The sequence below is a fragment of the Bidens hawaiensis genome, unplaced genomic scaffold (genome assembly GCF_021521415.1).
Source record: "Bidens hawaiensis isolate Kalapana, Puna unplaced genomic scaffold, B.hawaiensis_p1.1 tig00009343_1, whole genome shotgun sequence".
Taxonomy (NCBI): Eukaryota; Viridiplantae; Streptophyta; class Magnoliopsida; order Asterales; family Asteraceae; genus Bidens; species Bidens hawaiensis.
In genome coordinates, this window is record NW_027491689.1 from 80,088 (window position 1) to 143,365 (window position 63,278).

The 63,278-nt window shown below is 38.8% G+C and overlaps 4 protein-coding genes, 2 non-coding genes and 1 pseudogene across 12 annotated transcripts; 1 reads left to right on the plus strand and 6 right to left on the minus strand.

Annotated features, from left to right (window-relative positions):
• Positions 1-1,384: 1,384 nt before the first annotated feature.
• LOC143532077 (SNF1-related protein kinase catalytic subunit alpha KIN10-like) lies at positions 1,385-7,560 on the minus strand. Of its 4 annotated transcripts, none has more exons than XM_077027226.1 (11): positions 7,458-7,560; positions 4,786-4,974; positions 4,524-4,708; positions 4,264-4,446; positions 3,509-3,640; positions 3,220-3,405; positions 3,062-3,151; positions 2,894-2,977; positions 2,114-2,236; positions 1,814-2,032; positions 1,385-1,731 (listed from the first exon to the last, which is right to left on the minus strand). In XM_077027226.1, exons 2-11 carry the CDS (start codon positions 4,964-4,966, stop codon positions 1,618-1,620), a joined length of 1,497 nt encoding a protein of 498 aa, XP_076883341.1. In that variant the 5' UTR covers positions 4,967-4,974; positions 7,458-7,560; the 3' UTR covers positions 1,385-1,617. The 4 variants fall into 4 exon arrangements, with proteins under 4 accessions (XP_076883341.1, XP_076883343.1, XP_076883342.1 ...); XM_077027228.1 differs by lacking the exon at positions 7,458-7,560 and adding an exon at positions 7,317-7,335; XM_077027227.1 differs by lacking the exon at positions 7,458-7,560 and adding an exon at positions 5,126-5,345.
• Positions 7,561-21,700: 14,140 nt separating this feature from the next.
• LOC143532040 (uncharacterized) lies at positions 21,701-28,464 on the plus strand. Of its 2 annotated transcripts, XM_077027193.1 has the most exons (4): positions 21,701-21,737; positions 23,878-24,150; positions 25,089-25,375; positions 28,361-28,464. In XM_077027193.1, exons 2-3 carry the CDS (start codon positions 23,880-23,882, stop codon positions 25,163-25,165), a joined length of 348 nt encoding a protein of 115 aa, XP_076883308.1. In that variant the 5' UTR covers positions 21,701-21,737; positions 23,878-23,879; the 3' UTR covers positions 25,166-25,375; positions 28,361-28,464. The 2 variants fall into 2 exon arrangements, with proteins under 2 accessions (XP_076883308.1, XP_076883307.1); XM_077027192.1 differs by lacking the exon at positions 21,701-21,737 and having other exon boundaries at positions 23,840-24,150.
• Positions 28,465-32,696: 4,232 nt separating this feature from the next.
• On the minus strand, positions 32,697-32,768 carry TRNAQ-UUG (transfer RNA glutamine (anticodon UUG)). The gene has a single exon. It is a non-coding gene; the product is annotated as a tRNA-Gln (tRNA).
• Positions 32,769-34,286: 1,518 nt separating this feature from the next.
• On the minus strand, positions 34,287-34,358 carry TRNAQ-UUG (transfer RNA glutamine (anticodon UUG)). Its single transcript has one exon. It is a non-coding gene; the product is annotated as a tRNA-Gln (tRNA).
• Positions 34,359-34,651: 293 nt separating this feature from the next.
• Positions 34,652-46,157, minus strand: LOC143532041 (UDP-glycosyltransferase 13-like; annotated as a pseudogene). Its single transcript, XR_013135111.1, has 2 exons — positions 45,117-46,157; positions 34,652-35,073 (listed from the first exon to the last, which is right to left on the minus strand). The product of XR_013135111.1 is annotated as a UDP-glycosyltransferase 13-like (transcript).
• Positions 46,158-47,743: 1,586 nt separating this feature from the next.
• LOC143532042 (membrane-anchored ubiquitin-fold protein 1-like) lies at positions 47,744-52,268 on the minus strand. Its single transcript, XM_077027194.1, has 6 exons — positions 52,074-52,268; positions 50,464-50,527; positions 50,086-50,358; positions 49,672-49,830; positions 48,027-48,116; positions 47,744-47,954 (listed from the first exon to the last, which is right to left on the minus strand). The coding sequence occupies exons 3-5, from the start codon at positions 50,216-50,218 to the stop codon at positions 48,061-48,063; spliced, it is 348 nt and encodes a 115-aa protein (XP_076883309.1). The 5' UTR covers positions 50,219-50,358; positions 50,464-50,527; positions 52,074-52,268; the 3' UTR covers positions 47,744-47,954; positions 48,027-48,060.
• A 1,365-nt stretch (positions 52,269-53,633) lies between these two features.
• On the minus strand, positions 53,634-58,279 carry LOC143532070 (putative galacturonosyltransferase 13). 2 transcript variants are annotated; one of them, XM_077027216.1, is made up of 6 exons: positions 57,912-58,279; positions 55,645-55,691; positions 55,395-55,550; positions 54,726-55,316; positions 54,303-54,605; positions 53,634-54,206 (listed from the first exon to the last, which is right to left on the minus strand). In XM_077027216.1, exons 1-6 carry the CDS (start codon positions 58,117-58,119, stop codon positions 53,925-53,927), a joined length of 1,587 nt encoding a protein of 528 aa, XP_076883331.1. In that variant the 5' UTR covers positions 58,120-58,279; the 3' UTR covers positions 53,634-53,924. The 2 variants fall into 2 exon arrangements, with proteins under 2 accessions (XP_076883331.1, XP_076883330.1); XM_077027215.1 differs by having other exon boundaries at positions 55,645-55,700.
• Positions 58,280-63,278: the final 4,999 nt, after the last annotated feature.

Sequence of the window (63,278 nt, forward strand, 5' to 3'; positions counted from 1 at the left end):
TATTATATTTAAAAAAATACATGTAAATAAATAATACGATTCGGCCCGGTTTTATGCGGTTGGTTTTCGGTTCAAGCCGTAAACCAAACCATTCGCTATGGTTTGGGAATTTTCAAACCAAACCGATGACCGGTTTGGACGGTTTCACAGTTTTAAACCGAACCATAAACACCTAGACGTGCACAAAAAAACCGGTTCCGGAACCTAACCGGTGGAACCGAACCGGAACCGGTTCCAGTTCCAACCCGGTTGGAACAATACCCGGTTTGGGTATTTTTGTACCCGAAAATCATACCCGGTTCTCCTATTTGTATGTCAGTACCAGTTCCAACCCGGTTCCTACCCGGTTCTTAATTGGAACCGGTTCGGTTCGTACCCGGAAAAACCGGTTCCGACGGGTTTTTTTTGAAGGGTCAAACAAAAGTCAAACTAGCCGTTGGAACCGGTTCCAACGGTAATATAGCCGTTGGAACCGGTTTTTTAGACACCAATTAGCCGTTGGAACCGGTTCATGAGACACAAATCGTAATGAACCCAAACATCGGGGCATCTTGTTGTTTCGATCACCATAACAACGTCATCATTGGTTGCCATTTGTTGTCGGTTTAAGGTTAATTGTGGTTTGGAGTGTGTTTTATAGTTTTGGAAGTGGTTTAACAAGTAAACAAACAAACCTTGCTATTCATAGTAAGAAAATAACCTATTTATAGTTAAAAAACCGGTTCCAACGGTCAAAAACGGCTATATAGCCGTTGGAACCGGTTCCTAACGGCTCTAATTTTTAAATTTCAAAAAAAACCGGTGGAACCGGTTTTTACGTAAAAACCGGTTCCGGTTCATACCCTACCCAGTTCTTAAAAGTTCGCATATCTGGGCATCGGTTCGGGTCGGGAACCGAACCGGTTCTTGATTGGAACCGGTGCCATTTTACAACCCGGTGTAAAAAAACCGGTTTGGAACCGGTTCGGGTTTTCCATTTGAACCCGATTTGTGCACCTCTATAAACACCTGTAGGCTCTAGTTCATTGTGTTGCATGATGTTGGGTTGAAAACTTGAACTTTGACTTGGTTTTCATGTCCCGTAGTCGAACAATCAATGCAAGATTAGTTTACGCCGCCGATTGGGGTTTGCTCGTTAGCTCTTGGTGTCGTTTATAAAAACACATTATACGATTGACTCATGACACAACTGAATGTCGACAGTGAACATCCAACGATCTGCTACATCCTTGCATTTGGACATCCAACGATCTGTTACATCTCGCACAGTACATTAACTAAAGAACTCACATACAACTATCACATCATTAGACACAACCACCATCATCATCATCATCATAATCATAATCATAATGCATTAAAAAAAATTAAGAAAAAAGTCACGAAGCGAAGTAGCTATTAATAAACATGTGAGGCTGGAGAAAATAGTACAGTACCCTAATAACTTGAACAAGAAAACTTGGTATTTACATTAACCTAGCTTTTCATCACCACAACAAATTCGGGGTGAAAGCTGTTCATAATAATAATAATAATAATAAATAATAATAATAATAATAATAATAATAATAATAATAATCTTGACAATGATGACGCTATATTAACCGCTCACTCGCTCTAGAGAACACGAAGCTGTGCAAGAAACGCAGCGCAGAGATCCAAAAACAGAAACTGTGGTCCTTGAATCCTCTGCAAATCCAACAGATACTTGTCCTCACGGGTTTTGTAAAGCTGCAATCAAATGTTTCAGTCGAAAGATTAGTCAAACTGCATTCACATATTGTGACAGCCATCGTGTGGAAACAAAAGTTACCTGGACTTCAAATTTGACCACGTTCGGGGAAGTCAAAGCAGCGTCGGTCTCCACAATAGTCGACTCATCACCAAAGTAATTATTACTTTGCATAGAGTTGTTGTTGCCAGGGGCCCACCTGCATTTCATGTTGTAGTGGCCGATCTTTTTCCAAAACACGTTCAGTTCTTGCAAGGCTTTGAGAACTTCTGTCATTATCTCACGAGGATGCGCTCTCGACTGTAAAACCATGAAGAAAATAGTAACACATTTAATTTTAATTTCTCTATAAGTTTTACTTATTTTAGAGAAAAACTTCACCTGAAGCCCAAGAGCCCATTTTCTCTCTACTTGGTTCCGAAAATTTATCCCTTGGTAGTCAAAATATGTATTTGACCGTGGCGACATTATTGAAGTAGCAGCCTCGTTTCGGTTCAATCCATCCTGCAATCATAAAGTAGAAAACATAAACACAAATTTTGGATGGATACACATACGTGATACGCCTGTGAACGAACCAAACGCTCAGTGAACAGTTCGTGAACCGTTTGGCAGGAATTTCGTTTATGTTTGTTTATTTAATAAACAAACAAACATGAACACGTGTCTTGTTCGTTCATTTAAATTTGTCTATGTTTTAACGTTTATGTTCGTCAGTTAACCTTTTTTGAAGTTCATTCGTCCATGCTCGTTAATATATTCATTTATCATGAACACATGTCTGGTTCGTTCATTTAAATTTGTCTATTTTTAAACGTTTACGTCCATTTATGTTCGTCAGTTTACCTTTTTTGAAGTCCGTTCGTTCATGTTCGTTAATATACTCATTTATATAAATTTCCCATTACAACTTAGTTTATTTTTCAACTGGTTTTAGCTCAGTTATGTTTGTTCATTTAAACTGTTAACGAACGAACATAAATGAACACAAACATGTTCAGTTTCTTAAGAACGAACATAAACAAGAAGACCCTGTACGTTTAATTGTTTGTGTTAGACCATTTGTTTAGTTAAAGTTAAACGAACAAACACGAACATGCTCTGTTCGTGTTTGTTCAGTTCGTTTACAAGACTATTTAAGAGACAGAAAAACAATCTAACCATAGGTTTCTGGAATTCAGCTCCAAGATAGCTACTTTTGTGACGATATCGGTTATCCAATAACAAATAATATGCCACAGTACCCTAAATAATATGCAAGAATTAGCAATAATGTAATATAAACTATTAAAATCTATTAACATAAATTTAAATTAAAAAAAAGGCTACATCATTTTGCACACGGCTGCGAAGCGACTCCAAGAGGGTGTCTCTGTCAAATCCCATTTTACCCACCTCTAAAAGAATATCTTCATCAATCTGTACGCATAAAACGACTTTAATCACCCAAAGACCACTTCATATAAGGGTCAACAAAAAAGTCAAACCTTTTTTGCTTGCTGCATGGAATCTGGTGGAGGCACGGCTAAGTAGCGGGGAAGATGAGCCTGGAACCATGGGTGCAAACGGATGTCGGGAATAGTTATTCTTTTCATGGGGTCCACCACGAGCATCCTCGGGATTAGGTCTCTTGCACCGGGTGATAAGTGGCTAGGAAGTGTATATATTCCACCCTGAACAACAAACAAACAAACCAACATATTTTGATATAGTTGAACAATTAATTAATAATAATTAATAACCATTACGATTTTCACAGTTTGGATGAATATTTACCTTAATCTTCTTGAAGAGGTTAGGGATATTCTCATCATCAAAAGGAAGGGTCCCACATAAAAGAGCATACAAGATAACACCACAGCTCCACACGTCAACCTCAGGTCCAGCATACAGCTTTCCAGATATAACCTAAGACAAAACAAAATTTAAATTATAAAACCATTAATGATTTTCAAACTCGTAATCGAATCGCTAAAAGCAAGATTTGTAAAATCGGTAACCGCACCAAAAACCGAATTTACAGATCGGTTCGATCTTTTTCGGTTACAGATACGGTTCGTTTGTCGGGTTTCCTCAATTTTCGGTTTTTTTGCACATCCCTATTTTAAATGAGCTTGAGCCTAAAAATTAGCTTGTTCGATAAATGAGCCCGAGCCCTGAGCCTCACTTATTGAGCTCGAGTTGGCTTGTGAGTAGACAAGCCTATTATTTATATAATGTGTATTCAATATATTAAACATATTGTATAATAACTATTATTGTATATAAAATTATGATAAAAAATAAATAAATAACATATCATGCACATATAAAAATTATAATTAAAATTCGTATGAAAAATGAAAATAAATGTCAATAAAATAATTAGTCGATAATAAACGAGTCAAGCTTGAGCTAGAGAAATAGAGTTCTAAACGAGCCAAACTTGAGCTCGATATCTCGTAAGTCAAACAAGCCGAGCTCTAGCCTAGTCGAGCTTAGGTTCAGCTTGGCTCAGCTCGTTTACACCCTTAAATATCATAAAGCCATACCTCGGGGGCAGCATAATTTGGACTTCCGCAGCTTGTCTTGAGAAAATGACCATCTCGCATAATATTGCTTAGACCAAAGTCAGCAAGTTTGACATTGCACTTGGCATCCAGCAGCAGATTCTCCGGTTTTAAATCTCTATGAGCCACCATGTTCCTATGGCAATACTCCACACCAGATATTATCTGTAGGGCCCACTTGAAAAATATTAAAAACCAACAAAAGTAACATATGATAAGAAACTAAGAGTCCAATAAATCACCTGCTGAAAGAACTTACGGCCCTCATCTTCTTGTAACCGGCCCTTCTCAACAATGTAATCAAACAACTCACCAGATTTCACGTATTCCATCACAAGATAAATATCTGATGCCGTCTCTATAACCTCATAAAGCCGAATAATATGTGGATGCATAAACAATCTTAATATCTTGATCTCTCTTCTAACTGCAAAAGAGCGTTAAAGTTTTCATTTTTATGTCAAACAATGAAGAATGAAATTATTGCTATCAATATGTTGCTACCTTTTTCTTCCATGTCCATGTTTTTAATCTTGCGACGGTTAAGAATCTTTATAGCAACTTTGTGACCGGTTAGACCGTGCTCTGCAACTTTCACTTTTCCAAACGAACCGATACCGAGTGTTTTCCCGAGCTTGTAGTTTCTTAAAACCATGTCCAAACTATGGTTCCTTGATCCCTCCATATCTTATCCTGCAAAGTGGTGGTTAAAATATCAAATGGTTAAAAACGCATCGAGTTTCCATAAGTATTTGGCTATCAGTCAAACATCTATAATGCAATTAAGTAGTGATAAATGGGGACCCTGGCCTAGATAACTCGAGCTGACTTATTAAAAAGGTACAAAATAATTTGCAATTAATATGGACAGTACAGGAAAAGATACTGTTGATTTGAGTAAGATGTATGAATAATTAAGAAAATAATATGTTACATAAGATAGCAAAGATAACTAAAACACGCGTTCTAAAAGGCTATCAGGTGAAGAAAACATGTTTACGCAATCCATCGATGAGATTATATAAGAAATGACATGGCCTATATGCGTGTTATCACACTATATGAGCCACCGTGATATGATATGATATGATATGATACGATTTCGAATCGTGTGACATCAAGAAAGGCTATCAGCATCTAAAAAGCTAATCCACATGAGGCTAATAGCACGGATGCAAGTTGTGACTCGTAAAATAATTAATGATAATTAATTTATCGACATTTATTTCCAATTTCTATATAAATCAAGTTAATTTAAAACCAAATCACATCTCGCCGATTGACGTTTAACAAACAATTAACATTTAACAACTTTGCTCAATGAGCAGCATAATCAAACCTTAAAAACTAATACATGAACCATAGCGATATAATATTATACAATTTCTAATTGTGTGACATCAAGAAAGGCTATCAACATCTAAAAAGCTAATCAACATGATGTAAATACTTAATGGTACAGATGCAAGTTGTGACTCGTAAAATAATTAATTAAAAATTAATGATAATTAATTTATTGACAAGGGCACATGCACCAATCAGCCGGTGTCCCGATGATTGAGTGCTATGTGCCTTATGTCCAAGGCTTGATGCAAAACTACTATCGAGCCGGGGGTCTCATCGGAAGCAGCCTCTCTATCCCTATGGGGTAGAGGTAAGGTTGTCTACATCTTACCCTCCTCAGACCCTACCATAGCATTGCTATTGGTGGGATATACTGAGTACGATGATGATGATGATGATGATGATGATGAATTTATTGACATTTATTTCCAATTTCTATATAAATAAAGTTAATTTAGCATCAAATCACATCTTGCCAATTGACGTTTAACAAACAATTAACATCGTATCAAACAACTTTGCTCACTGAGCAACATAATCAAAGCTTAAAAACTAATACATGAACCATAGTGATATGATATTATACGTTTTGTAATTGTGTGACACCAAGAAAGGCTATCAAGTTATCAACATCTAAAAAGCTAATCAACATGATGTTAATAGCACAGATGCAAGTTGTGTTACGTAAAATAATTGATTAAAAATTAATACTTTAATTATAAAAAACAATAATCACAATTAGGTCAATCTAACATCAAATCACATCTCACCAATTGACACTTAACAAACCATTAACATCAAACAATAGTAACATAATCAAAGCTTAAATACCAAGCGGTCATGTAGGGGTCAATAAGTATAATCAGATTATATATCTATTAAACGGAAAGTTAAAAAGTTTTAAACTTTCAACTTTTCCACCAAAGTTTCACGCATTTACAGTTTTAGTACAAGACTCTTAGCATTTCAACTTCGACTACAAAACCTTTTTGACGGTATCGCTATGTAGTCAATATCACCGATATATTGGCGATATATCGGTTATCAGTCTCTTGGTAAAATATCGGTACCGAGAATAACGGTGATATCGACCGATATATCACCGATATTCCTGTTTTAAGTCTTAATCAGTTCAAACTTGCTACGATTGTTAGTGTTTTGCAAGTTATAAACGGTTAATTTTGGTAGGAGAGTATACTAAATTATTAGTGTTAAATTGCTATAAAATATATATATATATATAGATATATACGAAAATTTTACATGATACTAAATTACCGATATCCCACCGAAATCCCATCCCGATAACCGATATTTTTCCTCATTAACTGCTTAGCGGTACGGTAACGAACCGATATCAACCAAGTTACCACCGCGTCCCGGTTTAACGCAGCTACAGAGAGGACTCAGATCCTTTCGCGTAGGTTTTACGGTTCCTTCGTGAATCAAGTTCAACTTGTTTACGTAAAATTAACACTTAACGCAACAACAGCAAACACACACACACACACAATTAACACGTATCCAATAACAAACCCAGATTTAAAACCTAATCAATTTCAAAATGTGTGAAACCCATAACTAAAAACTGATAAAATTGATTAATTTTGCGGTACCAAAAAAAGCCCTAATTTTGAAGATCTAAATAATAATAATAATAATAAAACTATGAATTACAGAAGTTGTTGTACCTGCAAATTGGGTGGATGAATTGGAATGTGTGAAATCAATCAATTGCAATTGTAAGTGTAAATAAAAATATTCGATTAATAATAATGATAATAATAATAACAGGACATGTGTAAAGTGATATAGATAGATTAATAATATACCTTGTGTCTGTGAAACGAATTAGGGTTTGAGAGAATAATTGATTGAACAAGAGAAGAAGAAGAAGATTCAGTAATCGTTTTCACTCAATATGGATCTTCCTTCCAAATAATAATAATATTATTGTTATTATTATTCTATTGTTGATATATTTGCTTGAAATAGTTTACGACGTTAGAAGCTTATATTTTTATTTTTATTCTTGCAAAAATCCCGACTATGCACCGATTAATTGCTACTCCTCATTTTATTGATTAAGTTTGGATTAGTCGGTTTATTAATCGGTCGACGGTCAAATCTGGCTAAAATCGGCGGTGTCCGGCAAGATTCTGATCAAAATTTGCGGTTTCCGACGAGAATCTAGCAAAAACTAACGGTTGCCAGCGAGATTCCAGCCAGTTTCCGGCCAAAATATGTTTGTGTGTGTATAAAACTGAAAATTACGTTTAAAAATGTGTGTGTATATATAAAACTAAAAAAAATATACATTAAAGTCTGAGTCGATTAATCCCGATTAATCTCCATTAATCGTTAATCCCTACCCACTCGCTGAATACCGACTAGCAATTTTTACAACACTGCTTTTAGAACGACGTATTTTTTAAGGTAATCGCACTCTTGATTCATGTTATAACTTATAAGGGTACCATAACACTTTTGATTCATGTATTTTATGGTTGGATAGGGTTTATATGGTACGTAATTTGTATGAATGTTTGATATGTGCATGAAGAGGTAGGTCCCAGCAGAGCCCAGTTGGTCCCGCAAGACTCACCTTGAACAGGGACGTCTGCGCAAAGGCCATCTGCTCCCGCAGGACCCACCATGCTCAGAGAACCTTACGCGCAGTACGCAAGCTGTACACGCAGGGAAAGCCTCCCAATGGTGAAGTACCCCGCCTGTTCCCGCAGTTGCGGATACAAGCCATCAGGGAAGGCTACCCGCAGACAGCAGGGCTACACGCACAAGACACTAGCTACTTCAGTAGTCACATGAAGGAATGAGCAAGGCGGGAACAATCCCGCCTAAATGAGCCAGTCCGTATGATTCTGAAAGATCTTTTGTACTATACCTACCAAGGTATGGATAGGACAGACGATCTGACCAGAACAGCCCATGAGCCAATCACAGGGTGACAGCTCACCGACAACAGTGCGAGGAGGAGCACCCTCTAGTACTGTTCGTCACTATTAGCCGCTGCCTACTCACCAACCCTTACTGTGGGGCATGCGCAGCCTACAGTTGGTGGAATAGTGTTACTGTTGGCCGTAACCTATTCACCAACCAGCATGGCCTGCGTACAATCCACAGTAGGTGGGACGTGCATAATCTACAGTTGGTGGAATAGTGCAGCCGACTTTGTTACTGTTGGCCGTAACCTACCCACCAACCAGTATGGCCTGTGCATAGTCCACTGTTGGTAGAACAGGAATACTATTCAGCCGGCTGTACCTTCTAGGAAACCTACCTTCGGCTATAAATACTCCAACATCTTGGAATGGTAAGATCATCTGCTATCCTGTTATCTAGCAATCTCTTAATATACACTTATATACAGAGCAATCTAGTCTGATTCTCACGCCGGAGGGTGGTCACAAGGAGGAACCCCCCCTTCTCAGTGACGAGCTTACGGTGTTTGTTTTGCAGGTCCCCTGAAGAACAACCGTCTTTGTTGGACCTCATTCTCGTGGGAAACATTACTTAACCCCCAGATTATCTATAATCTGCACCGGGTCACTTAGTGTTTCTTCATTGGCGCCATCCGTGCATAAAAGCTAGAACTAATTTAGTTTTTTCAAATTTTCTGAAGAAATGGTTAACGTTACTCCGGTCAAAAGGCCAGTAACCGACCAAGAAACCCCGATAACAACCCCAGCAACTGGGGGGAACACCGGCGGTTATACAATCCTTACGAACACTACCCCGACTACCCAAGCCGGGGCAAGTGCAGTAAATATTCCACTGGGGTTCACCGATACCCAGCTGGAAAAACGAACGAGGGTCCCTCGCCAAACACTAGATCAAGTGAAGGCGTGGGCCGAAGCACGTCAGAAAGAGTTCCAAGCTGAATTGGACGAACGCTTGCGTTCAGTTCAACAGGCTGACGAATTCGGCAGTACTCGCCAACACCTCATTATGAACAGCGAGGGCGAGTACTCAGACGATGAGAGGGAGGAGTCCGATACCGACGCAAACCCTCGCCATAAGGCGAAAGGGAAGCGTAAGGAAACGGACTCCCAGCCAAAAAGGAATTTTGGGGAAGCCTTTAAACCAACAAATGCGGAGAGAAACCCGCGTGACTTCTCCAAAACCATTAGACCAACTGCTACGAATGCAGGAAAGTCAAAATTTGCAAGGGATATTGCGGAAGCAATCGCCCCGAGAAGTGCCAAACAAATGTCCAACATTGGCACTTATGATGGTCTATCCGACCCAGACGACCATTTGAACAGGTTCATTGCGGGGGCTACCGTCAGTAACTGGACGGAACCCACGTGGTGTTACATGTTCCAGATGACTCTGGTCGGAGCAGCCAGGGCATGGTTCGATCGTTTACCGGTCCACCACATATATGACTGGGCGGACTTTCAGAACAAGTTCAGCCAGCACTTCAGCCAGCAGAGGAAGTATACTGAAGAGCAGTGGACGATCCTCAATTGCGTTAGAGAGGAGGATGAATATTTACTAGACTTCATCACCCGCTTCAACTCCAAGAAGCTGAGTCTGGGCAACATAAGTGAAGATCTTGTTCGCGCCGCTTTCATCCAGGGCGCCGAGTACCCAGAGCTTATCCGCACATTGACGGGTAAGGACGGCATGCCATCCACATGGGATGCCATCATGACGGCAGCCAAGCGCTTTGCCGAGACGGAGAAGCAGCTGGGAAGAGATCTTCCCCAGAGTACACACCTCTACACGCAGAGGACAAGGGAGAACAACGTTAGGATCGCCCGGCAGAACAAAAAGAGGCGGCTAGGTATTTGGCAGTCAAGGGTAAACTTTGACACCTCATCCAGCTCTCGCCCTCTTGTTGGCGGAAGGGACAACACACACCCTTCAAACCGAAAACACCGGTGGACGCCACTCACCAAGAGCGTCACGGAGATATTTGCCACGAAAAAATTGCCATGGCCAAAAGCCCCATTGATCCGGCAGAAACCTAATGCGGATCAAAGCAAATCCTGTGATTTCCACGGGACAAAGGGTCATGGTACTGAAGAGTGCACATCCCTGAAGGATATTGTTGAGACATTTGTCAAGGATGGAAGACTTGCACATCTCGTGGCATCAATCAAGAAGGGAGGAAGGAATGACAACCGGTACAGAGGTAACGGACGAAAGCCCGTCGACATCAGCATCAACATGGTTCATGGCGAGGTCAGAGGAAGAAAAAGACGAGTGACAGAACCATGCGCGTGGAAGGAAGCTGAGGTGCGCTTCCCGCGAGTGCCAGGAGGCCCCAGCAAAGAAGGCCCCATCGTCATCAAAAGCCAGCTGGGGCATTACATCACTTCCCGCACTCTTGCTGACAACGGCGCTTCGTCGACAGTGATGTACAGGCAGTTCTTTGACAAGCTGGATGATGAAGACAAAGAACGCTTGGAAACGGTCTACGCTTCAATGGAAGGGTTTGACGGCAGTACAGAAACCCCCCTGGGTATCCTATCTTTCCCCGTTACTCTTACCGATGGGAATCATTCACGCACAGAAGACGTGGATTTTGTCGTGATGAGAAAGCCACACCACACGTACGACATCCTATTCGGAAGAGACGGGATGGCAAGATTCAACGCCGTGGTATCTTCAGTCCACGGCATGATGGGATGGCCAACAGCTGAGGGTGTAGCGATGATCACTGGCATTCCCCAGAATTTGGTGAGCGATAATGGCACCAACTTTGCTGACAAGAAGCTACAGCAGTGGCTGAAAGAACTTCAAATCACCCACACCTTTACCTCAGTGGCACACCCGCAAGGTAATGGTGAGGTGGAAAGAGCAAATAAAAGCATCGTCGAAGGCATAAAGAAAAGACTCTTGAAACACAGATCCGGCTGGGTGGACGAGCTTCCGCACGTCCTTTGGGCAAACAGAACGCTGAAGAAGGCCAGTACGGGAGAAACCCCGTTCAGTCTCACTTATGGCACTGAAGCCATGGTCCCGGTCGAAATTGGTTTACCCTTACCAAGGGTATTGATCCAGCCAGAAGACAATGATGCGGAAAGACGGTTAGACCTTATGCTAACCGAGGAACGCAGAGACTTAGCCGCAGTGCGTGAAGAGAATTACAAACGACAAATGCAAAAGTACTACAACACGCGGGTAAAACTCTGCAACTTCAATGAAGGAGACTACATACTGCGTAACAACGAGGCTTCGAACCAAGAACGCCCAGGAAAGCTGGCCCCGGTCTGGGAAGGGCCATACGTTATCAAACAAGTTCTGGGAAAGGGCGCATACCGGCTCGAAAGGCTCGATGGCACTCCCATCCAAAGAACATGGAATGGAGCTCAATTACGCAAATGTTATATGTAGATCAATTCCAAACTTGTAAAGAAAAGGCCTAAGAGCCACTTCTAATGGAAATGATTCTCCTTTCACAATGTGTTGATAGCCTTACCTTTAACTTATGAACTTCCCATGTGCCGGTATTCACCGCATCAATGTGTGAAGAAGTAAGTAGTTGCGTGTGGAAGGCGGCAAAACCCGCATAAACACAACGCTAAAAATGTTAAAAAGTTCTAAGGAAAACCTACACGCAGGTCAGATGTAAGTAAAGTTTAGCCATCCTTGTAAGTGCAAGTGACGGTCTTACCCGCACAATCACGAACAAGGAAGCAAAACTTCAACCTATCATCTACCACGTTCAAAGGTTAACTTATTCTGAACACTTAGAAAATTTCAAAGGAAAAGATGAGGTAAACTTCCACGCAGGTTAAATGTAAGTTTAGCCATCCTACTAAGTGCAAGTGACGGTCCTACCCGCACAATCATGAAAGAGGAAGCAAAATAAACTTATAATTTACCACGTCAAAAAGTTAACTTATCTAAGTACTAAAGAAATTGCTAAGTGTAAACATGCAACAAAGAAAAGGACAAACACATTCTTTATTTCATCGAAACTCGAATATTACAAACATTGCTGGGTATATACCCGCATACAAAAGAAATACAAAAACAAATATCTACGCTAGTGGTGGAAAGGGATCTTCTGGATCATGCTTCAGGACCACTTCCACTTGGACCCGCACCATCAGCAGAGTGTGACGGTTCAAGGAAAGCTCTAAGGACAGCAAGCCCATCATCAGCAGCAGCAATTTCATTCACCTTCTCCACCACCGGATGCGGGAAGGCAGCATACTGGTTCACTGCTTGGTCGTAAATAGTTTCAGTATCCGCATTATACAAAGGGAAGTTGGAAGGCGGGACGCCTTTCTCAGCAAACCCTAGACCAAGCAGGAAGCCGGTCCGTTCCCCATCCTCATGAGAAGCGTTGAGGGCTGCGCTCATAGCATCGTCGTAAGATGTCTCTGAAAAGACCCGATGCACAACCTACAAAGAAAATGTACAAGTATAAGAAACTTCTGTCGCAAAGGAAAGCGTGAAGACAAAGCTAAAATACCTGAGGCAACGCTTCTCGAAGAAGCCATTCCTTGGCAACCAGAGCTTCTTTAAGGGCGGCTTGAGCTTGGGTGCAGGCGCGTTCGGCTTCGCTCTTATTAAGATTGGCAAGAAGCACATCCTTTGCAGCGGCCTTTTCAACGCCCTTAAGCTTCCGCTCGGTGTGCGCAAGCACGCCCCTCTGGTCCAGGATCTCTTGAAGCTTCTTTGCATCCTCCATAGCCAAGGCATCATGAGCCTGTTGAAGAGCCTCTAATTTGGCTTTAAGTTCTTCATTCTCCAGGCGGAGAGGCTCAGCAACAGCTTCAGCCTTGGTGGCCCTCTCGGTCGCGTTCCTCGCAGTCTCCTTAGCTAGCCGAAGCTGTTCGTTAACAGCTTGGGCAGCCTTGGAGCGGGCCTCGAGTCGCGCTTGAACCTCAACCTCGAGGGCCTTGAAGGCCTTATCCTTCTCCGCAGCCACTGCGGTTAGTTTTTGGTTCTCCTCCCGGAGAGCACGCGCCTGAGATACTTCTTTAACGCGAGCTGCTTTCAACTTGTCGTTTTCACGACAAAGCAGCTCGACGCGTGGCTGCATCCGGGCCAGGAGAACCCGAAGCTCGTTGGTTAGCCTACCCTCCTGGTAGCTAACCATGGCTTCCCCCAACGCACCATGGGGAGCAGCGTGGCGAGCCCAGTCCACGCACTCCACAGGTGTGCGAATGGTTGTTCCTCGGCGAATGTTCCATCTTGGAACATACACTTCATTGGAATCCGACACTGCAAAAGAAACAAAGCAGTTAGGAAAAGATAAAAAAAAAAAAATGTATAAAGGCCAAAAGAACCCTACGCACCTGTAGGGTCGATCACAAGCCGATAGCCACCGAACCCATCACCTGAACCTAAGGGAAATCCATCCAAAAGGTCAGGCAGATGGGAAGGTAACAAAGATTGGCGAGAGGCCTCGCGCGTACCTGAAGGTTCGGCCGTCGAGGCCGATGGCGGAGGCGGCACGGTTTCCGCCGCAGTAGATGGCGGAGGCATGGTATCCGCCGCGGTCGCCGCCGTGGAGTCAGCAGCAACAGTAACCGCCGGCTCCGTGAAGGATGCTGTAAATATCGCACTCACGGCCGGCGGTGACGTCATCTCGGCTGGAACAGTCGGCTCAAAGGAGTGAGCAACTGGACCAGCGGATGCAGGCGCAGGCGCCTGGGTCGACGCCTCAGGTAGGCTGACCGAGCCTACCGTCATTGGCGGAGAGGTACTCCCCTGCGCTCCACCCTGGAATGCGTCAACATCCACGCCTGCACAAGAAGATAAGTTTCAATAAATTTATAGTGATAAATCTACAAAGATAAGGACGTTTGTACTTACGGGTTTTCTTGAGCCTGAACGTATGGACGGGCGGGGACGAGCCCGATGGAGCCGGTCTCTTGATGCCGGTCACCGTCGTCGTCGTTGGTTCTCCGGAGGCAACAGTCGTAGCCTCCGGAGCAGTGGTCTTCTCACCACCGGGGTTCCCCGCCACCTCTTCACTATCTGACTCAGTGTCAGATAGAAGCACTGGATCGGCTGTGGAGGCCACCTTCTCCTTCCCCTTTCCGCCGGCAGCTTTCCTCTTCAGCACCAGCGAAGGACCATCTGCGGATTCCTCAGAAGAAGGGATGTCAGGAATTCCGGCAGCGGGTACAGCATTGAGGGATTGAGGATAGAATATCGCCTTACCTGGCCGCCGGTGGCTCAGGATCTCGTGGCCCAGCGGATAGACCTCCACAAACCGATCCGCCGTTTGTTCCAGGATGGGCAACTCGCCCTCGTCTAGAGCACGAGTACCCATCCGCGCGGGGACCGTCAGCTTCCCGCGGGTACAGGAGCGACTCTAAATCGTTCCCCTCTGAAAGAAAAGATACAGTTAGAAGACAAACTCATATCAGCAAAAAAGATAAGACATACCATAAGGAATAGAGTTCAAACCGTATTCGAGAAGGATGGGAACCTGAGACGCCTCCTTCCACACCCGGCTCATCCCCAACATCACCATCCCGGACTCCGCAAACCGGTAATCCGGAGATTGGACCAGGGATATCTTCGAGAACCATTCCGCCTCCTGGTAGTTGGTGGCGTGAAGGCTCGGAATTGCTTGGCCATTTTTAAACTTCATGGCAAGGGGGACGGCGCGGGCGGATATGTAGAAGAACTCCCGCTTCCACGATCGGAGACTGCGCTCGGTCGCGCAAATCTTTAGACCCTTAATACGGGTTGTCAGGGTGTACCACCCCTGGATGCACCTCCAGGTATAGAAGGTCATCAGGCGGTCCACATAGGGCTCGATGCCCAAAATCCGGCACACCCACTCGAAGTGGCGAATCTTGGCGATCGCCATGGGGTGCAACTCGGTAAGATGAGCACCGTGCCTCTCAAGGACACGGTAAACAAACTTTGTCAACGGGAACCTAAGATTCCCGTAGACAAAGAATGCTGCATAAACCCCGATCTTGCCTCTGGGGGCATCGTACACGGTCTGATGGGGTTCAGGAAACTCAGGCTCGAGAGAATCGAGCATGAACTTCCTAACAACATACCGGTACTGATCGCCGGGCAGAGCACATTGGCACTCGCCAGCAGTACTCCTATCATCGGTTGTAGACTCGAAATCATGTGAAGACATCTTGCAGAAGGAAGAAGAAAACGATTTCAAGGGAATGCTCGACTGAATAGAGTATTCACCGGAAATCGCTGTAAAGATGAAGAGAAAATGTGAAAGTGTGAATTGGAAAGGATCCTCCACCCCCTTTATATACTAATCGCAATTAATGCGGTGAATTTAATGCGGAGGAGAGAGAAATCGAAGGTGCAATGAAACTATGACGCGTGGCAAAAAGCAAGCTGGCAACAGCTGTCAAAAGGACGCGTGCCAGTAATTTTGCGGCCACGCGCCCGAAAAATCGCGCCCACGCGCCTGAAAAAGCGTCTGGAATGACCATGTACTGTCACGTCACCATAACTTCCTGCACGTCCTGACACAGTCAGAAGAAACCGTCGCACGACGTTTCATAGGTTTGGACTGTTCTTATCTTTCCACCAACCCTTCGAATTTCAAAAAATTCAAAAAGATTCAAAAAAGTAAGCGGGAAAATACCCCTTACCTTGGCAAACAAGTAACCATGAGCCTGGTGCGGGTACAGCGTTAAGGCAAAACCCTTCGCATACCTAGCACCCGCAGGGAATTGAAGCCAAGAATAACTTGGCAAACAAGTAACCATAAGCCGGGTACGGGTACAGTGTTAAGGCAAAACCCTTCACATACCTAGCACCCGCAGGGAATTGAAGCCAAGAATACCTGGGCAACCAAGTAACTATAAGACAGGTGCGGGTACAGTGTTAAGGCAAAAGCCTTCACATACCTAGCACCCGCAGGGAATGAACCCCAGTACCTTGGAAGTAAAGTAACCGTAAGACGAGCGCGGGTAGTGTTAAGGCAAAACCCTTCACATACCTAGCGCCCCGCAGAGAATTGAAACCAAGAAGGATCTTCTGAGCAATGCTTGCGGATAGAGGAATAACATCCCCGCATAACGGGAACGTCGAGAATTATATTGTTTGAAACTCCGTGATGGAATTGGTGGTCTTAACATAATTGATCACTATGTTGAAAACCACCAGAACCCCATGGAGAATATATACAAGTGAGACTTAACGCTCCTGACTTGCGAGAAGGTTACATACCTACCCGCATCATACCCAAAGATCAAGCAAAAAAATCAGGAATTTTTGCAAGTGACATTAGGAAACCCGCGGGAAGAATCCCCACGGAGAACCTTAAAACTAAAAACCCCTTTTCAAAACCCCTTGCTTAAAGTCCAAATGTTCACCTCACTTTATTAAACATTCATGAGAAGAACATTGGACTGGGGGGACTTGAAGAGGTAGGTCCCAGCAGAGCCCAGTTGGTCCCGCAAGACTCACCTTGAACAGGGACGTCTGCGCAAAGGCCATCTGCTCCCGCAGGACCCACCATGCTCGGAGAACCTTACGCGCAGTACGCAAGCTGTACACGCAGGGAAAGCCTCCCAATGGTGAAGTACCCCGCCTGTTCCCGCAGTTGCGGATACAAGCCATCAGGGAAGGCTACCCGCAGACAGCAGGGCTACACGCACAAGACACTAGCTACTTCAGTAGTCACATGAAGGAATGAGCAAGGCGGGAACAATCCCGCCTAAATGAGCCAGTCCGTATGATTCTGAAAGATCTTTTGTACTATACCTACCAAGGTATGGATAGGACAGACGATCTGACCAGAACAGCCCATGAGCCAATCACAGGGTGACAGCTCACCGACAACAGTGCGAGGAGGAGCACCCTCTAGTACTGTTCGTCACTATTAGCCGCTGCCTACTCACCAACCCTTACTGTGGGGCATGCGCAGCCTACAGTTGGTGGAATAGTGTTACTGTTGGCCGTAACCTATTCACCAACCAGCATGGCCTGCGTACAATCCACAGTAGGTGGGACGTGCATAATCTACAGTTGGTGGAATAGTGCAGCCGACTTTGTTACTGTTGGCCGTAACCTACCCACCAACCAGTATGGCCTGTGCATAGTCCACTGTTGGTAGAACAGGAATACTATTCAGCCGGCTGTACCTTCTAGGAAACCTACCTTCGGCTATAAATACTCCAACATCTTGGAATGGTAAGATCATCTGCTATCCTGTTATCTAGCAATCTCTTAATATACACTTATATTCAGAGCAATCTAGTCTGATTCTCACGCCGGAGGGTGGTCACAAGGAGGAACCCCCCCTTCTCAGTGACGAGCTTACTGTGTTTGTTTTGCAGGTCCCCTGAAGAACAACCGTCTTTGTTGGACCTCATTCTCGTGGAAAACATTACTTAACCCCCAGATTATCTATAATCTGCACCGGGTCACTTAGTGTTTCTTCAGTGCAAAAGGTGTATACGAAATCTCGTGTAAAAACAAGATAACACATGGTCGGCCCAGACTCCATCTTAGGCTTGACCAACGTTTTAAGTTACGGTTTAAGTTGGGGCGAAGAATTATATATATATATATATATATATATATATATATATATATATATATATATATATGGGAAGGTTAACGTACGAATGAAATTAACTTACTAAACGTGAGAATCAAGTAGAGTAATTATAAATACAAGTAAAGCAGTTATGTAATTACATCATAGAGTAATTACATAATTACTCTACTTGTATATATAATTACTCTACTTGATTCTCACGTTTAACACGTTAATTTCATTTGTATTTGATCAAAACCCTATATATATATATATATATATATATATATATATATATATGCCTATGACGGTTTTTTAAAAACATTAACAAGTGAAATTGGACCAAAAAAACTGAAAAAATAGTCTGGTAATATAGAATTAGTTTGTTTACGTTTATCAGGCCAAGAAATATGGAAATAGAAAATGTTTAGTAATTTAACAGTTAGTCTATTTACGTTTAATTGAGCTAGAAATATGAAAACATAGTTTGTTTATGTTTAACTAAGCCATAAATATTGAAGGAAAAAAATTACACGAGACCCATTTTTAGTATTTGTCTTGGGCACTTGAAATTTCGAATGCGACCCTGAGATAAAATTGTATAGTTATATAGATTGTCTAACCTCACTAAAACTAACTGATGTGACAGTGGTGTGATCGTATATAACCAAGGTTTATACGAATCCATGTAGAAAATAAAATAAGATTTTATATATACGAATTATTTAAGATATTTTGAAAAAAGTTTTATAATTCATACGACTTTATTAGTAAGATTCGTTGATGTGATAAAGGTATGGTGTGTCATAAATTAGTTAACATGTATGCCAAATGAGTGGTGCATTTACAACTGTTCCCACGTTAAATATATTTTAAAAAAGTTACTTATTTTAGGAATTTGTAGAGAAAAAGGAATGTTTGATCTTTTGGTGTGATTTTTAGGTAATGTTATAAATATATAAATACTAATATTTTGTTACTATAAAAGAAACTTTTTTAAATTTTATAATCATTTTGATTATGTGTTTGATTGTTTGAAAGAGAGTATACAAAAGTAATAATATTCATTAAGCGGAATAAATTATGGGTGTGCAAGAAACCGAACCGATTCAAAACCGGAAAACCGGAAAATTCACACAAAAAAAAAGCATATTCGAAACAAAAATCGAAGGTTTGGTTTTATGCGTTTGTAAAAACCAAACTAACGGTTCGGTTTTGGTTTTGTGTGTAATAAAAACCAAAAAAACCAAACCGAACTGAACCAAATTAATAATTTTTTGTTTTTTATATATTTTATATTAAGTAATTTATAAGAATTTAATAAATATGTAACTTAAATATTCTTGATCAAATGTATAATAGTCTATTATTTAACAATTAACAAAATCATTTATACAGAAATTCATTATTTTTTGCCAAAAAAAATTTCGTCCTCAAATTTTCAAGCTCAAATGGCAATAACCGAAACCGAACAGAAACCAAAAAGAAAACCGAGAAACTGAAACAAAAAAAAACGAAACCAGACGGTTTCAGAAACTCCAAAAACCGAAGTTTTGATTTTAGCCAAAAACCGCGCCACGCATACCCTAGAATAAATTGTTGTGTAGATAAGATTATGTCGTTTAATATATAGGGTTTTTTATTGAATAAATAATGTGACAGTTTAGTATATAAGTGACATTCAAATTGATGGGTGTCATCGTTATTTATTCAACTGCATGCTCTCAAATGAAACAAGTTTCGATACATATTACATTTTACGACACACGTGGCATGATATACGTATTTGCTGACGATTGTGTGTTACTTATTTAAGCGACTACTCTAACCGTAATTCTCTTTTTGCATGAAAAGTGTTGACCACCGAATGAAGAATGACGTGTGCTACCCACATGTTAACGGTTATTCAACAGGTGTCATATCAATGCAAGTGTTCAACGCATATGTAATAACTCATTGATCATTTGAGAAAAAAATGTTAATGACGAGCATTGTTTCTTAATTGGCATGGTTTGATATAATTATGGAAATCATGTGTCTACATACATTTAAAGTTCGTAAAAAATTACTTTCTACACTAATATTGTTAAGCTCGAAGAACATTACCGAGTATATAAAACAACGTAATTTTATTTCTTGAATCTCAACTACTTCTTTTATACTAGTAGTCATTCATATTATTATTAGAGATTAGACTGCGTGTTATCGCTGAAGTTTAGCTCCGAATTTATCCATTATTATTGTGTTATGCAGTGTTTGCTAGACAATCACTTAAGTCACCTAAGACTATTGTGGTTCAGGCGAACGCTGGTTTTAGCGAATTTTATGATTTTTTTTTAATTTAAAACAAGAATATATATTAAAAGATAATTTTTATAGTAACATTAGTTTTAATATATTGGTGTCAGTATAATTAATATAAAACTTAATATAATACTAGATTTTTAATAATATAAATATAAACAAACACCTTTATTTTTATCAAACACCCCATCTTCTCCATTACCCCCCCTCCCTCTATCCTCTCTCTCTCTCTCTCTCTCTCCTTCTTCTCCCTTCACCAGCTAGGCCCGGCTCGCAGAAGCCTGTAGCGGCCACCCGTTGCGGTGTACGCCAATGACATGGCTCGAGGGGGCGATGAAGCAACCACAATGAAAAGTCTTAACATTAAAAATTGGCCCAACTTTCAATAATGCGTATTAAATTAATCAATAAATAAAAATAAATTATTTATAACCAGTTAGGGTAAACATTATGATTCATTTAAACCATTCCCCCTCATTATGAAACATTATGGTTCATTAGAAAAAAAATATTATGAAACATACTAAAAATTACAAAAAGTTAAAATTACACTACTTAGTCCAAACAATGGACTTAAATTTGGATCTATATTTAAACGTCAAAATACCAAAAGATTTAATATCAGTATATCACCTATAATGTCTTCGATCCACCTCTTTTCCTTAAAATATTCTTTCATTCCTAACTTTCAGATCCTCCACACATAATAATCATAATCCCTTGGAAAGCAATCTTCTCCCATTCTTCCAAGCCCGAACTGTTATAAATCTTGAACAAATCTTTCAACAAGAAGAAATATATGGTAGTGACTGTACACCAAGACCTCACAAAATTCCACACAACCGAAGCCACCGAGCACCCCAATATTACTTATGTTATATTTAAAGTTGTATTTTATAAATTAAAAGTTATTTTTAATACAATAAAAACTAATCATAATGTATATTTTATGCAATAAAAAATTAGTCTGGTAGAGTTTTGAATGAATGAAAATTTAAATTGGGTTAACCATGTCTTCTTATAATCATTTTGGATGTACAATTTAATTTCATTTTAGTTGGAAAATGCAGTTTTATGTTTAGGGTAGTAGTATAAGCAATCAAGGAGTAGTAACTCATATCACCGAAAGAAACTTTACGCAGAATTCTACTACTATTAGAATAGTCTAAAATACCGAACTAAAAAACAGAAAGTAAAAATATAAAACCACGCGCATCGTTAAAACCACGTGCCACCCCTTGTGGCAATATAATATTATAATATAACCCGACTATTTATCTATGTAACAATTGCAGACTCATATCTCTCAACCACTCTCGATTACTAAACCATCGTTCGGTAAGTTTTATATTAATTTGATTTAATAATTTACTGTTGTTTAACCTGAATTTTCGTGATAATGGTGTAGATTATTTAACTTCCTTCCTTAGTTATTATTAATAGGGTGCAAACGAGTCTAGCCGAGCCCGAGCTCGACCAGCTCGTTTAATTTATACGGAGCTCGAGCTCAAGCTTGGCTAGTTTCAATCTTTATTTATAAAACTTGAGCTCGGCTCGTTTCGTAGCTTTTCAAACTCGATCTTGGCTCAGGCTCGGTTTGTTTAATATTTATTAATTAACTTGTTATATGTTTATATTTATTTTTGTGGATTTATTTTTAATATAACTTTATATATAGAGAGAAAAGATTTTATACAATAATTGCTTAACGTACGTTAGATACTACTGTACTAGGTATAAGAATACTTATATTCATGAAATCGATCTACGAAATCACCCTACAAGATCTCTAAATCGTCAATACATATCCAATTAATCATTGGTTCACCGAAATAAACAGTTTTGGATCGTTAATCGATCAATTTTTTACTTTTCTTCACGAAAACTGTTTTTGAGCGTTTTAAGTTTTGGCTGAGCGTTTTAGTTTTTTGGCCGAGCGTTTTAGTATTTTTGCCCTTGAGCATGTCGCGTACCTATCTTACGTTAAGCAATTATTGTACTGTAACCTCACCCTCTATATATATAATATAATATGTTATTTAGTTATTTGTTTTCATAAAATTATATATATCAATTAAGAATTATTAAATATATATGTATATATTAGTATATATATTTATAAAAAGTATATAACTGACAAGCTTCGTTTAGGCTCGCGAGCTGGCTCGAGCTCGATAAATGAAACTCGGGCTCAGGCTTATTTATTAAACGAGCTTTCTTTTAGGCTTGAGCTCGGGCTCGAGCTCGTTTAAGCTCCGCTCGATCGAGATTTTTCACGAGCCAACCTTAGTATATCTTATGTGTTGCAGAACTCGCTAGTAGCTAGTTGGGCGGTAAGGTAGGCTGGAAATATATATATAAAATTTTATTATATACACAATAATACACATACACATTTTTATATGTAATTTTTATATACACACACATTGTTATGTGTATATATATATATGGAGAATCGCCAGAAAGTTTGTCGGAAACTGCCGGAATTAAGGTCCGACTACCAATTTTCTTGTCGATTACCCAAATATTAGTTAGTCACAGGCAGTGGCGAAGCGTGGACTAAGATACCGCGCCGGGGGGGGGGGGCTCAAAATGTATGCAAGGTTTCACAAACAGGGGGGGGGGACTCAAAGTTAGCAAAAGGTAGTTATGTAAACTTTAGGAGATAATTGGTGTTACTAAGAGACAACAGGTTAACTGCAAGTGAATATTGTTACTTTGATGGGGGGTGTTTATTGCGGAACACTGGCTCGGCTCGTTTGAATCCGAGCTTACTTTTGACATTAACTTTCGAATAGATGAAGGAAACAACATGAAACAGTTCAGAAAATAGAAGTAAGTTGAATGCAGTAGTAGACCTGTAGTGGCATATTAATTGCTGACCCGTAAAAACTACCAAACGCGTATGAAACAAAATATTTGAAGCCGTTTATATATGCATGATATATATAAACGATTTCTTAAATAAACGAAGTTCTCGCCGAACAATTCACAAACAGTTAGCCGAACGTTCGGTTCGTTTACAGGCCTATTGGTCGGTCTTTGGTTCCTTGAACAGAATCTCAAGCGATGCGCAGCCTTGGATGATTACTTCCTTAGAAGTTACTGTTGGTGTTTATATTTATCTAAGGTCATGTGTTTAATCTAAAATGTTTACAAAATGACTTCACTTAGTCTGTGACTGCGTAATTTATGTATGCTATGATGCTTTTAAACTTTAATTTGCTTTTGGTATTTGATATTTTTTGGTGTTGGAACTATGTTATTCAAATTTTGGAATATATAGTAAAATTTTAAGTTTTTTTCATAGTGCGTTTTCTTTTCTCAAGCCTTCGCTTTTTTTGCGCCTAGGCCCTAGGCAAGTCCTATGCGCCTTGAGCGCGCCTAGCACATTTGATAACTATGGTTTAAATGCTATATTGTTGTTTGTTGAAAACAGGTGAGTTTGGATGTTTAATACATCCAGAACTGAAAACCAGTAGATATGGCGTCTAGACGGAACATTAAATACACTCGCCTTGCTGTCGATGAAGACGACGACGTTGGTAGCGAAGGCACATTTGACCCGAGGTTTGGCATGTCAGCCGAAACAATTGATAAAATCCCATGGAAATCCATTGCACTCGCGCTTTTCCTTCTCGTGTTTGGATGTGTTCTTCTACTCCTTTCATTATTCATCTTCACGGGTCACATGGACGGTGACGGATCACAACTATACGGCCTCTTTGGACTCGGTACACTCACCTTCCTTCCAGGTATTTTAATAATACTAGGATTTAGGACCTCGCGCTTCGTGACGGGATCGTTAAATAGAACAAAAAAACATAACTAAAAACGTTAAACCATAAGGCTATGTGTAGTGCATGGGCTACAAAATGGGGCGTTTTGCGCCATGTGGCGCCCAGCCAGCAAATGGTAGGTTTTTGTTTTTGGGGTGTAATGTTGTTGTAGCCCAATATTTATATATACATATATTTATATATATTATATATATATCACACACAATCAATAATAATAATGATAAAATCAAAAGTGAAGCAGGCGAGAAATAGTTCCCCCCCCCCTATCGACCCACAAATCGGCGGGGGGGGGGGGGGGTGTTTGCGCCCCAAGTCGCTGGAAATCGCCCAAAAATTTCGCCCAGTACATATGGCCTAATACAACAAATTATCTATGTAGAACCAAAAAAGCTGGCACGTTGCAGCTGCGAACCCATACAAATTCGGTTAGTATCAGCAGGACCAACATAAATTCGTAAACATATATTACTAAGCCAATAAAAATATTTTAAAGGCGATGTATCAAATATTGAAACATGATGGGATATTTTAAATCGTGAAAAAGTTTCGGTCATTGTAAAGACGAACTATATAAAAGACGAAAGCAAAGTTTAATAAAATCGTTTAACCGGCAAATAAAACATGTAAAGCCCACACTTGCCCAAATTTTATGTTTAAAAATATAGTTTGTTAAATATTTTAGTTACTTGAAAAATAAAATAAAATAAAGAAAATAGAAACCATTATTTTTATTTATGGAATTATGATTAATGATTTAGTAGTTATAATAATGAGGAGGAGAAGATCCTCTATTTAATATATATACATATATATATGTATGTATATAATTCACTTCATGCATCTTAATCAATCAAGTATATAAAACATTTCTGATAATGATGATATTTGTTTAGGGTTCTACGAGACTCGGATTGCATATTATTCATGGAGGGGTGCAAAAGGGTACCGATTTGCAGCCATCCCTAGCTAGTAAGTGTCGTAACGCCTTTTAATGTTTGACCGTATACATGTAATATGTCACGTTTCCAAGTTATGTACAAGTTTCACATCGTGTTACATATTTGAACAGCGGGCCGTTTTTACTAAATAAATTTCGAGTTTTTTAATATTGTTTTAATGCTTTAGCATAAATAACCGACAATGCCAATAAAGTTTTGCAATGTAATTGCTCGGACTAGAGGTGTACATTCAAACCGGTTCCTGGAACCGAACCGGTGGACCCGAACCGGTTCCTACCCGATTTTTGTAGGAACCGGACCCTATCTGATTCAACCCGATGATCCGTGACCGGTTCTTGCATTTCTGAGTGGGGGCGGGTAGGAACCGGAACCGAACCGGAACCGGTTCTGGAACCGAACCATCCGGAACCGGTTAGGAACCGGTTCTAGCCGTTGGATCGATTATAGCCGTTGGAAATCGTTTTTTTTGCCGTTTTTTGACCGTTGGGGTCAAAAATAGCCGTTTTTTGGCTCCCGCTCCCCCAAGCACCCCACTACTAGTATAAATAGGTATTTGGTGTCATGGGTTCATCACAACACTCAAAACGCAAACCCGAACGCAAAAAAATACAAAAAAACGCTATTACAACGTTTTGAGTTCTCTAATCTCTTGTTTTCTCTTCTTCTATATTCATATTTGTTGTTATGGCTGCCTCACAATCATCGGTTGGTCAAGGTTCCAACGCCGAACCAAGTTTCGTTCGTATTGTACCTCATAATCGTAATCAAGAGATTTGGTGCAATTGGGATTTGGTTGAATTGAGTGACCATTCATTGAAGGCTCGGTGCAAGTTTTGTGGGGTTTATTTAAACCCACTTTCGAATTCAAATTTGAAGAAACACATCGAAAAACCGTATTGCAAGGCGTTGAAAAAGAACGTCGATTCGCAACAAACGCAAATGGATAGTGAAGGCGGAATATTTACATACAAAATTGATCGAGTTCAAGATCGTATGGCGAAGTTTGTGATTCAAGAAGCTTTGCCGTTTAGCCACTTCGACAACCCTCGCTTAACCGCCATGATTCGAGATACACTTCAACCACAATACACTCACGTAAGTCGTCATACTCTTAAACGTTATTGTTTAAAATTGTGGAAGAAGGCCAAGAGGTACTAATTGCATATTTTGAAAATATAAATACGGGAATAAACTTAACTAGTAATGTTTGGTCGGCTCCACATGGTCTACCCGAATCTTATCTTTGTGTCACCGCTCATTGGATAGACCCGTCATCGTGGGAAATGATGAAACGCACCATTGCTTTCGAACTCTTTGAGTATCCACATACGGGAGATAATTTGTTTGAAATTTTAGATTATGTTATAAAAACTTATAAACTAGAAAATAAAATATTTTCAATGGCATTTGATAACGCGTCGAATAATACATCGGCGGTTGATAAATTAAAATTAAAATATACGCCGATTTGCAATGGTGTATTTTTTCACTCAAGGTGTGTTGCACATATCATTAATTTAATCGTGCAAGACGGACTTGCTTCGGATGAGGTTACATCGGTTATAAACGATTTTAGACTAACGATACATGAAGTTTTTATGAAAAGTAAAAAAAGACAAGTGGAATATAGAAAATTTTGTAAAGATACGGGAAGAAAAGCTTTGGGAGCTAATTGGGATGTACCTCATCGATGGAATTCCACTTGCATAATGTTTCAAAGTGCTTTGGAACAAAGAGAAACTTTACAAATGTTTCATTCTAGTCTTGCCGATAATGATTTGGCAATCCCCTTTTCAAATGAGAAATGGGAAATTATCAATGACTTATCGACTTTTCTTGAAGTTTTTAAAACATCAACTACGAAACTATCGGGAACGTATTATCCGACAAGTCCCTTGGTTCTTTCGGAGTTATTTTTAATGGTTAACAATCTTAAAGAATTTGAAAATAAAAGTCCAATGTTTTCAAACATCATATTACCAATGAAGTTTAAATTAAAAAAATACTTTCTTGAATTGCCACCGGTTTTTACTTGCGCCGCCGCTTTAAACCCAATGTTAAATGTTACGGGGGTTGAATGTGTGATAGACGAAATTTTTTCAGCCTTAGATATGCATGAAGTTGACCCAAACTTTTCAACAGAGGCAAAAAATTATTTTAACTTGAATTTTAAATTTATGTATGACTTTTATTTAAATAAATATGGGTCAAACATACACATGCCTATGCCGGGGGGGTCTTCATCAAGTTCAAGTGCTACTAGAGTACGAGATCCCATGATTAGCCTTATGAACACTGTTCGCAACGTAACGGCTAAAAAACAAAGGGGTAACACCCCTTCAAGCGAACTAGGAAGGTATAGTGCAAATGATTACTCTACCGGTTTATCCGAAGAGGAATATGACACTTTTGATGTTTTGGCTTGGTGGAAGGTAAAGGAAACCGAGTTTCCGATTCTTGCCACCATGGCCCGTGATTTACTAACCGTCCAAGCTTCTACGGTAGCTTCGGAATCCGCTTTTTCTCTTAGTGGCAGGGTAATATCGGTGAGAAGAACAAGACTAAATTCGGAGTCGGTGGAGATGTGCATTTGCTTAAAGGATCACTTGGACTCAATCGATCGTATTCAACACGTAACCACTCTCGAAGATGAAACACCACTTGATGTTCGAGTGCACGACGAACAAGAAGGCATTTCTACAAGTAATTCCGAGGAAGAAGTCGCCGCTCAATAATTACGACGAACAAGAAGGCTTTTCTAGAAATAATATGTCACAACTTTATATTTATAAGTTTAATGTTTTGTTAGTTTGTTTTTGAAGATTTTAAAACATGTAACCTTTTTTTTTTTTGAACTTCTTAAAGTAAATAAAATGAATTTTATGTTAATTGTTTTTTTTATTTTTCATGTTATACAAATACGAATCGTAGTTTAGAATCCAAATCGCAAACGAAAAACGAAAAAAAAAAAATAAATTTTACACTGTAACCGGTTGGAACCGGTTACAGTACAGGAACCGGGTTAGGAACCGGTAAGAACCGGTTAGATAGGTTAGGGGTCCGAGGGTGGGAGAACCGGTTCGGTTCCCTAACCGGTTCGAGCCTGGAACCGGTTTAAAATGGGGTTTTGAATATAGGAACCGGTTAGGAACCGGTTCCGGTTCCTAGTCCCAAACCGTTTTGAACATCTCTAGCTCGGACCCAAGTAACCCGACCCGTTAGCTAACCGGGCTTGTTTTCGGCCCGTTCTGATGATTGCATGGTGATGACTGATGACCATCTGTGGAGGTCTTAATATTACCATTGTTGTTATTTGTCTCATTTAAATGGACCACATGCAACTAAATGGTTCACTTGCAAATCATTATAAAGAATGATTGTTGGTCCAACCATCAAAAGTCAAAATGTGGCTGCACTCAACAAGTGGTCATTCTATTTTTCTTCTTCCAAATTATTAGTTATGAGTTCTAAGTTTTATATGATATATTCAAGTGTTAAACTTATGTTTAATCTACAAGTGTTTATAAGAATTACTTTTGTAACAATGAGTTTTCATACAAATACAAAGAAGGGGGTGATTTACGGACAATAATGTGACAAAGTTGTTTTTTTACTTTTTTTTACTTGTGGTATCGTTGTGTAATAAGTTCAACCTTTCGTTTAATGTTTTCAGAGCCAAGACTAGACATCAAACTGGTCGTCTTATTGGTTCATTACGTCGGACTGGATTAAGGAATCGGATGTTATAAATAATATAAAAAGTAAAAGTGTGTGTATATATATATATATGCATGTGTATTTATAAAGTGTGTGATACAAAACAATATGTGAAAACACTATGCTTTGATATGAATTAGCACTTCTAATAAAATAATAAATAAGCAAAATATGAAGACTTGGTATAAATGTATAAAAAATGAGACTTTGAAGGAAAAAGACAAACAAAAAATATATATATAAAATAAAAATTTGGTCCGGCCTTCCGAACCGGCCGGTTCAAATGGCAACAATCAAATAGTGAGATCAAATGTAACACAACAGGATCAAACGGTACGAGTGTAAGGCTGTATAGCGGTTTTTTCTTTTAAAAACTTACCATTCTAGTTTTGATTCTAGTAATAAGGTGAGAATGTGAGACCATAGGATCTATGGTAAGACTGTCGCTTGATGATTCGACTTTTTAAAATTTTCGGCTCTCGACATTAGTTTAACTTCTACTTCTCGCTTATTTATTGTTTGAAGTCATGAAGCATTGAATTGTATGGTGCCATAGGTGTATCATTGTATGAAAATATGTATTTAACATTAATTATAAGAATTATAAAAAAAATAAAATATGTTTAATTAGCAATTCTAAATTAAATGTCACATCAACCCCACATAGTTGTTTATTATATTTTGGGAAAAAAAAGTTGAGCAGCGTTATGTGGGTGGCGCCTCACCCTTCACGCCACTTCAATGCTTGGTTTTTAAAGAAGCGACCCAGTGTCGGCGGCATTAAAGTCTCCAAACCGAAATTTACAAGCTGAAATGGCAAAAAAATGAAACCAAACCGAAAGCGAAAAAACCGAGACCAAACGGTTTCAAAAACTCGAAAAACCGAAGTTTTGGTTTTCGGTTTTGTTTTAGCCAAAAACCGCATCGAACTGCACCACACATACCTCTAATACTAGGTAGTACCCGCAGGTCGGGTTCGAGTATGAACCGATTTCGGGTTGGCCTAGCTAGTCTCGTTTAAATAATAAACAAACCGGGCTTTAGAGGTGCACAATCCGGGTATTTTTAGGAACCGGAACCGGGTATGAACCGATTCTGGGTATAGTCGGGTATTTGACCAGATTTTTTCATGTTTCCGGTCACCGGTTCTAGCGGGGTTGGTTCCGGGCAGAAACCCAATACTAGGTAGTACCCGTGCGTCGGATTCATGTAGGAACTGATTTCGGGTTGGCCCAACTCGTCTCGTTTAAACTTTAAACCATTCATAAGACTAGTTTGATCCTCACTTGGACCATGGGCCTTGGCAATGAGCCCATAATTAATTTTGAAGTTCTGCTTTGCCACTATTACCAATCCAAGTAGGGTTTGAGTATATAAATAAAGAGAGTGAGAATGAAATGAATAATAATACGCCATAGGCCGAGCGCTTATCCCGTGAACGAAGGGGTGGCGTGGTATTAACACGGAGAAAGAATAATACATCGTGATTGGCGCAAATCAAATCAAATCAAATCAAATCAAATCAAATCAAATCGAGGCACGCACGAGCAATATACTACTGCTACTGCTCGTGCGTGCTCGGGAATCCGCGGCCGCTTTGTTGCTTTTGATTTGCAACAAAGCAAGAGGATTCCCTACATTTGTTTTTCCTTTTAATTTGCAATTTAAAAACAGCAGCTGCGCAGTTTGTTGCCCGTTTGTTCTGTTTCGATAGTCGTTACTTTCTAGTCTTATGTTTTTAAGTTTTGATATCGATTTTATTTGTGTTAAGTTTATGAAATGAGCTGGTTGATGAAAAGCTTGTAACTAGTCGAGCTTTTTTTCAGCTCGAGGTGTTAGGATAAAACTTGTTTAGTTTTTGAATCTGAGCTCTAGCTAGGGGTGCAAGCGAGCCAAGCTGAGCCCGAGCTTGAGCTCGGCTTGTTTAATTTACACAGAGGCCAGAGCTCGAGCTTGGCTCGTGTATTGTTTATCAATTATTTTTTATTTACTTATAAATATTTTTATATTTTTTTTTTCTATTATAACTTTTTTGTATAAAATAATATATTATTTTGTTATTTATATTTTTTTAATAACATTATACATATTAATTAATAGTTATTAAATATATAATTTAAAAAAGTCTTATAAATGACAGGCTTGTTAAGTCCTGTGAGCCAGCTTGAGTTTGATAAGTGAAACTCGGGCTTGGGCTCGGTTATTAAATGAGCTTACTTTTAAGCCCAAGCTTGGGCTTTGGCTCGATTGAGCTTTTTAACGAGCTGATCTTGAGTAGCTCGCTAGCAGCTCGGCTCGTTTGCACCCCTAGCTCTAGCCTTGTATTGGAATCTTGTTTTAGGCTTGTTGAGTTTTGCTCAGTTCAAATTTATGTGTTTTGTTTGAAAATTTATATGTAGTGTAAATTTATTTGTTTTTGTTTGAAAATTTTAAGTTTGGTTACCTTGGTTTATAAAACTTTTTATATGTATTGGGTTCCACCATCTTGCTGTTTTCGTTCAAGCTTTGTCGTAGTTAGTAAACATTGTGAATTTTTAACCTTGACCTCTTTTGGCACATACATTTGAGTCATGCTCAAGCTTGTTTAAGATATTTCTTAAAAATGGTTAAAAATGTATATAATAAGTTAATTAATACACAATAAACTAGACGAAATCACACTTTAAAGACAAGGCTTGAACGAGCCGAGCTTGAGCTTGTGCTTGGCTTGTTTGCATCTATACTTTCCAGCTTCATCATAAACTCAACAATAGGACATATTTTTAAAACATTCAAGATTCAGACCTTTTAGTAACAGTTGTTCAAGAATGACTATGGAATCATAGTTGAAATTCACTAATCAAACTAATAACTGAAAAAAGGATTCAATTCAATTCTCATCATTAACCTTCAGGCTATCAAGATTAACCAACTCACCTACAAAAGCCCATTAATAACATGGTTTCTTGAATGTGTGAAACTTGGTATTGGAGACTCCAAAGAGAACGAACGTTGTCAATGTGATACCTTAAAATGCATCAATTGTTCGTATAGAGGAGTTTAGGTGTGAAGTGATTGTCGTACGAGAATGAAGAGGAGTTGGATTCCTAATGGGAACTATTTATCTTTGTAAACACTGTGCAAGTATATTTTAAACAACATGAGTCAAGATGACTTGCTAGTTGCTATAGGTTTCGTGGTTTCAATTATCCTGGATATATCACTTTCAGATTAAAGTATTTTGTTTATACACAAAATAATAACCGGATAATATAGAAAGTTGTTATCAAAGAACTAGAAGTTAAATTCCTCCTTTACCGACTGTCGGGTGCTCGAGTATCCCTTGATAGCAACCGGTTTTATGTTTGAATTAACCAATTGAAGCATTTTATTTTCAGTAAATAGTATTATGAGCATAGTATATATTAGATTTTCGGTTTTATTATGAGCTATAAAAAGAAGTTTGATGAAAAGAATACCATTCAAAACCAACTCATTTTTATTAGTAATAAATGTAACTCAATTTGGTAGTACCAACTACCAACTGATCCATCATGCACCAGATCAATTCAATCAAACTTTAGGACCACACCTTGATAATCGACTATCGAACAAACAAACATCAGCGCAAGCACAATATTTTTAAAGAACAGACATTAACATGTAAATCTGTTTGCTTAAGTGTTCGTGGTCACTCATATTTTCGATTAAAGTTAAACAAATGAACACAAACAAGCATGCATTTGTGTTTGTTCATTTAACTTTGAATCAAACTCTTGAAGATTCAACAATGCTAAAAGTTTATTTATTTTTCCAAAAGAGACTAAAATAACAATAATAATAATAAGGTCCTACCGGGAGTCGAACCCAGGTCGCTGGATTCAAAGTCCAGAGTGCTAACTACTACACCATAGAACTATTTGTTTAAAATAACCAAAAGTAATACTATTTAATATTATCATCAGTATTTTTAAGTCCAGAAATCCTAAGTTTTTTATGAGCAGATTAAACCATGTAATTTGGTAACAGTGCAGAGTCACATAATGTCTGACTCTTACATATCAATCAATATGAAGCTCACAATATCGTTATTAATTTGTGCGTTACGTTAGGTAAATGCCACTCGATAATCGATAGTGAATGATTCAAGGTCCGAGGTTGAGGTGTTTGCCAATACTAGACTTCCCAAGGAACCAATATGACATAAGAATATATATGACATATCCATGCCAATTATTATAAAACATTTTGGGTCATTAATAAGAATCTGTTGAAAAATATTTTGCAAAAAGATATTTCACCAAGACAATTATTTACGGGTTATGTTCTATCACGCTAGTTGCGAAAGAACCAAACCGTGTTCAAAACGAAGCTAAGATGAATAAGATATCAATACTCGAAGTTGAAAGGTCAGACAGACCAAAGCTGAGAAAATTGAAAGGAAGAATAGATTAAGTTTGTCAACTTGTCCAACATAGATGAGATGAAAAAACTTGGTGGCATATAACTTATAAGGATGTTGTCATAGAGAGACCTTTCTCTCTGTGACGAGGTTAACCGGTGCTGTTTTATAAGGATGTTTTGTAGTTACCGGTTATATGAATCGCAAGCAATAAGTTGGTCTTTTTGGTTTTGATGTTTTTTTCATTATGACTTGAAGGTTTGGTAAATAACTAAATACACGAATGCAATATTTACCAAAGACTCGGTTTTAATCGAATTCTTGTCGATTCAACAAAATTGGGGCCGGTAAACACGTTAGGCACGCTACACTAACCGATGCTAAAAATTAATTAGGAGTAGTTGTAACAACTATTTTAGTTGAGTCCTAAAGGACACTGGGACCAGGTTTTTATCAACAAGTATAACTATGCTCGCTTATTTAATAAATGAACGGATGTTCAATGAATCATTTTACGAAAAGTTCGTTTAATTATGCTCGTTTATTTTATAAATGAACGAAAATGAACAATTTAGTTTCCATTTAATAAAACAAACTAACATACACAAATGCCTGTGTTCCTTTGTTCATACAAGTTCTTTTGTGTTTGTTATTTACATATTCATTTAAATTCATTTAAATGGCTCACCATGCATCAACCGATCGAAGAAACAACACGTTCATTTTCATTGTGTATGTTCATTCATTTACATTGATTTATATAAATTAATGAACGGAGATGAAGAAACACTACCTGTCCATATTTAATCGTTTTTTCAGTTAAAGTTAAACAAACAAACATAAACAAGCTCTCATTCGTGTCTATTCTTTTAAATTAAATCCAATATTGAAATTCAACAATATTCAGGTGGTAGTTAAAAATTTAAAGATGCATTAAAGGCAAAAAATTAATGAATTATCAGAAAATTAGCTAGAACATGTGGTTTACGAAAACTGGTGGTGGGTCCCACCACAGTGTTATTATTTAAAAAAGTAGGTCCTACCGGGAGTCGAACCCAGGTCGCTGGATTCAAAGTCCAGAGTGCTAACCACTACACCATAGAACCATTTGATTTGTTAAACAATAATTAATATTATTATTGAATAATCACTGTTTCAAGTATTTTTGGGGTCTCAAAATCCAGTTTGCTTTGAGCAGATTAAACCATATAATTTAGAAACAATGTAGTTACATTGCATTCTCTAGATGTATAACAGTTAACAACTTAACATATCGATTGATATATGAAACTCACAGTATCGTTGTTATTAGTTTGAGCAGTGCGAATTTATAACCTTTAGAATTTATTAAACTAATACAATACATAACAAACTCGAAGTTCCCATAGTAACCTGCAACGGTTGAAACCACTAGAATGAAAATTCAAAAGTTTTAGTGTTTAAAAATTTGAAATGATCTCCCTCAACACCTTATCACAACTCCCTCCAACTTTAACGGCGTCCTTCGCTTCTTCCCCAAGTTTTCTCGCATTTTCCCTTAACTTTGAATTCGTCATCACCGTCGTCACTTTATCAACAATCTCTTCACCTTTCACCACCTTTTCCCCAACCACCCCCACCCTTTATCCCACACTCCTACTCCGGCCGTCTCCACAATTCCAGCATTCACCTTCTGATCACCACCTTGTGGCCATGCTAGCATCGGTACCCCTCTTGCCACCGCCTCCATCACAGAGTTCCACCCACAATGGCTGATGAAACACCCGATTGCCGGATGTGAGAGGATCTTCTCTTGATCCACCCATTCTTTTACCACCATCCCTTTTTAAAACAATAGAAACAATCAATATTAATAAATAATATTTTCTCTTTAAAAAAAAATAATGATAAACCTAACCAACTAATTATAATGATAATATTATAATATTATAATACGTTTGTGTAACATACCACTTGTGGGTCCCGATACAGATCCTAATAACAAACAAACACGAACAATCACGAACACACGATGTAATTATAAACTCGTTCTAGCTCAATTATTATTCCGGCCGAGTTTCGTTACAAATCAGAGTGCCAAAATTAGTGCATTTCACTCATCCCTTGATGCTAAATCAGCGTCACATCATCTTTCACTCCCGCCAGTCAACCATTTTTCACTCAAATCATTTTTTATATGTAAATTATATTATTAAATGTTTTATATTCATCACTCGCTGCTAAAGATGGGCAACCGGTTAACTGGACTGGTTTTGAACCTGATTTTACAAAAAATGGTTTTAAGCATATGCAACCCGTCAGGTTAGACCCGGTTTAGAATATTAAGTTCTAACCTGTTTAAACCCAACTGTTTGGAACCGGTTAAATAAAAACCGATACACATCCGTTGCAAAATTCATTTATATTCATATCATTAATAGCTCATTGACCCATTATATTTAATAACCCAATTGAAGAGGTAGGTCCCAGCAGAGCCCAGTTGGACCCGCAGGACTCACCTTGAAGAGACGTCTGCGCAGAAACCAACTGGATCCGCAGGACCCACCATGCTCAGAGACGTGACGTCCTTACGCGCAGTACGCAAGTTGTTCCCGCAGGAAATGCCTCCCAATGGTGAAGTACTCCGCCTGTTCCCGCAGCTGCGGATACAAGCCATCAGGGAAGGCCACCCGCGCAGCAAGGCTACACGCACAAGGCACTTAGCTCTCAATAATTCAGTTGTCACCTGAAGGAATGAGCAAAGCCGGGAACAATCCCGCACAAAGGCGGGAGGGGGAATACTCCCGCCCAAATAAGCCAGTCCGTACGATACGGGAAGATCTTTTGTACTGTACCTGTCGAGGTATGGGCAAAAGATCTGACCAAAGATACGACAGCTCATTATCAACAGTATGGCGAGCAGCATGCTCTTGTACTGTATGTCACTATTAGCCGCTGCCTACTCACCAACTCCTGTCATACCACGTGCATAGCCGGCAGTTGGTGGAAAAGGAATAGTACACAGCAGGCCTGGTCACTGTCAGCCACTGCCTACCCACCAACTACCAGCATGGCACGTGCGTAGGCCACAGTTGGTAGAACATGAATACTATTCAGCCGGCTATACCTTCTTGGAAACCTACATTCGGCTATAAATACCCCAAATGGTATGATCATCTCATCTTATCATATACTATCTTGTATCTTACATATTATACCTGATATCTGCTCTAGCAATCTCTTAATATACAGTTATATTCAAGAGCAATCTAGTCTGATTCTCACGCCGGAGGGTGGTCACAAGGAGGAACCCCCCCTTCTCAGTGACGAGCTCACGGTGTCTGTTTTGCAGGTTATCAGAAGAACCATCTTTGCCGGGTCTAACCCCTCGTGGGAAACATCTATTTAACCCCCAGATTATCCGTAATCTGCCCGGGGTCTGATTAGTGTTTCTTCATTGGCGCCATCCGTGCATAAAAGCTATAACTTCATTTCTTTTCAGTTTTTTCAAACTTCTGGAAAGATGGTTAAAGAAACTCCGGTAACCACAACCCCAGCTACTGGGAGGAATACCGGCGACTACACAGTTTTTACGAACACTACCCCGGTTACCCAAGCCGGGGCAAGTGCAGTAAATTTTACGAACACTACCCCAGTTACCTAAGCTGGGGCAAGTGCAGTACACAACCATCCCCTGGGATTCAATAATACCCAGGCGGAAAGACAACAGACGAGACTCCCCCGCCAAACACTTGAACAAGTTAAAGCGTGGGCGGAGGCACGTCAGAAGGAATTCCAAGCTGAGTTGGACGAACGCTTACGTTCCGTCCAACAGGCTGACGAATTTGGAAGCACTCAACAGCTCAACATGAGCAGTGAATGCGAGTCCTCGGACGATGATCGGGATGAATCCGACACCGACGCAAACCCCCGCCACAGGGCGAAAGGGAAGCGTAGGGAAACGGACTCCCAACTGAGAAGGCATTTTGGAGAAACCTTCAAACCAAAAAACGCGGGTGGGAACCCACGTGACTTCTCCAAAACATTCAGACCAACTGTGGCAAATGCGAGAACGTCCAAATTTGCAAGGGACATTGCGGAAGCAATCGCCCCGAAAAGTGCCAAACAGATGTCCAACATCGGCACTTACGATGGTATATCTGATCCAGACGATCATTTAAACAGATTCATAGCGGGGGCAACCGTCAGTAATTTGACGGAACCTACGTGGTGTTACATGTTCCAAATGACGCTTGTTGGGCCAGCTAGAGCGTGGTTCGATCGTCTACCGGTCAACCACATCTACGACTGGGCAGACTTCCAACAGAAGTTTAGCCAACACTTCAGCCAACAAAGAAAGTATACCGAAGAGCAATGGACAATCCTCAAATGCATTCGAGAGGAAGATGAATTTTTGCCAGACTTCATCACTCGCTTCAACTCAAAGAAGCTAAGTCTGGGTAATATCAGCGAAGATCTTGCTCGCGCTGCTTTCATCCAGGGCGCGAACGACCCAGAGCTCATCCGCACCTTAACGGGTAAAGATGGCATGCCATCCACATGGGATGCCATCATGACAGCAGCAAAACGCTTTGCGGAAACGGAGAAGCAACTGGGTAGAGATCTCCCCCAGAGCACAAACCTCTACACCCAGAAAACAAGGGAAAACAACGTCCTTACCGCCCGACTAAACAAAAAGCGGAAGCTAGGCATTTGGCAGTCAAGGGTAAACTTTGACACCTCATCCGGCTTGCAACATCGGTTAGGCGGAAGAGATAACGTACAGTCGAACCAGAACTCCAGATGGACGCCACTCACCAAGAGCGTCACCGAGATATTCGCCACTGAAGAGCTCCCATGGCCAAAGGCTCCGATAATCCGACATCGTCACAATGCTGATCGGAGGAAATACTGTGACTTTCACAGGACAAAAGGCCACAACACTGAAGAATGCATAGACGTAAAGGACATGGTCGAAGCATTTGTCAGAGATGGGACGCTCGCGCACCTCGTGGCGCAATGAACGCTGAGCAGGCTGATGCGTGTAGAACCCCAGTTGGGGAAAACACGAATAAAATTGCAGCTTCAATGTTGGAGACTACATACTGCGTAAACAACGAGATCCCGAACCAGGTGCATATCGGCTCGATGGCACTCCCATCCCAACAACATGGAAGGGAGCTCAATTACACAGTTTGCATGTAGATCAATTCCAAATTTGTAAAGAAAAGGCCCAGAGCCACTTCTAATGGAAATGATTCTCCTTAGAACATCGACGCTGATGATTTTACATTTATACTTATGAACTTTCAACACTGATATGCCGGTTTTCACCGCATAATTACGTGGAAAGTCGTTGCGTGGGGAAGGCGGCAAAACCCGCATAAACCCAAAAAACGGAAACCTTCACGCAGGTCAGTTAAGGGTAAAGTTCAGTCATCCCACTAAATGAAAGTGCCGGTCTATCCGCACGAATCATGATAGAGGAAACTGAACACTAACCTATTAACAACCGCGCGTCGAACGGTTAATTTATTCAACACTGATGCCGGTTTTAACCGCATAATTACGTGGAAAGTCGTTGCGTGGGGAAGGCGGCAAAACCCGCATAAACCCAAAAAACGGCAAACCTTCACGCAGGTCAGTCATAGGTAAACTTGGGTCATCCAACTAAATGAAAGTGCCGGTCCTAACCGCACAAATCATGAGAGGAAACCGAACCTATTGACAACCGCGCGTCGAACGGTTAACTTATTCAAAATACTTTAGAAAATTTCTAATAGAAGGATGAGGAAAACCTCCACGCAGGTCAGATATAGGTAAAGTTTAGCCATCCTACTAAGTGCAAGTGACGGTCCTACCCGCACAATCACGAAAGAGGAAGCAAAACTTCAACCTATTATCTACCACGTTCAAAGGTTAACTTATCCTAAACACTTAGAAATTTCTAAAAAGATGAGGAAAACCTCCACGCTGGTCAGATGTAGGTAAAGTTTAGCCATCCTACTAAGGGCAAGTGACGGTCCTACCCGCACAATCACGAAAGAGGAAGCAAAACTTCAACCTATTATCTACCACCTTCAAAGGTTAACTTATTCTAAACACTTGGAAAATTGCTAATTTAAACTAAAGTATGCATGAGCAAGTCATAACGTTTATAAAGCAAGTAATCCAGTGAAAGTAGCGGTCTTACCCGCACAAAGATTTATATTTCATAATATTCATTACAAGAATGGCCGGGTAACTACCCGCCTACAAGAATATAAATCTATACAAGCTAAACCTATCCTAACAGTGGGAAGGGATCTTCAGGATCAAGCTTCAGGGCCACTTCCACTTGGACCAGCACCATCAGTAGAGCGTGGCGGTTCAAGGAAAGCTTTAAGGATAGCTAGCCCATCATCAACAGCGGCAACTTCGTTTACCTTCTCCACCACCGTATGCGGGAAGGCGGCATACTGATTCACTGCTTGGTCGTATACAGCTTCAGTATCCACATCAAATAAAGGGAAGTTGGAAGGCGGGATGCCTTTCTCAACGAACCCTAGACCAAGCAGGAAGCCGGCCTTTTCCCCATCCTCATGAGAAGCGTTGAGGGCTGCGCTCATAGCATCGTCATAAGACGTATCCGTGAAGACCCGATGCACAACCTACAAAAAAAAATATACAAGTATCAAAACCTTTTCTGTTTACAAAGAAAAGCGCGAAGACATTATGAAGCGAAGCTTACCTGAGACAACGCTTCTCGAAGAAGCCATTCCTTGGCAACCAGAGCCTCCTGGAGGGCAGCTTGAGCTTGGTTACGGGCGCGTTCGGCTTCACTTTTGTTGAGGTTGGCAAGCAACACTTTTTTAGCCGCAGCCTCTTCAACGCCCTTTAGCTTCCGCTCAGTATGGTCAAGCACCCCCCCTCTGGTCCAAGATCTCTTGGAGCTTCTTGGCGTCTTCCATCGCCAAGGCATCATGAGCCTGTTGGAGCGCCTCTAATTTGGCTTTAAGTTCCTTATTCTCGAGGCGTAAAGGCTCAGCAACAGCTTCAGCCTTGGTGGCCCTCTCGGTTGCGTTCCGCGCAGTTTCCTTAGCCAGCCGAAGCTGTTCGTTAACAGCTTGGGCAGCCTTGGAACGGGCCTCGAGCCGGGCCTGAACTTCAACCTCGAGGGCCTTGAAGGCCTTCTCCTTTTCCGCAGCCACTGCGATAAGCCTCCTATTCTCCTCCCGGACAGCCCGCGCCTGAGCTACTTCTTGGATGCGAGCTGCTTTTAACTTGTCGTTTTCACGACAAAGCAGCTCGACGCGCGGCTGCATCCGGGCCAGGAGAACCCGAATATCATTGGTTAGCCTACCCTCCTAGTAGCTAGCCATGGCTTCCCCCAACGCACCACTGGGAGCTGCGTGACGAGCCCAATCCACGCACTCCACAGGCGTGCGAAGGGTTGTTCCTCGGCGGATGTTCCATCGTGGAACATACACTTCATTGGAATCCGACACTGCAAAAAACAAAAAGCAGTTAGGAAAAGATGATATATAAAAAAAAAAGGCCAAAAGAACCCTACATACCTGTAGGGTCGACAACAGGCCGATAGCCGCCAAACCCATCACCTGAACCCAAGGGAAATCCATCTAAGAGGTCAGGCAGATGGGAAGGAGGCAGAGGTTGGCGAGAAACCCCGAGCATACCTGAAGGGTCGGCCGTAGCTGCCGACGTCGGAGGCATAGAGGCCGCCGCGGTAGAAACCAACGGAGGTGAACTCACCGGAGGTGAACTCACAACCGTGGTCGCCGCTGCGGAAGTACCCGCAGAAATAGTCACCGCCGGCTCAGTGAAAGATTCAGTAAATATGGCACTGACAGCCGGCGGTGATGTCATCACAGTTGGAACAGTTGGCTCAACGGGATGAGCAACTGAACCAACTGAAGCAGGCGCAGCCGCCTGGGTCGTCGCCTCAGGTAGGCTGACCAAGCCTACCGTCATGGGTCCGGAGGTACTCCTCCCCGCTCCACCCTGGAATGCGGTAGCATCCACGCCTGCACAAAGAAGATAAGTATTAATGATGGAAAGCTACGAAGTTAAAAATAAAGGAAGTTTGTACTTACGGGTTTTCTTGAGCCTAAAAGTGCGGACAGGCGGGGACGAACCCGATGGAGCCGGCCTCTTTACGCCGCTCACCGTCGTCATCCTAGGCTCTCCGGAGGTGACAGTCGCAGCCTCCGGAGCAGTGGTCCTATCACCACCCGGGTTCCCCGCCACCTCCTCGCTCTCGGTCTCTGAATCAGACCGAGGCACCGGATCGGCAGTGGAGGCCACCTTCGCCTTTCCCTTCCCGCCGGCAGCCTTCTTCTTCCGCACCAACGGAGGACCATTTGCGGATTCCTCATCAGAACACAAGATTAGAGGAATTCCAGCAGAGGTTTCAGCATTGAGGGGTCGAGGGTTAAATAACGCCTTACCTGGCCGCCTGGCGCTCAGGATCTCATGGCCTGGCGGGTAGACCTCCACGAACCGATCCGCCGTCTGTTCAAGGATGGGCAACTCGTTCTCATCTAGATCACGAGTACCCATCCGAGCGGGAATATCAGCCTCCCGCGGATACAAGAGCGACTGCAAGTCGTTCCCCTCTGAAATAAAAGAAAAACAGTTAGAAGACAAACCTATACAAACAAAGAAGACAGAGCATACCGTAAGGAACAGAGTTCAAACCGTATTCAAGGACGATCGGGATCTTTTGCGCCTCCGCATCCTTCCACACCCGGCTCATCCCGAGCATCACCATCCCGGACTCCGCAAACCGGTAAACCGGAGATTGGACTCGGGAAATCTTTGAAAACCATTCCGCCTGCTGGGGAGAGCTTGCCCATTCTTAAATTTCATGGCAAGGGGGATGGCGTGAGCGGAGATATAAAAGAACTCCCGCTTCCACGAACGAAGACTGCGCTCGGTTGCGCAAATCTTCAAACCCTTGATACGGGTTATCAAAGTATACCACCCCTGGATGCACCTCCAAGAGTAGAAGGTCATCAGGCGGTCGACGAAGGGCTCAACGCCCAGAATCCGGCACACCCACTCGAAGTGGCGAATCTTCGCGATTGCCATCGGGTGTACCTCGGTCAGGTGTACACCGTGCCTCTCCAGGACACGGTACACAAACTTTGTCAAGGGGAACCTAAGATTCCCATAGACAAAGAATGCGGCATATACCCCGATCTTGCCTCTGGGGGCATCATACACCGTCTGATGAGGTTCAGGAAACTGAGGCTCGAAAGACTCGAGCATGAACTTCCTGACGATGTACTGATATAGATCGACAGGCAGAGCACACTGGCACTCGCCAGCAGTACTCTTGTCATCGGCGTACACCCCAGCCTCCTGGGCTGTAGCCTCAAGATCGTGAGAAGACATCTTGCAGGTATGAAAGAAAAAAACGATTTCAAGAGAATGCTCGACTGAAAAGGTGAGTATTCGCCGGAAATCGTTTTGAAGATGAAGAGAAAAGTGAAAGTGTGGATTACAAAGGACCCTCTCCCCCTTTATATACTAATCGCAATTAATGCGGTGAATTTAATGCGGAAGAGAGAGAAATCGCAGGTGCAATGAAACTATGACACGTGGCAAAAAGCAAGCTGGCAACAGCTGTTGAAAGGACGCGTGCCATTAATTTCGCGGCTACGCGCCCGAAAAATCGCGCCCACGCGCCTGAAAAAGCGTTTGGAATGACCAGGTACTGTCACGTCACCATAACTTCCTGCACGTCCTGACACAGTCAGAAGAAACCGTCGCACGACGTTTCAACAGTTTGGACTGTTCTTATCCTTTCACCAACTCTTCGAGTTTCAAAAATTCAAAAAGATTCAAAAGTAAGCGGGAAAATACCCCTTACCTTGGCAACCAAGTAACTGTAAGACAGGTGCGAGTACAGTGTTAAGGCAAAACCCTTCACATACTTAGCACCTGCAGGGAATTGAAGCCAAGAATACCTCGGCGACCAAGTAACTATAAGACGGGTGCGGGTACAGTGTCAAGGCAAAACCCTTCACATACTTAGCACCCGCAGGGAATTGACGCCAGGAATACCTTGGAAGTAAAGTAACCGTAAGACGAGTGCGGGTACAGTGTCAAGGCAAAACCCTTCACATACCTAGCGCTCCGCAGGGAATTGAAACCAAGAAGGATCTTCTAGGCAATGCTTGCGGAAACCGGAATAACATCCCCGCATAGCGGGAACGTCGAGAACTACATTGTTTGAAGCTCCAGGATGGAATTGGTGGTTTTAACATAATTGATCACTATGTTCAAAACTACCAAAACCTCATGGAGAATCCACACAAGTGGGACTCAACGCTCCTGACTTGCGAGGAGGTTACAGACCTACCCGCATCATACCCAAAGATCAAGCAGGAAAGTCGGGAATTTCTGCAAGTGACATAAGGACTTCCGCGGGAAGAATCTCCATGGAAAACCTTAAAACTAAACCTTTTCAAAACCCTTTGCTTAAGTCCAAAAGTTCACCTCACTTTATTAAACATTCATGAGAAGAACATTGGACTGGGGGGATTTGAAGAGGTAGGTCCCAGCAGAGCCCAGTTGGACCCGCAGGACTCACCTTGAAGAGACGTCTGCGCAGAAACCAACTGGATCCGCAGGACCCACCATGCTCAGAGACGTGACGTCCTTACGCGCAGTACGCAAGTTGTTCCCGCAGGAAATGCCTCCCAATGGTGAAGTACTCCGCCTGTTCCCGCAGCTGCGGATACAAGCCATCAGGGAAGGCCACCCGCGCAGCAAGGCTACACGCACAAGGCACTTAGCTCTCAATAATTCAGTTGTCACATGAAGGAATGAGCAAAGCCGGGAACAATCCCGCACAAAGGCGGGAGGGGGAATACTCCCGCCCAAATAAGCCAGTCCGTACGATACGGGAAGATCTTTTGTACTGTACCTGACGAGGTATGGGCAAAAGATCTGACCAAAGATACGACAGCTCATTGTCAACAGTATGGCGAGCAGCATGCTCTTGTACTGTATGTCACTATTAGCCGCTGCCTACTCACCAACTCCTGTCATACCACGTGCATAGCCGGCAGTTGGTGGAAAAGGAATAGTACACAGCAGGCCTGGTCACTGTCAGCCGCTGCCTACCCACCAACTACCAGCATGGCACGTGCGTAGGCCACAGTTGGTAAAACATGAATACTATTCAGCCGGCTATACCTTCTTGGAAACCTACATTCGGCTATAAATACCCCAAATGGTATGATCATCTCATCTTATCATATACTATCTTGTATCTTACATATTATACCTGATATCTGCTCTAGCAATCTCTTAATATACACTTATATTCAAGAGCAATCTAGTCTGATTCTCACACAGGAGGGTGGTCACAAGGAGGAACCCCCCCTTCTCAGTGACGAGCTCACGGTGTCTGTTTTGCAGGTCATCAGAAGAACCATCTTTGCCGGGTCTAACCCCTCGTGGGAAACATCTATTTAACCCCCAGATTATCCGTAATCTGCCCGGGGTCTGATTAGTGTTTCTTCACCAATTGAAATTTATAAATCAATTTATTTTAAAGTAAAATAGGAAATGATATCAACTAAAAATTGCAAAATCAATTATTGGACATTTATGACATAAATGATAACCGATTTGGAACTTACCCTAACCGGTTTCATTAGTTACGAGTTTTCAGAGCTTCAACCCGATTCAGTATCTAACCGATGTTTAAGTTAAAAAACCAGTTTGTGCACCTTCACTCACCGCTTTTTTATGTTTTTTCATCTTTATAACCACAACGGACCCCACCCAATAATAACTAACAAATGAACTAAAGGATAAATAATAAATAATAAATATAACCATAATAGATAATAAACTCGGTTAACTACCACCTTTATCTTTCGTCCTTCGAATAAACGAATCTCCAACTAATTCTTCAACTTCTCCAACATCTTCTTTATCTACAATCTTGGATTTCAACACCCACAAGAACTTATACCCACTCCCCTCTAACCCCTTTCCTAACTCCGTTATCTGTTCTTTCAGCAACGCCGTTCTGTTTCCAAAGCTCACAAACACCACTGAACTCCGTGGTTGTTGATCGAGCCACGAAAGCGGTTTGGAATCCGCTACTTCTAACCCATGTGGTTCTAACGGTCCGATCGGAAGAAAAGGAGGTAAATTAGGATTTAATTTGCCACCATTAAGTGCTTCAAGTGTTTCATGCTAAATGCATGGAAGGTGTTGACCAAAATGCCCTTAGCTTTTCTTAAAGCCAAAGAGCTTGATAATACCATGTTGGTGAACATGTGGTTTGGTGTCAAGAATGGTGGTGGGATAATGGAGGTTTCGAATGGAGCAAAACCCGGGATCAGAACCTGGTTCTGGTTCTGATCCCGGGTTATGGAAGTTGTACGTGGTTGGATTAAAGACGGGAGGTGTGATACAAAAGATGTGAATCTAGCTGAGGTGGTGGAAAGGATATAGCGTGGTAAGGTGAGATCATCCGCCACGTGGCATGCTCCTGCGCATGCCCCAATGTCAGAAATAATGGCGGAAAGTGGGGGTGACGTGGAGGATAAAAGTGGAGTGAGAAGATGAACGGAGCGGTTCATGGCTTCGTATTGGATAAAGAAAGGGTCTGTGGTAGTGGGGTCGGGAGGCGTGTATGGGATAATGTGGAAGTTTAGGGTGTTGATAGTGGGGTGTGTGGTTAGGAATGTGGAAATGGGGTGGACTCGGCGGTGGATAGTGGTGGTTGGGCGGTGACAAGAGTGATGTGGCAGTTATGGGAAGCTAGCATGGCGGCTAGCCTGAGGATCGGGGTCAAGTGGCCCATTCCCGCGCTTGGGAGTAGAGCGACATGTGGCGGTGGTGGTGGCGATGATGGTGGTTGGTAGTATGTGGTTTTTGACATTTTTTTGTTGGAAATATTTTGACATTTGTGCTACTTATATAGCAAAAGAAACTTATTAAAATTAAAATAAATATTAAATTACAACTAAATTAAAAATAAAATAAAAAAGGAATAATACAAGGACAAAAAAACGGAAAGAAAAAACCAATAGAAAATAAAAATAAAAGTGGACTATAAGCATGTCATTTAGTTAAACAAACGAGCATAATGAACTCTCATTCATGTATAAGTTCTTTAAAATATTAATAAAATCCAATTTTGAAATTCTACAATATTCGGGTGGTAGTTAGCTTAGCAACCGACAATGCTATAAATTTAGTTAGATGTCATATGTGGCCATAAAATTGCATTCATATTGCAAAGGTAATAAAGATGTGTAACATGTGTTTACAAAAACTAGTAGGTCCCACAACTGATTTTTATTTATAAAAAGTAGGTCATACTTAACAGGAGTCAAACCCAAGTGCTGACCGCTAGAGATGGGCAAATAAACCAATTAATTAAACAGATCGGAAAACCAAACCAAAACTGAACCGGACTGAAACCGATATGTAGAAACCGATTGAAACCGTAGGCCTGGAACCAGTTTGTAATTTTCTCCACCAAAACCGGTTCCAAACCAGTTAACCGACCGAAACGAAACCGGCCAAAACCTGAACCGAAACCGATCAAAACCCGAACGGAACCGATCGCAACTTGGTCGAGAAACCGGTTTCAACCCGAGTCGAAACCGATGATAAACTGTTTTTGACTTTTATTGACTAAACCGAATCGCTTTCAACCCAAACCGGTTTTAACTTTTAAACCTGTTTGTGCACCTCTACTAACCACTACACTATAGAGCCATTTGTGTTATGCAGCAATAATTAATATTGTTAATTTATTATTAAATATTCACTATTAAGTATTTTTGGGTACCAAAATCCAGTTTTCTTTAAGCAGATTAAAACATATGATTTTTGTATAAAACAGATATATATTATAAGGTTAATATCATATATAATAGTAACCATGTGTTCTAATTATGTCACTCATAATTTTTTTTTGTTCAATTAGATCACTAAACGTTAAATGAATGTTCTAATTCTATCGTAGTAACCAAAACCGCGACCTACTCATGTGACGAAGAAGCACAACCACCACCTGGCCAAGCGACCGTTTTGTTATTCTTTCGTTTATTTGCTCTAGCCTCTAGTGATTTGTAACCCGAGCATTAGAACTTGTACCCTACCCCGAAAACTATGTAACCATAACATGACATTAGTAACTCACACATCTAAACGCCTGAGCAAGGTAAACAGGTTGTAAACAACTTGTAATAAATCGGTTAAACACTATGATAGGTTAACCTCGTAAAATATTATTTTATTCGAATTTTAAACGACCAACAAGTTAATTAAAACATAGTTTTAATTAAATGGGAGAAACGAATCAACCCAAAAACCAAAGCCACGCGTTCACCAAACAAGTTAGAAATATCAAATAACAACCAAAAACAAAAAGGTCCAAAATCTAATTATTTCATGTTGTGTCATGTCAGAAACCAACCGTCACCCCTAATTTTCACCATTTACACAAAAGAAGCTATAATTTGTTTTCATTCAAAAGTCTAATCACACTTTTTCATCCTAACAATCAAATGCCATGAATTGTTTTCAGTATATAAATTCACAGAATTTAACAAAATATTCAAAACAAACTTATACAACATAGAAATGTATTATCTCACCATTTTTTTTTCTTATTTCTTTTTTTTTTCTTTGTAAACTTCAACCCAAACCAATCATGTTATGCAAACTCCAGCATACTTTATCTGTCACAAAATGATAAAAATGCATACATAAAAATATATATATAGATAAAAATATTTAAATAAGAAACCAACCTGCAATTTAATGGATGTGCTTGGAATTGGTTTTTCATAGTATCACACATACACACTTGTTTATCGTTGGATCATCCGCAACTTTCTTTTCTGTTAAGTTACCAAAATAATTTTAAGGTTTTGGTCTTTGACTTTTAAAATGGTCAAACCTATTTTGTGCATTAGTTGCAAGCTTGTAGAGGTCAAACCGTTTCCAAGAAACAATTAAGTTAACATTATGAGTTTAGGGGTGTGCATGTAACCGAGATAACCGAACCCAACTCAAAACCGATGGTTTGGTTTTTTTTGTATTTTTTTCAAAAACCGGATTTTGGTTCGGTTTACCAAAAACCGAATTAAATTGAGTAAAACTGAACCGACCTATACAACCGAGTAAAGACCAAAAAAAATAAAAATTAATTGAGTTTGAGGATTATAATTATTGTTTGTAAATGTTAAGTAATTTATATAAAAATAATAATATTAAATCAATAATAATAACAATAAATGGTGTAGCCCAAAAATATTAGACTTAAATGTGTAATAGTAAATTTATCATTAGTTAACAAAAATTTTGGACCCAAAGTTTCAGGCAAAAATTTATTATTTTGTCACTTATTCGGCCCAATAACTTCAAGCACAAATAGCAAAACCAAAACTGAACCGAATCCATTGTGAAAACCAAACGATTTTCAAAATCCAAAAAACGAATTTTTAAATATTAGTTCAGCCCAAAACCGACCACCCCTATATGGATCCCATCTAATCTTATGATGTCAAGTAGGGGTGGAAAAAAGCCGAGCTGCTCGCGAGCTACTTGAGATCGGCTCGTTAAAAAGCTCAATCGAGCCGAGCTAAATCGAGCCTCGAGCCTAAAAGTAAGCTCGTTTAATAAAAGAGCCCGAGCCCGAGCTTTACTTATCAAGCTCGAGCCGGCTCGCGAGCCTAAACGAGCCTGTTATTTATATAATCTTTTAAAATATATATTTAAGAATTATTAATTAATAAATATATAATGTTATGAAAAAATAAATAAAAATAACTAAAATATAAGTTATTTTATACATAAAATGTTATAATAGAAAATGTATATAAAAATAATTATAATTATATAAATAATAATTGATAAATAGTAAACGAGCCGAGCCCGAGCCGAGCTCGAACTTGAAAATCTGTTCACTTATTCACGAGCCGAGCTCGAGCTTTGTATAAGTTAAACGAGCTCGAGCCTAGCCGAGCTCGGGCTCGGGCTCGTTTGCACCCTAGTTTCGTCAAGCAAATAGGACCCACAATTACATTTTCATTTCTTAAAATGTCATATAATGTAAAACTATAGGCTATAATGGTATGAACCTTGTGTAGGGTGGTTGGATGTGATGCAAAAGTGATTACTAAGCAATTACCAAATTTCTAGTGTTTGAAGAAAATTAATTAAAAATATAATTATTTAGGGTCAAAATAATCATATTTCGAGACGCAAGTAAGAAAATTTTACACACACACACACACACACCAAAAAAAAAAAACTTTACAATAACTTTTGATAAAAATGTTTATGTGATTTAGATTCTTGAAGTTGAATAATCACTTTTAAAATTTGAAAGCATATATCCAAACGCCTTCAAACGTCTTTTTCTATATTATATTTTTAAACAATAATTTGTACCTTTCTCTTGAGGTGGTTGGCTTACAAGAACATGCATAGTTGTAACTCCACCAGGAACATCATACAATGGACTTCTGCATTCGGCTACCGTTCTGTTATTCTCCAATATTTTTCCCGCACTTATTATCTTTACATCTTTTACCGTTTTTGGACCATTCTCTTTATATATCAAACCAACAAAATAAAATAAAAAAAATCATATTTTTCCCGTCAGGTAACAATTTTATAACAAAAAACAAGTTTTGCATATGAAAATCAAGAATACTCTCAATCTTTCATTTCAATCGACTTGAAACCAAATATCATAGAAAATAATGACCGACACTCCGACAGTATGTAAAGCTAAAAGCTTTAGCACTTAACACAAGCATGTTTAAGAACAAAATTTAACGGAAAAAAAAAGACTAAACTAACCTTTAGGCCATTGAGAAAGTATGTTTTCTTTCAAAGTTGCAACACTAGTAGCTGCAGGGAAGCTTTTAGGCCCGATATCCGATCCATCGATCAAACGAAACTTTATCTCTAATGAATCTTGAGCTCCCGACATCTTAAACTTTATCTTTAACCGAAATTATGCGTATCCAAACACCCAAGATCTTAAATTTGTTGAATATAAATAATCTTTATGAACTCAAGCAGCTATACAAAAAGAGTCTTTCTTTCGATTTACGCCCATCAATTCAACTCCTAACATCAAGAAATTTCATAAATTTTTATGAAAAAAAATGTTTGAAATTATCAAATCAATAGAAGTCAATAATATAAAAAAAAACACAAAGAAATTGAACTTACCAATCAATACATGAACAATTAGTCGATTACAAGCATGAATCAATCAACCGAGCCCTAGAATTTGCTGTTTAGGGAAAGAACCAACAAAGTATTATTAGCTTCAACAAAATCAAAAACCCACAATCTTTTTCATGTGGGTATTTCAAGAAACTCAAAAAAATCATATAAATTATAAAGCTTTGGCTTTCAAGAAATCGAAAGCTTAAATCTGTGTGACATGGGTATTTCAAGAAATTCAAAAACTAAACAAACCCTTATCTGAATGACCTAAAACTGATCAAAAAAAGGTCAACAACTTACAACCCATAATGAAATGATCATAGTTTAAGAATCAAAACATATAAATTAGAAAGCTTTAGCTTCTAAGAAATCAAAAGCTTGAATCTTTTTGATATGGGTATTTTAAGAAACTCAAAAACTAAACAAACCCTAATCTGAATTACCTAAAAATGATAAAAAAAAAAAAAAGCTCAAATCATATAAATTATAAAGCTTTAGCTTCCAAGAAATCAAAAGACTGAATCTTTTTGATATGGGTACTTCAAGAAACTCAAAAAATAAACAAACCCTAATCTGAATTACCTAAAAATGATATAAAAAAAAACTCAAATCATATAAATTATAAAGCTTTAGCTTTCAAGAAATCAAAAGCTTGAATCTTTTTGATATGAGTATTTCAAGACTCTCAAAATTTAAACAAACCCTAATCTGAGTTACCTAAAATTGATTAAAAAAAAACACTCAAATCATATAAATTATAAAGCTTTAGCTTCCAAGAAATCAAAAGCTTTCTTTTTGATATTGGTATTTCAAGAAACTCAAAAATTAAACAAACCCTAAGCTGAATTACCTAAAAATGATTAAAAAAAAGAAGCTCAAATAATATAAATTAGAAAGCTTTAGCTTCCAAGAAATCAAAAGCTTGAATCTTTTTGACATGGGTATTTCAAGAAACTCAAAAACTCAGCAAAAACTAATCTGAATTACCTAGAATTAATCGAAAAAGGTCAACAACTTACAACCCATAATGAAAGTATCATAGTTTAAGAATCAAATTATATAAATTAGAAAGCTTTAGCTTCCAAGAAACTATTATTAGCTTCAACAAAATCAAAACCCATAATCTTTTCACATGGGTATTTCAAGAAACTCAAAGAATCATATAAATTATAAAGCTTTAGCTTCCAAATAATCGAAAGCTTGAATCTTTTTGATATGGGTATTTCAAGAAACTCAAATAAATCATATAAATTATAATGCTTTAGCTTCCAAGAAATCAAAAGCTTGAATCTTTTTGATATGGGTATTTCAAGAAACTCAAAAACTAAACAACCCCTAATCTGAATTACCTAAAAATGATCAAAAAAAGCTCAAATCATATAAATTAGAAACCAAAAGCTTAAATCTTCTTGACATGGGTATTTCAAGAAACTCAAAAACTAAACAAACCCTAATCTGAATCACCATAAACTAATCAAAAAAATGGTCAACAACTTACAACCCATAATGAACTAAACATAGTATAAGAATCAAATCATGTGTAAACCCAATAATAGAAATAAATAAAAGAAGCAAGATCAAGAAATTGATGAAAAGTGGAATAAAACAACCTTATTTAGCTTCAGAAACTGATCTGTTTGTAGACTTGTGTCAAGGTTGGATTTAGGTGAAGAACAAAGACTATACTTTTTCCAACTATTAATTAAAGAATTAATGAATAATATATCTTGGCCTTCAAATGCAATCATATTCCCAAATAATAACGCAATGTTATTAATGTTTGGTCAAATAAAATAATGGTGTGTGATGTGGAAAATTATTTTGCTTTTTGTTTGAATAAATCTAACTTTTGATTTTTATCAAAAGTGATTAAAATAAATTATTAATTATATATATGACAAAGAAACCCTGCCTTGCTAATAATAATAATAATAATAATAATAATAATATTAATATTAATAATTCTTATTATTAGGAAATACATATGAAAATATTGTTTCCTTAATAACAAAAAAAGTTAACAATTTGATATTTTCTAATTAGAATGATTGTCCTGGTTTATTACAAGAAAAAATATATTCCATTTTATTAATAGTTGTGTTTCGAATATATAACTTTTTTTATTAGAGTGACTATTATGTGAGAAACGAATAAATGATGCAAGATTAGGTGCGTGTATTTTACGGGCAAAGGTATACGTTCGACGCTCATCAAGCTATAGATGGTCTTAGATGCACCATTATATTCACATAGTCCGTTCATACCTTAGATCTTGACAACTTGGACAAACTGTTATACATTAGACGTACAACTTTTTTGTTTAGACAATAAAATATGGAAAGATACATGAAAATATGAAAAGATGTGAAGCATGTAGTATACTAATACAAGTTATAACATTTTAATTGTATATTAATATAGTGATTATGACATCCAATAATTATAAACCAGCATGATTGATGCCAATCCTCACCTTTTGCATGTGAAATCAATTCTTTTGGCACAAACAAGTAATCTTAATTAATAATTATATTAATGTTTTGAATTGGGAAATAAAAGTTGATTTCCTCACATTATTGCACCAACATGTACAAACTGCAATAAATAAATAATTAATTATTAATAAACTATTAACCATTTTCACTTAAAGATATTAAACCCTATAATATTGCATTTTTTTATTATTTTCAAAGATAAATACTTCCCAACCACTAACAATAAGATCCTACTAATATAGTGGCTCTCTTGTCATACCCAACTTACCAGATTCCAAACACATTATTATTATTATTATTATTATTATAATAGGAATGTTAACGTGCAAATGAAATTAACGTGCTAAACGTGAGAATCAAGTATGATAGTTATATACAAAATTAGAGTAATTATGTAATTACATCATTGAGTAATAATTGCTCTATGATTAATTACATAATTACTCGTATATATAATTACTCTACTTGATTATTATTATTACTCAATGATGTAATTACATAATTACTCTAATTTTGTATATAACTATCATACTTGATTCTCACGTTTAGCACGTTAATTTCATTTGTATTTGATCCAAACTCTTATTATTATTATTATTATTATTATTATCTCCTTTCAACTTCATGCCATAAGTTCAACAACAATAACCAAAAAGAAAACCAATTTTCAATGACAGTATATTTGATCAAAAAGAATTTACTGCACATTTTAAGAATGTATCTTCATACACGACAATAACCGACATATAACCTAACAATGAAGTTCCCGGCTAAAAGGGTTCTATAACAAAATAGTTTCAAAACTATAATCGACACGATTATGTATTTAAAAACCTTTATGCTGTATCATATCGGATATCCTAACTGTTGTAACAAAAGCACAGTTGTGTAACTGTAACAGACCAAAAGAATGAGTGCAGCCAATCGAGCCGTTAATGACAAAATGGCCCGTCTTCTTTGTAACAATTACTCCAATATGTGACAATTTTTGACAAAATCATTGGTGTAGTTCACGTATTTTGACCAAAAAGGACGAAGATGGTCAAACCCTATCTCTAACCACGGTTTTGACTGACCGTTGTAGTGGATTACAGCCGCCTTCTTTACATTCTCAACATTTGTGTTGTTTTGGTAGCCCAACCCAAGCATGTGCCAAGACGGGTCAATGGGCCGAACATGACCTCTGAATGCTATAAGGGCTGGGGGTAGGGTACCCAGCCTCCATAAAGTCAAATTTGACTTTAAGTTCTGCACACAGAAAAAAAGTCAAATCTTTAAAATGGTCAAAGATGGTACATTTGTGATTTGAATACAATGACGAAAATAAGAAAATACGAAAATAACCTCTTTCAGCCATGTGTGATACGTTTCTCTGATATTAGTTCGTCTCCACGCACGCAAGTCGAATATATTCATCCCATAAGCCCAGGCGCATTCATTTGGATCCAAATTTTTGGATATTAAGGGGTGAGAAAAGTTGAAGTAGGTTCTGAAACGTTTAGACATCACCCACGTGTCATCACCTTTGCACGTTTCAACTGCCCCGTTGACTTTTCCACCAAGGTCAATTTCCCAAAGTGGCGATAAATCGCATTGAATCACAATATCATCGTCCAAAAAAACCACTTTATCAAGATTCGGAAAGAGCTGACCAAAATAAACAAAAAAAACGGGCCCACTTGAGTTTATATGAAACACAAAATTTAGCTTAAGAAATGGGTCTAAAGTGGAAACGCATGTGTACCGTGACCGTCTAATTCTGATTACCTCTGGCAAATATATGCGAATATGATTCAGCAACGATATGTATTTAGGGCTTCTAGATTGTAATTTTGAGGCAAATGTTCTTGGAGTTGTATTACTAAGATTAGCTCCTGCTAAATGATTACCATGATAATAATTTCTAACTCCATAATGATTCTCGACAGCTTCAAGAACCAGAACATTGTCTCGGGTCAACCAGTCAAACTGATGAATACCTTTGACTTCAATGATTGCAGGGGAAATAGGATTTAAAGCGAACCATGAGTGCATGCCTGCGTATGTTTTCTTGTCGGTTATCACATGGAAGACGATTTTGTCAGGTTTTAGTGATGACTGGACTGCTGAAGTGACAACAACTGAAGCTGCTAAGATGTTGTCGGTTGACAAGATGAAGTGATAGTATGAGTTGTCTGAAAGAACCGGAAGTAATTCGGGTGATGGTAATTGTCGGCGCGCATGTGCATTGGAGGAGTATTCATCAGTCAACCGCAAAGAGAGACAATGGATGCCTTTTGGAACAGAACTTGCTGCAAAGTGTTTGTTCATTAATTCTGCAAATTTAGATTCTCTGATCTCCTTTTCAGATCTTTCCATCTGTCAATTTCAATTAAAAGAATAAGATCAATAAAGAAATTATTCCAAAATTAAGGGTTATTTGGTGAGTAAACATACCATTCCTTTCAATATAACAGCAAATTCATTTGCATCATATTTGTTGACTCTCATTTCGGTGACAAGCTGTGTAAAGTTTTCAGGGAGCTTTAAGTCATTTGGGACTTCTACAGAGTTCACTTGATTAAGGGTTTTGTAAAGTTCGTTAACAAGCCTCTGTTTTGACCAACATAAAAAAGGTTCAAGTTAACAGATATAAAGAGTCTTAAACAAATATATATGATGAAGATATTGTGTGTAGAAGGTTTACCCCTGAGTCTTCACCCCTCCCAAGAAGCTTTGGTCCCAAGCGCCTACCTAAACAATCTGAAGCATTATATAAATGGCTATTGAGAAGAATGTGTTTTAACAATTAACAAAAACTAAAGGAAAAATAAAATATAGCATCCATACAATGCTTTTAAAAAAAATCAAGATTAACAAGCATTGGAAAAGAAAAATACTCAAGAATGTTACCAAATCAGAAGACATTTCAATTTTCATCCCACATCTTTTTGGGCAATTTTCAGACATCTTTTTGGCAAATTTCAGAGTCAAAGAAAATAACAAGAAAGGCAGAAAACAATGAGAGGCGTATACTATTTACCTAACAAGAAAAGTAAATTTATTACTTATAAGTTGAAAATAGTGAACTTAGCAGGCACATGTGGTAAGTTTGATGGTCGTTTTGTCCTCCCAATAAGCATGTAAAGTGCAAAAATGGTTTCGTGATAGAAACAAGTGTTTTGTTAATTGACTGAAATTTAAAAGCCTTTCAAAATAAAAAGAACCAGTAAACGAAACATGAGAAGTTAGACGTCTAGAAAAACTATATACACAAATAGTGTTCAGGGTAGCAAGATCAATATGCCACAAGATATTCAAACTACAATTGCTCATCAATCAAATCTCAATACCTATTCTACCCAACCATGATCGAAATCATAACCATCTCAAACCATTCAAATCATCTAATGCAAGAAATTTCAATACATAACTTAACAAACACACTTAACAATGTCTCATATAAGCTCATACTGGTTCTAAAATAACCTAAACTAAAGTTGATGCATATGATTCTACAACTGAATTAGATATGATTGCATTCCGGTTGCTGATTAAACACCTGGAACCTAACTAACTAATCAAATTCCACTAAAAGTCTAAAACCTAAACTACTAACAAACATTAGTCAAGATCTACAAACACAAATTAACGCAATCAAGAAGCAATGAAAATATAATAATAATAATAATAATGTAATAACATCAAGAAATCTCACTTAAATGTCTCATACAAGCTTATACTGTTTCTGCAATAACCTAAACTAAAGTTGATGTATATAATGAATTGATTGTTGATTAAACATCTGCAGCGTTACTAATCAAAGTCTACTAAAACCTAAACTACTAACACACATTAATCAATATCTATCAAAAAGCAATGAAAAATAAATAAATAAATAAATAAATAAATAATAATGATAATGATAATAATGAAATAACATCAAGAAATCTCGCTTATGTCTCATACAAGCTTATAACGCTTCTGCAATAACCTAATGTTGATGTATACGATTCGACAACTGAATTAGATACAATTCGCATTTCGGTTGCTGATTAAACACCGGGAACCTAAGTACCTAACTAATTAAATTCCACTAAAACCTAAACTACTAACACACATTAATCAAGATCTATTAAAAAGCAATGTAAAATAAATAAACAATAACAACAACAACAACAATAATAATAATAACTTAAAATAAGCTTAACTGCTTCTGTAATCCCCTAACTAATCAAATTCTACTCATAATATGATTCACATTTCGGTTGTCGATTCATATGATTCGCATTACGGTTGCTGATTAAACACCGGGACTCCTAATTAATCAAATTCCACTAAAACCTAAAGTATTAACACACATTAATCAAGATCTATCAAGAAGCAATGTAAAATAAATAAATAAAAATAATAATATGATAATAATGAAATAAAATCATCAAGATCTACAAGAAAGCTAGAGTTTTAGTTCATACCAAACAATAATAAGTTAATAACAGCTTAACAAACAAGCTTAACTGTTTCTGAAATAACCTAATGTTGATCTATATAATTCTACAACTGAATTAGATACGATTCGCATTTCAACCGCTGATTAAACATCTGGATTCCTAACTAATCAAATTCCACTAAAACCTAAACTACTAACACATATTAATCAAGATCTATCAAGAAGCAATGTAAAATAAATAAATAAATAAATAATAATAATAATAACTTAAAACAAGCTTAACTGTTCTGTAATCACCTAACTAATCAAATTCTACTCAAAATATGATTCACATTTTGGTTGTCGATTCATATGATTCGCATTTCAGCCACTGGTTAAACATCTGGAACCTAACTAACTAACTAACTAATCAAATTCCACTAAAACCTAAACTACTAACACAGAAGCAATTGAAAACAAATAACCAAACAATAACAACAACAACAACAACAACAACAATAATAATAATAACGAAGATGTAGTACCAAAGGATGAGTAGCAGTTATTGACGTGTCCTTCAAGAGTAACAAGAGCCGTAACAATAAAGACAAACGGCAAAAGACACGCAAGCACAAGCATAAGATGAAACAGAGTACGGTGACGAGCTGCAATGTTAACCTTCATAAACTCAAACAATCCTCCATTACTTGATATCGTTATGCTTCTCATACTAGGTGATAAGTGCAGCTGCATTATGAATATTATTATGAATATGAATATATGAATAACAAACCCTAGGTCGTCTATACTTCATTATAATAATAATCAGATCCAATGGTTAATTGTCGTGGTGGTGGTGATTCGATTGGTGTGATACGAATGCATTGGATTGAAGAATTAGGGTTTTGAAATTGGGATGAATGTATATGTATGCATACGTAATAATAATAACTAGATGTAATTGTGGATGTTTTGAAACCGTGAAAACGGTTGAACCAATCATCACTTTTGGTCAGATGGTTTTTGAATATTCAAACCATAGCAACCGGTTTGGTTTATGGTTTATACAGAAAATTAACCAACCGGACTGGACGGTAACTTATTATTGAAGCTCAATTCATGAAACCAAACCATTAGTAACGATTAAGTTTAAGGTTTCTACGGTTCAATTTCGGTTCTCAATGACAAAAAATAAACTAACAGTTTGGCTCACGATATAAGTTAGAAACCGTTAAAACCGAATTGTAACACCCATATGTAATATGTTAATTTTTTTTATTTGAAAAATTATATCAATACCATACTCAAATTAAAGACAATAAAATGCTCATTTTTATGGTGCATTTTTTTATAAAAAATATTAACGTATGTAAAAGTTATGGCCGTTGGAAAATCGTTGATGGGAATTTATTTACAATTAAAATTAAAATGAATATATAGGTTAAGATAAAGGTCCAAAGTAGTTTATTTTTTAAATTTACAAAAGTGGCTTAAAGTTGAGGGGGACAATGTTGTAACTATTTTAAGACATATTTTCTAGTGGACAAGTTTGTCCCTCTCTTACATGCTATATAAGGTGTATATTATGCATTAAAATTTGTAAATATCTTAAAATTAAGGTGTCTTAATTTGCCCTCATTTCATACATTATATATAGTATATAGATAAGGAAAATTGGTTTTTATTGGTCCCAACTATTTTATTTTTGCCGGCGTTGGTCCCAACTATCATTTTGGCTGACAACGGTTCCAACTTTCACATACGTTGAATCCACTAGTCCGTGACTAACGGAGTACTAACTCCGTTAGGTAAAATCTGATGTGTCGTCCTAGTTGTCAAAATCAGATGACATGGGCATCCTATCGTGGACCAGCTGTGTATTATAACCAACGTTTTATACTTAAACATTATACAAACATAAATTCTTAAATTATACAACCCTAAATCCCCAAATTCTCTCTAACTCAAGAACCCTAATTCACTTTTAAGAGATGTTTACCCAAGAAACACGGGCGAGGAGGTCAGTCTGCAGACCGATTTGATCGTCTTCGATCGGAGAAACACGACAATTACATGAGAAAAGTCGTTGAGCTGGCGACACAGTTTTTCACCAATCCGTCATCTAGTCAACCTAATGTGTCTAAACTTATCTTTGCTGGATCTGCTGATTTAAAAAGCGAGCTGAGCCGGTCTGGTATGTTTGATCCTCGTCTGCAGGCCAAAATCTGTTGATGTTGCTTATGGAGGTTTGGACGGTTTCAGACTGACCTCCTCGCCCGTGTTTCTTGGGTAAACATCTCTTCAGAGTGAATTTGGGTTCTTGAGTTAAAGAGAATTTGGGGATTTATGGTTGTATAATTTGGGAATTTATGTTTGTAAATGTATAATACACAGTCGGTCCACGTAGGATGCCCATGTCATCTGATTTTGACAACTAGGATGACACATCAGATTTTACCTAACGGAGTTAGTACTCCGTTATTCGCGGACTGGTGGATTCAACGTATGTGAAAGTTGGGACCGTTGCCAGCCAAAATGATAGTTAGAACCAGCACCGACAAAAATAAAATAGTTGGGACCAATAAAAACCAATTTTCCTAATAATAATAATAATAATAGTTGATTAGAAGCGGGTAAATAAACCGGTTAACCGAACGGACCCGAAAACCGAATCGGTTTGGAATCGATTGAAACCGTAGATTCAGAATTGGTTTGTACTTTTCTCCACCAATGGTTCCAAAACGGTTAACTGAACCGAAACCGGGCAAAACCCGAACTCAAACAGATCAAAACCCGAACCGAAACCGATGGTAACATGGTAAGAAATCGGTTTCATCCCGAATCGAAACCGATCATAAGTCGGTTTTGACTTTTATTGACCAAATCGAATCGGTTTATAATAATAATAATAATAATAAGGAAACAAAGACATAAAAAATAAAAAAAGAAAAAAACAAACAATAAGGAAACTAAATAATAGATAAACTTAAATAATAATAATAATAATAATAATAATATTATTATTATTATATGATCGTATGACACCATTTTTGAAAAAACTTAAAAAGCACATCACTTTTGAAACAACAATTTGAAAACACTATTTTTGAAAAAAAATTCTACCTTTTGTTGTAGGGAATAGCACTACTGAATGCAACTAGTAACTTAGAGCTAAGTGGTACTTATGGAGAGGCTTTGAGAAAACTTGGTCACAAACTCTAGAATGTGGTTTCACAGGTGAAATCTTTTTCTGCAGTTATATACATACTTGCATTTACGTGCATTTTACATTTTTCTTTATGCCCATATATGTATGTGTGCTGATATGTTGTTGCTTAACTATTTAGGTTAGGCTTGTTCCTGATTACAATGTCAGTGCTACTGAACTCTTAATTCCTGCAAGTGAGCAAGTTTATATATGCTTGTAGCGATGACCGCTATTGTTTTGTTTGTGATGACAGTCTTGCTCTTTCTGGTCATTTTTTTTATTGGAAGAAGTATGTAGTTGTGGTTAGTGAGATGTGGTCCTAGTAACACTAGTACCCTCTTATAAATAAAGGGTTATCACTTTTTGATCCGACGGGTGGCATTGAATCTTCCCACGGATCAATGACAGTAGAGGTGCATAAATCGGGTTTTTTAAACACATACACATTCTTTTATTATAAATAATAGTGTCTTTTCTTTTATTATTATTTTTTAATTCAATTTTGTCTTGCTGGGTTCTCCCACGTGTCAAACTCTTAATTGTTGACATTTATATTGTCAATAAATAACAGACAGCAGAGGTGCATAAATCGGGTTTTTCAAATACCCGGGTTCGGGTATGGAACCAGGTTCGGGTATGACCGGGTATTGAAAAATTGATTTCCTTACAAACTTAATTGTTTTACAAGTATAATGTGAATGTAATTTAAAACATATGTAATATAAATATTAGATAAAGGATCCAATACGAAAATGGTGTCACCGTGGTTTGAAACCACGGTTTGTCTTTTTCTTCTTAAGTGTGTCAGGTGAGCTTTTAGAAAACAATAAAATATGAATAAAATAATACAAAACGTGGTTTGAAACCACGGATTGCACCAAAATTATAAACCTAATACAACTTTCCGTGGGTGAGGTGGTTTAGATGGTCAAGCCGTGGTTAGAAACCATGGTTTGATGTCTTTTATTATTTTTTTGTTAAGTACAAAATGTTCACATGCGATTCGTGTGGATATTACCTATCATATGGATGCATGTATGTAAGGCCCCGTCACCGGTAACCCTACTTTCGTGTTGGGTTTACTCATAAACGCAGTTCTAAATATCAGAGTTAATTAAAACATTCGCGGAATTTAAAAACTTTCATAAAACATTTCATAACAAAACACGTCTTGTCTTAAAACATCATTTTGTCTTTCAAAATAAACGAAACATTAAACTTAAACGTCTTGAGTCTTTCGATGCCAGCCTCTTATTCAGTGCCACGTGTCTCCTCAAGCGAGCTGCCTCATCCTACTCACCTGCGTGCATACTAAAAGTCAGCTACGCTGAGTAAGTTCTAGTTAATCACATAATCATACAATACATTCTTACATTTCATACTTAACCTCTTAACTTTCTTTCATACACACCTAAGTGCATATACTTTCATTCTTACCTTCGTACTTTCTTTACATACATAATCATACGATTTAAAGAGCCTTTCGCCCTATAACCTCACAGATATTATAAGGGTCTGGTCCCTAACACCATAGATATTATAAGGGTCTGGTCCCTAACATCACAGATATTATAAGGGTCTGGTCCCTAGCATCACAGATATTATAAGGGTCTGGTCCCTAACATCACAGATATTATAAGGGTCTGGTCCCTAACATCACATATATTATAAGGGTCTGGTCCCTAGTTCTCGAATATTAGTAGGGTTCGATTCCCTCTTCGTTACCATACAACCATACATCATACCTCGAGTATTATTAGGGCTCGGTACCCTTTTCGTAACCATACAACCATACAACCGTCTTTTCCTTCTTTTATTAACTTTATTACATTCATACACATAAGCATACATATCATACTTACCTTATACATAGCGTTACAACCTGACAGTACATGCAATATCCGAAGATCGTTCACGTACCATCAAGCAATCATTCATACATATCACATATATCACATATGGCATACACTTATCACTTAGGATAAAGGTATTAACAACACATCGAGTATGCACACAGCCCCGAAAACATAACAAGGAATGGGGCTAGAAACTCACCTGAATACGGTTACGTTCACCGTTAATCGTAATCCCTTTCTTCAGTTGTGCACGGCTGACTGTATAACAAGTATACGTATCAACTAACTATCACTTCTCATATTGCATTTCTATCTTTATATGACCCACAACGAACGGGGGTCCGGGGGCAGCGCCCCTGGCAGCGGGGTCTAGGGGCGGCAGCCCCTAGCAGGGTCCAAGGGGCAGAGCCCCTGGCTGGGGTCGAGCTGCCAGGTCAGCTTGGAAAAATTTTATTTCCATTAACTGTCTTAACTCATTTTTCATTAGGTTTTTAATTTATTTCCTAATCGAACTTGACTTTAAGCGAAGTTAAACCTTAGGCGAACTTAGCTTTAAGCGAAGTTAAACCTTAGGCGAACTTAGCTTTAGGCGAAGTTATCAGTTAGGCGAACTTGGCCGTAAGCGAAGTTATCAGTTAGGCGAACTTGGCCTCAGGCGAAGTTACCAGTTAGGCGAACTTGGCCGTAAGCGAAGTTATCAATTAGGCGAACTTGGCCGTAAGCGAAGTTATCAATTAGGCGAACTTGGCCTCAGGCGAAGTTATCGCTTTGAAGGCGAAGTTATCGCTTTGAAGGCGAAGTTGCCCAGTTCAGCCGCTGTTTGGTTTCTATCAAGCATTTTTGGCGAT

Excerpts from the sequence above, each read along its gene's own strand:
- LOC143532077 (XM_077027226.1), bottom strand. The coding sequence starts at position 4,966 with ATGGAGGGATCAAGGAACCATAGTTTGGACATGGTTTTAAGAAACTAC. Across the intron at positions 4,447-4,523 it reads GCCGTAAGTTCTTTCAGCAG|ATAATATCTGGTGTGGAGTA; the intron begins GTGATTTATTGG and ends TGGGCCCTACAG. Across the intron at positions 3,406-3,508 it reads ACCTCTTCAAGAAGATTAAG|GGTGGAATATATACACTTCC; the intron begins GTAAATATTCAT and ends TTTGTTGTTCAG.
- LOC143532040 (XM_077027193.1), top strand. The coding sequence starts at position 23,880 with ATGGCGTCTAGACGGAACATTAAATACACTCGCCTTGCTGTCGATGAA. Across the intron at positions 24,151-25,088 it reads TACACTCACCTTCCTTCCAG|GGTTCTACGAGACTCGGATT; the intron begins GTATTTTAATAA and ends ATATTTGTTTAG.
- LOC143532042 (XM_077027194.1), bottom strand. The coding sequence starts at position 50,218 with ATGTCGGGAGCTCAAGATTCATTAGAGATAAAGTTTCGTTTGATCGAT. Across the intron at positions 49,831-50,085 it reads ACTTTCTCAATGGCCTAAAG|AGAATGGTCCAAAAACGGTA; the intron begins GTTAGTTTAGTC and ends TGATATATAAAG. Across the intron at positions 48,117-49,671 it reads CCAACCACCTCAAGAGAAAG|AAAAGAAAGTTGCGGATGAT; the intron begins GTACAAATTATT and ends GTAACTTAACAG.
- LOC143532070 (XM_077027215.1), bottom strand. The coding sequence starts at position 58,119 with ATGCAGCTGCACTTATCACCTAGTATGAGAAGCATAACGATATCAAGT. Across the intron at positions 55,317-55,394 it reads CTGTTATATTGAAAGGAATG|ATGGAAAGATCTGAAAAGGA; the intron begins GTATGTTTACTC and ends TGAAATTGACAG. Across the intron at positions 54,606-54,725 it reads TTCGCATATATTTGCCAGAG|CTCTTTCCGAATCTTGATAA; the intron begins GTAATCAGAATT and ends TATTTTGGTCAG.